A 72089-nucleotide genomic window follows, 5' to 3' on the forward strand; every position below is an offset into this window, starting at 1 on the left:
AATGGTGACAATCAGGAAGTTATGAGAGGAACCAGGTCCAAAGATAACTGCTACCTGTGGGAACCTGAAGTCTCTAACTTTTCCACAACATGCTCCTCAGCCAAGGAAGAACAGGATGTGAAGTTGTGGCATAGACGCCTTGGACATCTCCACTTACGGGGAATGAAGAAGATTATATCCAAGGAAGCAGTCAGAGGAATTCCAAAGCTTCTGATTGATGAAGGAAGAGTCTGTGGAGAATGCCAGGTGGGCAAGCAAACCAAGACGTCACATCCGAAGCTGGAACATCCCATAACCTCCAGAGTTCTGGAACTGTTGCATATGGACCTAATGGGACCTATGCAGGTTGAAAGTCTTGGTGGGAAGAAATATGCATACGTGGTGGTGGATGACCATTCCAGATACACGTGGATAAGCTTCATCAGAGAGAAGTCAGATACATTTGATGTCTTCAAAGACCTGTGCATAAGACTTCAAAGGGAAAAGGACTGTTGTGTGGTCCGGATTAGAAGTGATCATGGTACGGAGTTCAAGAATTCCAAGTTTGATGAGTTTTGCTCGTCTGAAGGAATAAGTCATGAGTTCTCCACTCCTATAACTCCTCAGCAGAATGGAATAGTTGAAAGAAAAAATAGAACTATTCAAGAATCTGCCAGAGCAATGATTCATGCAAAGAAGCTCCCCATGCACTTCTGGGCTGAAGCAATGAATACCGCGTGCTATGTTCACAACAGAGTCACCTTGAGAAAAGGAACCTCCTCCACTCTATATGAAATATGGAAAGGCAGAAAACCCACTGTGAAGTACTTTCATATCTTTGGAAGTAAATGCTACATCATCACAGATCGTGAACAGAGAAGGAAGCTAGATCCCAAAAGTGATGAAGGTATAGTTCTGGGATACTCCACTAACAGCAGAGCCTACAGAGTGTTCAACTACAGGACCAATGTCCTGATGGAATCCATAAATGTTATTGTGGATGATAAAGAGGAAGGAACCGATGTCATGGAGGATGTTGAAACATTCCTTGACAGTTCAACTGACAGTCCAGTCAAGTCTGAAGAAGTACAGGAACCTCCTCCTGAATGTGAAGTAGATGTAACCACCAAAGTGCCATCTATCAGAATTCAGAAAGACCACCCTAAGGATCTTATCATAGGGGATCCCACCAGTGGTGTAACTACCAGGTCAAGAGGAATAAACTCAAATTCCTGCTTTGTATCCAAGGTTGAACCAAAGAATGTGAAAGAAGCCCTGAATGATGAATACTGGATCACTGCCATGCAAGAGGAACTTGAGCAGTTCAAAAGGAATGAAGTATGGGAACTAGTCCCAAGACCTGAAGGGACCAACATCATTGGTACCAAGTGGATCTACAAAAACAAATCTGATGAGAAAGGAGTAATTACTAGAAATAAAGCAAGACTAGTAGCTCAAGGATACACTCAAGTTGAAGGGGTAGATTTTGATGAGACATTTGCTCCTGTGGCTAGGCTTGAGTCCATCAGATTGCTGTTGGGGGTAACATGCATCCTGAAGTTTAAGCTATTCCAAATGGATGTGAAGAGTGCATTCTTGAATGGCTACCTGAATGAAGAAGTCTATGTGGAACAACCTAAAGGGTTCTGTGATCTTAACCAACCTGAGCATGTATACAAGTTGAGGAAAGCCTTGTATGGGTTGAAACAAGCTCCTAGAGCATGGTATGAAAGGTTAACCGAATTTCTGACCTCAAATGGATACAGAAAGGGTGGCATAGATAAAACCTTGTTTGTGAAGGATGAAGAAGGCAAAATCATGATAGCTCAAATCTATGTTGATGATATAGTCTTTGGTGGAATGTCAGAACAAATGGTTCAAAAATTTGTTCACCAGATGCAGTCTGAGTTTGAAATGAGTCTAGTGGGAGAACTGACCTATTTCCTTGGAATGCAAGTAAACCAAATGGAGGACTCTATGTTTCTCTCCCAAAGCAAGTATGCCAAGAACATAGTTAAGAAGTTTGGTATGGATAATGCCAGGCACAAGAGGACTCCTGCTCCCACTCATCTGAAGTTGACCAAAGATGATGGAGGGCCTAGTGTTGATCAATGCTTGTATAGAAGCATGATAGGTAGTCTGTTGTACCTAACTGCAAGTAGACCTGACATTTCTTATGCAGTTGGAGTGTGTGCCAGATATCAAGCAGAGCCTAAGGTGAGCCACTTGAATCAATTCAAACGGATTCTCAAGTACATCAATGGGACCTGTGACTATGGGATGCTGTATTCACATGGGTCTGAGCCTGTCCTATCTGGATACTGTGATGCTGACTGGGCTGGGAGTGCTGATGACAGAAAAAGCACATCAGGTGGATGCTTCTTCTTAGGAGACAACCTCATATCTTGGTTCAGCAAGAAGCAGAATTGTGTTTCTCTGTCCACTGCAGAGGCTGAATACATAGCTGCTGGAAGCAGTTGTTCCCAACTGGTTTGGATGAAACAGATGCTCACTGAGTACAATGTCACTCAAAATGTCATGACATTGTTCTGTGATAATCTCAGTGCCATCAATATCTCCAAGAATCCCATCCAACACAGCAGGACCAAGCATATTGACATTAGGCACCACTTCATCAGAGATCTGGTGGAAGACAAGGTGATCACTTTGGAACATGTAGCCACGGATCTTCAACTGGCTGACATATTTACAAAGGCTCTGGATGCTACTCAGTTTGAAAACTTAAGGAGCAAACTGGGAATATGTCTCTCTGAGACCTTATAGCAACCACTGATGCTTGGGATAAACTGTTTAATATCTCTACCTATTAAACAATTTGTACTAGGCTATGATTGGTCACCAGATCATAGCTATGCTACCTGCAACAAGGGTGGATACAAGAGGGTAAGGAGACACCCTACTGTGAGAAGGCCAATGTACCTGCAGGAGTTCAAGGATGCTGTTCATGCAGGAGTGGTTCTGGATGTCAGAAACAACATCATGACATCTGATATGGTGGTACCTACTGTAAAGCAAAAGTGGGTGATTACTTGATCAAAGCTGTGAAGCAAGATCAAGTGGATGGTAACTTGGTTGAAACTGTGAAGTAAAACCAAGTCTGTAACTCTGTCGTTATTCTCTGGTTATGTTGTTGGCTTTGGCAACATTTTTGACAAAAAGGGGGAGTAACCCCTGAACAAACAGAGTGGGTGTGTCTCTACAACAGACACTCATGGGTCTCTACAACAGACTCTCAGGACAACAGATTCCTCCCCTGTGTGTGCTGCTGTGTGAAGTTTTTTTTTAACTTCTGTATGTGTGTGAGTGTGCTGCCACTCTGAGTGTATTAGCTAGTAATATTTCCTGCTAGGTGTGTGATTCCGCTGCCATGAACTCTGTTATAGGGATCAAAGTGTTTTAGCCAAAAATTTGCCAAAGGGGGAGTTTGAAGGTGTTTAATTGGCTGCATTATATGGTAAAACACTAGATGGTTACTAATGTCTTGACTGATGTCATGACATGTAGATGTGACTACATTGTAGTTACTGCAGGACTAGCTAACACAGGTTTTATTGAATGTCAAACTGGATGCTGTGACATTCATACCTGTCAACAGATACTAAGGACAGCAGGAGTTCTGTTAGAACTTAGTATTTATTTCCAGTCTGGTTATCAAGGAAAGACCAGACCTGGCATAAGGCCTACTGACTGAAAGTCAAACTGGATGTTATGACTTTCATCATTGACAGCAGCTGCTGAAGATTAGACAGAGTGGTGTTCTGCTATACTTCAGCATGTAACTTAGTTTGTTCTTCAAAAAGAATAACAGAACTAACTTAAGGCCAATTGTGTAAATGTTAAGTTGGACACTTTGACATTTATTAATGTAAGCTTTCACTGTAGTATGGTCATTTTGATCATGTACAGGTCAGCAAAATTGTACAGTCTGGTTTCTGGAAAAACAGACTCAGCATATGAACCTTGATGTCAAGCTGAATGTCGTGACATTCATGCCTGACAGCATATGCTATATTGTAGGTTGTTCAGTTTTCTGTTTCAGCTTTTTCTCAGGCTATTCTTCAGGAAGTCAACAGCTTAGAGAAAAACCAGGAAATCAACAACCAATCTACATTCAATGAACCTAACAAATAGCCTATTTGTTAGTAACCTAAATGTTGAATTTATGGAAACTTGTGTGACCTTAAATTCAGGAGAATACAGGTGCAAAAGCCCAGGATACTGCAATATAAAAGGAAGGCGTTCCTTCATTCAGTTTCAGGGATTTTGAAGCGTGAAGATTAAGTGTGTCCATCATACTTCACTGCTGTATTTCTGTGAGTCTTGTATTAGACGTATCTTGTAAGCCAAGTCATTATCAAGTAGATGATAGCTTTGGCATAGGGTGTTCATTGAGTTGTAAGTGTTGTGTCACTCAAAGCTTTTAAGCGTGAGTGTTGTGTATCTTGATTAAAGCTGTGAAGCACAATCAAGAGTTGTTTGAAGTGTGACTTCAACTTGTCTTTAATATTGTTTAAAGATAGTAATCACTGAGGTGATTGAGGGGGAGTGAGTAGGAACTCTGATCTTAGGTTAAGATTGAAATTGCATTGGGTAGGGATTAAGTGATAAGTTGTAAACGGGTGAGTTTAGCTTTGAATTGATACTACTAATAGTGGATTTCCTCCCTGGCTTGGTAGCCCCCAGACGTAGGTCATGTTGGACTGAACTGGGTGAACAATTACTTGTGTTATTTACTGCACTTACTGTTAAGTTCTGCATAATCCCTGTCAGTGCAGAATTGGATGTCAAAACAACCAGTGTGACATCCAAAGTCTGATAACTAGAATTTCAAGATGGATATCAAGTACAGTCAGACGAAAAAGGGAAAAGGAGGGCAAATTTTGGTGTATGACACCATTCTATTTACTTTTTGTAATTTTGTCTTATGTGGATGACATGATTTTGGATTGCTACTGTTATTGGAGAAATGAGGAGCTTTCATATAATAAAAATTTTCCACAATAAAGTGTAATTGTAGGTGTTTAATTGGCTGCATTGTATGGTAAAACACTAGCTGGATTCTAATGTCTTGACTGATGTCATGACATGCTGTGGAGGTGTTTGTGTGACTGCATTGTAGGTTAGAATATCTAGCTGTACTCTGATGTCTTGACTGATGTCATGACATACTTGAGTAGTTTACTGCAGGATTAGCTAATACAGGATGTATTGAATGTCAAACTGGAGGTTATGACATTCATCCCTGTCAGCAGATACTGAGGAATAGAACAACTGGTGTTCTGTTAGAACTCAGTATTTATTTTCAGTCTGGTTATCAAGGAAATACCAGACCTGACATAAGGCCTACTGTCTGAATGTCAAACTGGATGTTATGACATTCATCATTGACAGCATATACTGAACAATAGACAGAGTGGTGTTCTGCTACACTTCAGTATGTTTCTCAGTCTGTTCTTCAAGAGGATAACAGAACTGACTTAAGGCTAAATGTGTAAATGTCAAATTGGATGCTTTGACATTTATTAATGTAAGCTGTTACTGTAGAATGGACAGATTGGTCCTGTACAGTTCAACAAATTTGTATAGTCTATTTTCAGGAAAAACAGACTTAGCATATGGTCCTTGATATCAAGCTGAATGTTGTGACATTCATTCCTGACAGCATATGCTAAATTGTAGGTTGTTTAGTTTTTCTGTTTCGGCTTTTTTCTCAGGCTATTCTTCAGGGATTCAACAGCTGAGAAAAAATCCAGGAAACCAACAACCAAGCTACATTTAATGAACCTAACAAATAGCCTATTTGTTAGTAACCTAGATGTGGAATTTAGGGGAACTCGCGTGACCTTAAATTCAGGAGAATACAAATACAAGTCCCAAGTGTTGCAATATAAAAGGAAGTCATTCCTTCATTCAGAACTGGGGATTTTTGAGGCGTGAAGATTTAGTGTGTCCATCATACTTCACTGCTGTATTTTTGTGAGTCTTGTATTAGACATATCTTGTAAGCCAAGTTATTATCACGTAGATGATTGCATTGGTATAGGGTGTTCATTGAGTTGTAAGTGTTGTGTCACTCTAAGCTTTTAAGCGTGACTGCTGTGTATCTTGATTAAAGCTGTTAAGCACAATCAAGAGTTGTTTGAAGTGTGACTTCAAAATTGTCTTTAATATTGATTAAAGGTAGTAATCACTGAGGTGATTGAGGGGGAGTGAGTAGGAACTCTGATCTTCGTGTAAGATTGAAATTGCATTGGGTAGGTATTAAGTGATAGGGTTAAACAGTTGGTTTAAGGTCTAAATTAATACTACTAATAGTGGATTTCCTCCCTGGCTTGGTAGCCCCCAGACGTAGGTCATGTTGGACCGAACTGGGTAAACAATTACTCGTGTTATTTACTCCACTTACATTTTTCTGCATAATCCTTGTCTGCGCAGAATTGGATGTCATAACAACCCGTGTGACATCGAAAGTCTGTTAACTAGAATTTCAATTGGCATCAGAGCAGGCACCCCGCCTGTTAAGTTCTGGGTGAGATCTAGGGAAGTTACTTTCTAGTACCATGGACAAGGATGTAGGACACTCAAATAGACCACCCATGCTGGATGGTTCTAACTATGATGACTGGAAACCTCGTATGATAGCCTTCTTAAGGTCTCTAGATAGCAAAGTCTGGAGAGCTGTCAACAAAGGATGGGAACATCCAACGAAGACAGATGAGGATGGAGTCAGTGTGCAGATCCCTGAAGAAGAATGGGACAAGGAGCAAGAGGCATTAGCCCTTGGAAATTCTAAGGCCTTGAATGCATTGTCCAATGGAATAAGTAAGAACATCTTCAGACTAGTGCACCACTGTGAGCTGGCCAAGGATGTGTGGGATACCCTCAAGGTAACTCATGAAGGCACCTCCAAAGTGAAGATGTCCAAACTTCAGATGTTGACCACCAAGTTTGAAAATCTGAGGATGAAAGAGGATGAGACTATTCATGACTTTCACATGAATATTCTTGAGATTGCAAACACCTCTGGTGGCTTAGGGGAGAAAATGGCTGAAGAGAAACTTGTAAGAAAGATTCTCAAGTTATTACCTAAGAGGTTTGCCATGAAGGTCATTGCAATAGAAGAGGCTCAAGATATCTTCAAGATGAAGGTGGATGAGCTCATTGGTTCTCTCCAAACCTTTGAAATGGGCTTATGTGAGGATACTGAAAGGAAGAACAAAAGCATAGCCTTTGTATCAAATACTGAAGAGAATTCAGAAGAAGGAAACAGTGGAGGAAATGAAAGCATCTCAGAAGCCATAGCCATGCTTGGAAGACAGTTCACCAAGTTCATAAAGAAGGTTGATCAATAGGGTAGACCTAATGTCAAGAACTCTTCATATGACATCAGTAGAAAGTCAAAATATGAAGAAAAGGTCACTCAAGGCAAGGGAATCCAGTGCCATGGATGTGAAGGTTATGGTCATATTAAAGCTGAATGCCCTACCCTTCTCAAGATGCAAAAGAAAGGGCTATCTGCCACCTGGTCAGAATAAGACACTGAGAGTGAATCTGAAGGAGAATCTGCTAAACATGTCACAGCTCTGACCAGTGTCTGTGCCTCAGAGGATAACTCAAGCGGAGATGAGCTTACCTTGGATGAACTTGCTGCCTCATATAAAGAACTATGTGTTAAAAGTGCAGAAGTATGTATCCAAGGAGAAAAGCAGAAGAAACTCATCAAAGAGCTGGAAGCTGAGAAACAGAAGCAGATGAAAGTCATAGAGGGTCTGAATGGTGAGATTTCTTTGCTGACTTCTAAGCTAGACCAAATGACTAAATCCATCAGAATGTTGAATAAAGGAACTGACACCTTGGAAGAGATTCTAAAGGAAGGACAGAAGTCAGGAACCATGTCTGGTTTAGGCTTTGCTAAGAATTCTTCATCTGAACTCAAAAATTCTAAGGCTGGAGTTCAGAAATTCAAGCAGAAGTCACATCCGATGTCTCAACATCTGAGAACCAGAATGAGTAAACATCAGAAGAAGAAATTTCAGAGATGGAGATGTCATTACTGTGGTAGATTCGGTCACATAAAACCCTTCTGCTACAGGCTGCATGGTTATCCAAACCAGTCTCCTCAGGTCAGACCTAAGCAGAAGGCGTCTAAGCATAATGCCCCCATTAAGAAACAAAAATGGGCTGCGAATCAGACACCTCAAGTCAAACCTAAGCAGCAGGCATCTAAGCTTAATCTCTCCCTTGAGAATCAACAATGTGTTGCTAAATTAGCTCACACATCTCCAAGGGCACCTACCAGACAAGACTGGTACTTTGATAGTGGCTGCTCAAGGCATATGACTGGGATGAGCAACCTATTGGTGAATCTACAACCCCATACCACCAGGTTTGTGACATTTGGTGATGGAGCTAAAGGAGAAGTCAAGGGTGTTGGTAAGCTGGATTGTCCTGAAGCTCTAAAACTGAGTAATGTACTGTTAGTAAAAGGACTGACTGCAAATCTCATCAGCATAAGCCAGCTATGTGACCAAGGATTCAATGTGGAATTCACTAAGGGAGGATGTGTGGTGTTGAATGGTTGCAATCAGGAAGTGATGAGAGGAGCCAGATCCAAAGATAACTGCTATCTATGGAAATCTAAAGACTCACTCTACTTCCCCAAGTTCCCCTTAGCCAAGGGAGAGCAGGAAGGGAAGCTGGGACATGGAAGTCTTGGACAACTTCATGTAAAAGGAATGAAGAAGAGCATTTCCAAGGGAGCAATGAGAGGAATCCCATATTTGTCTTTGGATAAAAGAACAGACTGTGGAAAATGTCTGATTGAAAGCTGTGAGTCATTGGCACCTATTGGTCATCATACAAATGGTGTGGTAGCAAGGGATAAACAGATGTGTGTATTATTGTCGTCTACAGAAGCTAAATACCTAGCTTCTGGTAGCAGGTGGTCATCACTGGTTTGGATGAAACAGATGCTCACTGAGTACAATGTCTCTCAAAATGTCATGACATTGTTCTGTGATAATCTCAGTGCCATCAATATTTCCAAGAATCCCATCCAACACAGCAGGACCAAACATATTGACATTAGACATCACTTCATCAGAGATCTGGTGGAAGACAAAGTGATTACCTTGGAACATGTAGCCACTGAACTCCAACTGGCTGACATATTTACAAAGGCTCTGGATGCTACTCAGTTTGAAAACTTAAGGGGCAAACTGGGAATATGTCTCTCTGAGAACTTATAGCAACCAATGATGTTTGGGATGTATTGTTTAATATCTCTGCCTATTAAACAATTGGAAGTGTACTCCGATTGGTCAACAGATCATAGCTATGCCACTTGCAACAAGTGTGGAATCAAGAGGTTAATGAGATATCCTAACTTGAGGAAGCCTATGCACCTGCAGGAGTTCAAGAACACTGCTCATGCAGGAGTGGTTCTGGATGTCAGACACAAAGTCATGGCATCTGATATGGTGGTACCTACTGTAAAGCTAAAAGTGTGTGACTACTTGATCAAAGCTGTGAAGCAAGATCAAGTGGGTGTTGACTTGGTTGAAACTGTGAAGTAAAACCAAGACTGTAATTCTGTCATTTGTGTGTAATTCTGTTTATTTTATGTAGCTCTGTACTTTAAAGTGTTGCTTTGGCAACATTTTTGACAAAAAGGGGGAGTAACAGGTGATACCCCAGGACAACATATTGTTTTGTTAAAACAGATATTCATGACAGATTCAAGATTCCCTCCCCTACTATGCAGCTGATGTTCCACTTCTATGAGTGTGAGTATGTATGAGTGTGCTGCAATTAGAAGTTTTTATTTAACTTCTGTATGTGTGCTGCAACTAGAAGTTTTTATTCAACTTCTGTATGTGTGCTGATTTGTGGAGTTTTTATTTAACTTCCATGTGTGTGAGTGTGCTGCCACTCTGAGTGTATTAGCTAGGTTAATTTCCTGCTAGATGTGAGATTTCCGCTGCTATGGACTCTGTTTGTAGGTGTTTAATTGGTTGCATTGTATGGTAAAACACTAGCTGGATTCTAATGTCTTGACTGATGTCATGACATGCTGTGGAGGTGTTTGTGTGACTGCATTGTAGGTTAGAATATCTAGTTGTACTCTGATGTCTTGACTGATGTCATGACATACTTGAGTAGTTTACTGCAGGATTAGCTAATACAGGATGTATTGAATGTCAAACTGGATGTTATGACATTCATCCCTGTCAGCAGATACTGAGGAATAGAACAATTGGTGTTCTGTTAGAACTCAGTATTTATTTTCAGTCTGGTTATCAAGGAAATACCAGACCTGGCATAAGGCCTACTGTCTGAATGTCAAACTGGATGTTATGACATTCATCATTGACAACATATACTGAACAATAGACAGAGTGGTGTTCTGCTACACTTCAGTATGTTTCTCAGTCTGTTCTTTAAGAGGATAACAAAACTGACTTAAGGCTAAATGTGTAAATGTCAAATTGGATGCTTTGACATTTATTAATGTAAGTTGTTACTGTAGAATGGACAAATTGGTCCTGTACAGTTCAGCAAATTTGTACAGTATGTTTTCAGGAAAAACAGACTTAGCATATGGTCCTTGATGTCAAGCTGAATGTTGTGACATTCATTCCTGACAGCATATGCTAAATTGTAGGTTGTTTAGTTTTTCTGTTTCGGCATTTTTCTCAGGCTATTCTTCAGGGATTCAACAGCTGAGAGAAAATCCAGGAAACCAACAACCAAGCTACATTTAATGAACCTAACAAATAGCCTATTTGTTAGTAACCTAGATGTGGAATTTAGGGGAACTCGCATGACCTTAAATTCAGGAGAATACAAGTACAAGGCCCAAGTGCTGCAATATAAAAGGAAGTCATTCCTTCATTCAGAACTGGGGATTTTTGAGGCGTGAAGATTTAGTGTGTCCATCATACTTCACTGCTGTATTTTTGTGAGTCTTGTATTAGACATATCTTGTAAGCCAAGCTATTATCACGTAGATGATTGCATTGGTATAGGGTGTTCATTGAGTTGTAAGTGTTGTGTCACTCTAAGCTTTTAAGCGTGACTGCTGTGTATCTTGATTAAAGCTGTTAAGCACAATCAAGAGTTGTTTGAAGTGTGACTTCAAAATTGTCTTTAATATTGATTAAAGGTAGTAATCACTGAGGTGATTGAGGGGGAGTGAGTAGGAACTCTGATCTTCGTGTAAGATTGAAATTGCATTGGGTAGGTATTAAGTGATAGGGTTAATCAGTTGGTTTAAGGTCTGAATTAATACTACTAATAGTGGATTTCCTCCCTGGCTTGGTAGCCCCCAGACGTAGGTCATGTTGGACCGAACTGGGTAAACAATTACTCGTGTTATTTACTGCACTTACATTTTTCTGCATAATCCTTGTCTGCGCAGAATTGGATGTCATAACAACCCGTGTGACATCGAAAGTCTGTTAACTAGAATTTCAATAATAATTGAACAAGAAGAGGCAATAAATCGTAATACTAATGCTAAAGTCAGAATGAGAACCTGGAGACTGCAGTGTGTAGGCAACCATAAAAAAGATTCAAAACACCAAATCTTCTTCCAGTAAAATTAGTTGGATTTGATGCCCAATTCCAACAAAAAGTTATAAGAACCATGGACGGCGTCACAAGACATCAAGGAGCTTTCAAGCTCAGGTTAGATTTTGACAAAAAAAGGCTTCGCATGAAGAAATGAGACTTTGTTGAGAAGGACATTTTGGTTTAGACAAATGTTCATGATGGACCTATGATTGTTTATAAAAATAGGAGGAACAAAGGAAGCATGTGGATTTAACATAGCCACATAACTTAATTATGTTCATTTTGACATAATTGTAGTGGCAGACAATGATAATTAAGCCTACTAGAAAAAATGAATAACATAATTTTGAACTGTTGAGGCCAATGTAACCCAAACGTATTTAAAACTTAAAATAACTTATGTGAAACTATGAACCAGGTGTATTATTCAAGAATGAGATTTTGATTATTGTAATAAAATTGAAGAGTTCTGAAATGTTTTGAAGTTTAATTATTACTGAAGTGTTAAATGAGGAGGTCAGGAAGGATGAGTGTCGTTGTTGTAATAAAAGACAGTGCATTGTACTTTACAACTCATAACAATGTTGATACTGAAGTTGGAAATACAATACGTTAGAATTGGAGGCGGATAGGATTCTACGATGAATTCTTTTAAAACTAATTTAAATTATAAGATTTTGTGTTTCATTTTAAGCATCTTTTTTTATTTCTATTATATTTTCTTCCTCTTCTATCTTAAAGGTGAACCAAAAATAAATGTTTAACAAACCAACATTTATACACCTATAAGAAATTAATAGGTTTAAGAGAGAAAAAGGAAAATATAATTCTTTGGTGTATTTTTTTTATAGTTTTCACAAACTTTTTTATTCTCCTATTTTATTTTAAGGTCGATTTTGATATTTATGACATGGTTTTGAGTTTTTTTGGTTATTGTATCCTCAATATATATGAATTATATAATTGTTATCATAATTCCCCGTTGGGTATATGTAAATAGTATTAAGGTAGATAATTGAAATAAGCGGATGAAGTTTTCTCACATTTGAGAATACAAAAGTTCCAGACACCTAAACATCACCCCAAAAAAATTTCAACTTCAACGCAATATGTGAGCAAAACATAATAAGTAAATATGGATGACATCATAAGTCATCGAGGATTTTCCATAGTCGTCCAAGATTTTTAGAAAAAGACTTCACATATGGGAAGAAAAATTAACTAAGAAGGATTTTGTGCTTGATCGACATAAAAGCCCAAAAAGAACATATGTTGTTGATACTATTGGATGAACAAAAGAAGCTATTAAACATGACATTTACCCACAAATTAATTCTTTTCCTATTGTCAAAATTTAATTGGAGGCTGAAAATGATGATCAGTGTAACAACCTAATTTTAGTAATTAGTTCTTATATTATTTTATTATATTATATTTAATTATTTGGAGTGTTAAGTAATTAAGTGGTTGTGAGGTAGTATAATAATTGATTATATTAATTGAATTAGTATGTTAATTAATTAGTTGATATGAGATATAGTTAAATAATTATATTAATTAAATTGGTATGACTAGTGAGTGGTTAATTATTTAAATTTAAATAGAGGTATTTAAATATTAGGTATTATTGGACCTAGTGATTAAATTAGATGATTTAATCCCAACTAGAATACTATTATAAATAGTAAGAGGTGAGGGAAGTGGGAATTAGAATTCACTTGAGCATTGAAGGCAATAGAGGAAAAGGAGAGGAAACGTAAAGAGGAGCTAGGGTTTCCATCAGATTGACGAGGTAAGGGGGGAATCCTTATTATTATGGGTTAGTATGATTGGGTCAATGGGTAGGAACATGTTTTAGGTTGAGATCCTTAATTGGCATGGTTTTGGAATTATTAGGTCTTGATAAATACTCTTGAATTGTGATGATTAAATTATGCTAAAACTGTGAATGAATATATATTTGGATGAGTCATAATTTTCTGAACGTGTAGCTTTTTACGGAATCGAAATCGGAGGTCCGGAAGTCCTCCAACGATGAAAAATGCGGGGAAATCTGCATTCTGTTTCGTTGTTAGCGCAGGAACAGCTTTCTGTTTTGCGTTAACCGGTTAACCCAGGGCGTTAACCGGTTAACACTGTTACGAGATTGAAAAATTACATTCTGTCTTGCGTTAACCAGTTAACACTGTTAAAAATTGCCAAGAAGCGCATTCTGTTTTGCGTTTACCGATTAACCCAGGGCGCTAACCGGTTAACACTGTTTGAAAAGTGAAAAACTGATATTTAAATGTTGTGTGCGTTTTGGAATGAAATCTATGCGTACATATTTGATGATTGGCCTATAGTGGTGAATAATATATTGTATGAATGTGTATGTATACCATTATTGAATTGTGAATGATTTATGGTTATGGATGTGTATATGTAATCGTAATTGATGTGTTGTGATGAATGTGTATATGTACCAATTGTGAGTCATGGTGATATGTGGGATGTTAAGACGGTATGTAGATGGTCTTAATTGCATATGTGTTGGTATGTGTGCATTCATTCATAGCATGGTTGACTTCATTGTGGAAGTGGTTAAGCGGTGATCCTTCATTGGAAACAGACGTAGTAGACGTTAATCCTTAATTGGGATTAGGCGTAGTATTAAGCGGCGATCCTTCATTGGAAACAGACGTAGCAGACGTTAATCCTTAATTGGGATTAGGCGTAGTATTAAGCGGTGATCCTTTATTGGAAACAAACGTAGGGCTTTGGTCTTGTCCGGATCGGAAGCGTGGCTTGGATTCTAGATATTGAATCGGAAAGCGGTGAAACTTTGAGTTCACATTGAGGTACCGCATGCATGGAGTCACATTGTCTTGCATTGAGTCGTTTATAATTATGTGATAATTGATGTGGGTGTGATGTATGTTTGAAATATGTGGAATGATTGTCTGTTAATATCATTGATATAATAATACAAAGTATGATGAATTCTTGAATTGTTGTTTTAATTCATTGTGCCTTATTATGCTATTTCATAATAATTTGAATTCTCACCCTTTCTGTTTGAATGTTACCTTTACATGGGTATCGTGCAGATACTACAGAGTAGTATTGCTGGAGTAGGTGGACGGTAGCTCGCTCAAGATTAGTTGGAGAGTTTCCGTATTTAGTTTGAAATTAGGTAATGAGTCAATGCTCTGGTCATGTAACACTGGGTAGATTAGTGGTATTGGACTCATATCTTACCTTGATATGCTTTATGTCATTAATTGTTTTATTTTATTTGAAGTGATTATTGAGAGATGATCATGGTATGGGACATGGATCATATTATGAAATACATGAGTATTCTTTACTTTCCGCTGCGAACGCATATTGCTTGAATATTCATGATGAGTGAAATGTGTTATTTTGAATGACCAGGTGTATTGTTGGTTTTTGAAAAGTTTTAAGTTTCGAAAACGTCGATGTGACGCCCTTTTCTTTATATGCGTGCTTATTTACTCTGATTATATGCTAAATAATTTGGGGTAGAAAAATGGGTGTTACAATCAGGCCTACAAAAAAAGTATACCTATTATTGTTAAGGTCAGGGTAATCAGAGTGTAGTTTTTAATATAATATACTTCTTTCGGAAAAATAAATTAATGTTGTTAATCATGTGAGAGACTTTGTGTAATTCTAATAAAATTTAAGAGTGGTGGTATGTTTTAGGATTTTATTACGACTCAACTATTAATCAAGAAGGTCATGGAAGAGGTGTCGCATTTTCAAGAGGCATGCATATGAAGGTGGGAGATTTTTTCTAAAGGACTCAATTTTACTCTTTTTAATTTCTGTAAGTATCAAACATTTTATATTAAGATATTATACATAAATTAAATATAATTAAAATAAAAACCTTAAATCATCTTTTTCATAGCTCATATTGAATTTTTTTTATAAAAACTAAGAACAATATATTCATAATCATTAATAAAAAATGTTGAAATTAAAATGGAAATAATAAATCTACTTAACATTATTTAAATTTTATTGAATACGGAGGATTTTCCAGTTATGTTAATTGGTTTGATATATGGAAACACAAAATATCAATCTAATGGAAAATATCATGGACCGCATAGCGCAATAGATTAGCGCGTTTGACTTCGGATCAAAAGGTCGTGGGTTTGATTCCCACTATGGTCGATAACTTGTTTTAATTTCTCTCTAAACAAGATGAAAATAAATGATTTCAGGGATTCAATTTTAGCATCAAATTATGTTCCTATATCTACACACCCTTAAAAAATCAGAAGGTTTGATAGAGAAAGTGTAGTTTTTTTTAATTTTCTAAAACTTTCTTATCCATTCTATTTACTTATTGTAATTTTGTCTTATGTGGATGACACGAGTTTGGATTGCTACTGTTATTGGAGAAATGGGGAGCTTTAATATAATAAAATTTTGCCACAATAAAGTGTAATAATTGAACAAAAGGAGGCAATAAATCGTAATATTAATGCTAAAGTCAGAATGAGAACCTGGAGATTGCAGTGCGTAGGCAACCATAAGAAAGATTCAAAACACCAAATCTTCTTCCAGTAAAATTAGTTAGATTTGATGCCCAATTCCAACAAAAAGTTATAAGAACCATGAGACGGCGTCACAAGACATCAAGGAGCTTTCAAGGTCAGGTTAGATTTTGACAAAAAAAAGGCTTCGCATGAAGAAATGAGACTCTTTTGAGAAGGATATTTTGGTTTATACAAAAGTTCACGATGGACCTATGATTGTTTATAGAAATAGGAGGAACAAAGGAAGCATGTGGATTTAACATAGCCACATAACTTAGTTATGTTCATTTTGACATAATTGTAGTGGCAGACGTTGATAATTAAGCCTACTAGAAAAAATGAATATCATAATTTTGAATTGTTGAGGCCAATGTAACCCAAACGTATTTAAAATAACTTATGTGAAACTATGAACCAGGTGTATTATTCAATAATGAGATTTTGAGTATTGTTATAAAATTGAAGAGTTCTGAAATGTTTTGAAGTTTAATTATTATTGGAGTGTTAAATGAGGAGGTCGGGAAGGACGAGTGTCGTTGTTGTAATAAAAGACAGTGCATTGTACTTTACAACTCATAACAATGTTGATATTGAAGTTTGAAATACAATACGTTGGAATTGGAGGCGGATAGGATTCTACGATGAATTCTTTTAAAACTAGTTTAAATTATAAGATTTTGTGTTTCATTTTAAGAATCTTGTTTGATTTCTATTATATTTTCTTCCTCTTATATCTTAAAGGTGGACCAAAAATAAATGTTTAACAAACCAACATTTACACATCTATAAGAAATTAAGAGGTTTAAGAGAGAAAAAAGGAAAATATAATTCTTTGGTGTATTTTTTTTTATAGTTTTCACAAACTTTTTTATTCTCCTATTTTATTTTGGGGTCTATTTTGATATTTATGACATTATTTTGAGTTTTTTTGTTATTGTATCCTCAATATAACTAAATAATATAATTGTTGTCATAATTCCCCCTTGGGTATATGTAAATAGTATTAAGGTAGATAATTGAAATAAGCGGATGAAGTTTTCTCACATTTGAGAATACAAAAGTTCCAGACACCTAAACATCACCCAAAAAAAAATTCAACTTCAACGCAATATGTGAGCAAAACATAATAAGTAAATATGAATGACATCATAAGTCATCGAGGATTTTCCATAGTCGGCCAAGATTTTTAGAAAAAGACTGCACATATGGGAAGAAAAATTAACTAAGAAGGATTTTGTGCTTGATCGACATAAAAGCCCAAAAAGAACATATGTTGTTGATACTACTGGATGAACAAAGGAATCTATTAAACATGACATTTACCCACAACTTAATTCTTTCCCTATTGTCAAAATTTAATTGGAGGCTGAAAATGATGATCAGGCCTACCAAAAAAAAGTATACTTATTATTGTTAAGGTCAGGGTAATCAGAGTGTAGTTTTTAATATAATATACTTCATTCGGAAAAATAAATTAATGTTGTTAATCATGTGAGAAACTTTGTGTAATTCTAATAAAATTTGAGAGTGGTGGTATGTTTTAGGATTTTATTACGACTCAACTATTAATCAAGAAGGTCATGGAAGAGGTGTGGCATTTTCAAGAGGCATGCATATGAAGGTGGGAGATTTTTTCTAAAGGACTCAATTTTACTCTTTTTAACTTCTGTAAGTATCAAACATTTTATATTAAGATATTATACATAAATTAAATATAATTAAAATAAAAACCTTAAATCATCTTTTTCATAGCTCATATTGACTTTTTTTTTATAAAAACTAAGAACAATATATTCATAATCATTAATAAAAAATGTTGAAATTAAAATGGAAATAATAAATCTACTTAACATTATTTAAATTTTATTGAATACGGAGGATTTTCCAGTTATGTTAATTGGTTTGATATATGGAAACACAAAATATCAATCTAATGGAAAATATCAGGGACCGTATAGCACAAGGGATTAGTGGTTTGACTTCGGATCAAAAGGTCGTGGGTTCGACTCCTACTATGGTCGATAACTTGTTTTAATTTCTCTCTAAACAATATGAAAATAAATGATTTTAGGGATTCAACTTTAGCATCAAATTATGTTCCTATATCTACACACCCTTAAAAAAATCAGAAGGTTTGATAGAGAAAGTGTAGTTTTTTTTTAATTTTCTAAAACTTTCTTATCCATTCTATTTACTTATTGTAATTTTGTCTTATGTGGATGACACGAGTTTGGATTTCTACTGTTATTGGAGAAATGGGGAGCTTTAATATAACAAAATTTTTCCACAATAAAGTGTAATAATTGAACAAAAGGAGGCAATAAATCGTAATATTAATGCTAAAGTCAGAACGAGAACCTGGAGATTGCAGTGCGTAGGCAACCATAAGAAAGATTATAAACACCAAATCTTCTTCTAGTAAAATTAGTTAGATTTGATGCCCAATTCAAACAAAAAGTTATAAGAACCATGAGACGGCGTCACAAGACATCAAGGAGATTTCAAGGCCAGGTTAGATTTTGACAAAAAAAAAGGCTTCGCATGAAGAAATGAGACTCTGTTGAGAAGGACATTTTGGTTTAGACAAAAGTTCATGATGGACCTATGATTGTTTATAGAAATAGGAGGAACAAAGGAAGCATGTGGATTTAACATAGCCACATAACTTAATTATGTTCATTTTGACATAATTGTAGTGGCAGACGTTGATAATTAAGCCTACTAGAAAAAATGAATATCATAATTTTGAATTGTTGAGGCCAATGTAACCCAAACGTATCTAAAATAACTTATGTGAAACTATGAACCAGGTGTATTATTCAATAATGAGATTTTGAGTATTGTAATAAAATTGAAGAGTTCTGAAATGTTTTGAAGTTTAATTATTACTGAAGTGTTAAATGAGGAGGTCGGGAAGGATGAGTGTCGTTGTTGTAATAAAAGACAGTGCATTGTACTTTACAACCCATAACAATGTTGATATTGAAGTTGGAAATATAATACGTTGGAATTGGAGGCGGATAGGATTCTACGATGAATTCTTTTAAAACTAGTTTAAATTATAAGATTTTGTGTTTCATTTTAAGCATCTTGTTTGATTTCTATTATATTTTCTTCCTCTTCTATCTTAAAGGTGGACCAAAAATAAATGTTTAACAAACCAACATTTACACACCTATAAGAAATTAAGAGGTTTAAGACAGGAAAAAGGGAAATATAATTCTTTGGTGTATTATTTTTATAGTTTTCACAAACTTTTTGTTGTCCTATTTTATTTTGGGGTATATTTTGATATTTATGACATGATTTTGAGTTTTTTTTATTATTGTATCCTCAATATATCTGAATAAAATAATTGTTGTCATTATTCCCCCTTGGGTATATGTAGATAGTATTAAGGTAGATAATTGAAATAAGCGAATGAAGTTTTCTCACATTTGAGAATACAAAAGTTCTAGACACCTAAACATCACCCTAAAAAAAATTTAACTTCAACGCAATATGTGAGGAAAACATAATAAGTAAATATGGATGACATCATAAGTCATCGAGGATTTGCCATAGTCGGCCAAGATTTTTAGAAAAAGACTTCACATATGGGAAGAAAAATTAACTAAGAAGGATTTTGTGCTTGATCGACATAAAAGCCCAAAAAGAACATATGTTGTTGATACTACTGGATGAACAAAGGAAGCTATTAAACATGACATTTACCCACAACTTAATTCTTTTTCTATTATCAAAATTTAATTGGAGGCTAAAAATGATGATTAAGCCTGTATACCTGTTATTGTTAGGGTCAGGGTAATCAGAGTGTAGTTTTTAATATAATATACTTCATTCGAAAAAATAAATTAATGTTGTTAATCATGTGAAAGACTTTGTGTAATTCTAATAAAATTGAAGAGTGGTGGTATGTTTTAGGATTTTATTATGACTCTACTATTAATCAAGAAGGTCATGGAAGGGGTGTGGCATTGTTCAAGAGGCATGCATATGAAGGTGAGAGATTTTTTCTAAAGGACTCAATTTTACTCTTTTTAACATATGTAAGTATCAAACATTTTATATTAAGATATTATACATAAATTAAATATAATTAAAATGAAAACCTTAAATCATCTTTTTCATAGCTCATATTGACTTTTTTTTATAAAAACTAAGAACAGTATATTCAAAATCATTAATAAAAAATGTTGAAATTAAAATTGAAATTATAAACCTACTTATCATTATTTAAATTTTATTGAATACGGAGGGTTTTCCAATTATGTTAGTTGGTTTGTTATATGGAAACACAAAATATCAATCTAATGGAAAATATCAAGGACTGCATAGCGCAGTGGATTAGCGGGTTTGACTTCGGATCAAAAGGTCTTGGGTTTGACTCCCACTGTGGTCAATAACTTGTTTTAATTTCTCTCTAAACAATATGAAAGTAAATGATTTTAGGGATTCAATTATAGCATCAAATTATATTCCTATATCTACACACCCTTAAAAATTCGGAAGGTTTGATAGAGAAAGTGTAGTTTTTTTTTAATTTTCTAAAACATTCTTATCCATTCAATTTACTTTTTGTAATTTTGTCTTATGTGGATGACAGGAGTTTGGATTGCTGCTGTTATTGGAGAAATGGGGAGCTTTAATATAATAAAATTTTGCCATAATAAAGTGTAATAATTGAACAAAAGGAGGCAATAAATCGTAATATTAATGCTAAAGTCAGAATGAGAACCTGGAGATTGCAGTGCGTAGGCAACCATAAGAAAGATTCAAAACACCAAATCTTCTTCAAGTAAAATTAGTTAGATTTGATGCCCAATTCAAACAAAAAGTTATAAGAACCATGAGACGGCGTCACAAGACCTCAAGGAGCTTTCAAGGTCAGGTTAGATTTTGACAAAAAAAAAGGCTTCGCATGAAGAAATGAGACTCTGTTGAGAAGGACATATTGGTTTAGACAAAAGTTCATGATGGACCTATGATTGTTTATAAAAATAGGAGGAACAAAGGAAGCTTGTGGATTTAACATAGCCACATAACTTAATTATGTTCATTTTGAAATAATTGTAGTGGCAGACATTGATAATTAAGCCTACTAGAAAAAATGAATATCATAATTTTGAATTGTTGAGGCCAATGTAACCCAAACGTATTTAAAATAACTTATGTGAAACTATGAACCAGGTGTATTATTCAATAATGAGATTTTGAGTATTGTAATAAAATTGAAGAGTTCTGAAATGTTTTGAAGTTTAATTATTACTGAAGTGTTAAATGAGGAGGTCGGGAAGGATGAGTGTCGTTGTTGTAATAAAAGACAGTGCATTGTACCTTACAACTCATAACAATGTTGATATTGAAGTTGGAAATACAATACGTTGGAATTGGAGGCGGATAGGATTCTACGATGAATTCTTTTACATCTAGTTTAAATTATAAGATTTTGTGTTTCATTTTAAGCATCTTGTTTGATTTCTATTCTATTCTCTTCCTCTTATATCTTAAAGGTGGACCAAAAATAAATGTTTAACAAACCAACATTTACATACCTATAATAAATTATGAGGTTTAAGAGAGAAAATGGGAAAATATAATTCTTTGGTGTATTTTTTTTTATAGTTTTCACAAACTTTTTTACTGTCCTATTTTATTTTGGGGACTATTTTGATATTTATGACATGATTTTGAGTTTTCTTTGTTATTGTATCCTCAATATATCTGAATAATATAGTTGTTGTCATAATTCCCCCTTGGGTATATGTAGATAGTATTAAGGTAGATAATTGAAATAAGCGGATGAAGTTTTCTCACATTTGAGAATACAAAAGTTCCAGACACCTAAACATCACCCCAAAAAAATTTCAACTTCAATGCAATATGTGAGCAAAACATAATAAGTAAATACGGATGACATCATAAGTCATCGAGGATTTTCCATAGTCGACCAAGATTTTTAGAAAAAGACTTCACATATGGGAAGAAATATTAACTAAGAAGGATTTTGTGCTTGATCGACATAAAAGCCCAAAAAGAACATATGTTGTCGATACTACTGGATGAACAAAGGAAGCTCTGAAACATGACATTTACCCACAACTTAATTCTTTTCCTATTGTCAAAATTTAATTGGAGGCTAAAAATGATGATCAGGCCTACCAAAAAAAAATATACTTGTTATTGTTAGGGTCAGGGTAATCAGAGTGTAGTTTTTAATATAATATACTTCATTCGGAAAAATAAATTAATGTTGTTAATCATGTGAGAGACTTTGTGTAATTCTAATAAAATTGAAGACTGGTGGTATGTTTTAGGATTTCATTACGACTCTACTATTAATTAAGAAGGTCATGGAAGAGGTGTGGCATTGTTCAAGAGGCATGCATATGAAGGTGAGAGATTTTTTCTAAAGGACTCAATTTTACTCTTTTTAATATCTGTAAGTATCAAACATTTTATATTAAGATATTATACATAAATTAAATATAATTAAAATAAAAACCTTAAATCATCTTTTTCATAGCTGATATTGACTTTTTTTTATAAAAACTAAGAACAGTATATTCATAATCATTAATAAAAAATGTAGAAATTAAAATGGAAATTATTAATCTACTTAACATTATTTAAATTTTATTGAATACGGAGGATTTTCCAATTATGTTAGTTGGTTTGATATATGGAAACACAAAATATCAAACTAATGGAAAATATCAGGGACCGCATAGCGCAGTGGATTAGCGCGTTTGACTTCGGATCAAAAGGTCGTGGGTTCGACTCCCACTGTGGTCGATAACTTGTTTTAATTTCTGTTTATACAATATGAAAATAAATGATTTTAGGGATTCAATTTTAGCATCAAATTATGTTCCTATATCTACACACCCTTAAAAAATCGGAAGGTTTGATAGAGAAAGTGTAGTTTTTTTTTAATTTTCTAAAACTTTCTTATCCATTCTATTTACTTTTTGTAATTTTGTCTTATGTGGATGACACGAGTTTGGATTGCTACTGTTATTGGAGAAATGGGGAGCTTTAATATAATAAAATTTTGCCACAATAAAGTGTAATAATTGAACAAAAGGATGCAATAAATCGTAATATTAATGCTAAAGTCAGAATGAGAACCTGGAGATTGCAGTGCGTAGGCAACCATAAGAAAGATTCAAAACACCAAATCTTCTTCCAGTAAAATTAGTTAGATTTGATGCCCAATTCTAACAAAAAGTTATAAGAACCATGAGACGGCGTCACAAGACATCAAGGAGCTTTCAAGGTCAGGTTAGATTTTGACAAAAAAAGGCTTCGCATGAAGAAATGAGACTCTAATGAGAAGGACATTTTGGTTTAGACAAAAGTTCATTATGGACCTATGATTGTTTATAAAAATAGAGGAACAAAGGAAGCTTGTGGATTTAACATAGCCACATAACTTAATTATGTTCATTTTGACATAATTGTAGTGGCAGACATTGATAATTAAGCCTACTAGAAAAAATGAATATCATAATTTTGAATTGTTGAGGCCAATGTAACCCAAACGTATTTAAAATAACTTATGTGAAACTATGAACCAGGTGTATTATTCAATAATGAGATTTTGAGTATTGTAATAAAATTGAAGAGTTCTGAAATGTTTTGAAGTTTAATTATTACTGAAGTGTTAAATGAGGAGGTCGGGAAGGATGAGTGTCGTTGTTGTAATAAAAGACAGTGCATTGTACCTTACAACTCATAACAATGTTGATATTGAAGTTGGAAATACAATACGTTGGAATTGGAGGCGGATAGGATTCTACGATGAATTCTTTTACATCTAGTTTAAATTATAAAATTTTGTGTTTCATTTTAAGCATCTTGTTTGATTTCTATTCTATTCTCTTCCTCTTATATCTTAAAGGTGGACCAAAAATAAATGTTTAACAAACCAACATTTACACACCTATAATAAATTATGAGGTTTAAGAGAGAAAATGGGAAAATATAATTCTTTGGTGTATTTTTTTTATAGTTTTCACAAACTTTTTTATTGTCCTATTTTATTTTGGGGTCTATTTTGATATTTATGACATGATTTTGAGTTTTCTTTTTTATTGTATCCTCAATATATCTGAATAATATAGTTGTTGTCATAATTCCCCCTTGGGTATATGTAGATAGTATTAAGGTAGATAATTGAAATAAGCGGATGAAGTTTTCTCACATTTGAGAATACAAAAGTTCCAGACACCTAAACATCACCCCAAAAAAATTTCAACTTCAATGCAATATGTGAGCAAAACATAATAAGTAAATACGGATGACATCATAAGTCATCGAGGATTTTCCATAGTCGACCAAGATTTTTAGAAAAAGACTTCACATATGGGAAGAAATATTAACTAAGAAGGATTTTGTGCTTGATCGACATAAAAGCCCAAAAAGAACATATGTTGTCGATACTACTGGATGAACAAAGGAAGCTCTGAAACATGACATTTACCCACAACTTAATTCTTTTCCTATTGTCAAAATTTAATTGGAGGCTAAAAATGATGATCAGGCCTACCGAAAAAAAATATACTTGTTATTGTTAGGGTCAGGGTAATCAGAGTGTAGTTTTTAATATAATATACTTCATTCGGAAAAATAAATTAATGTTGTTAATCATGTGAGAGACTTTGTGTAATTCTAATAAAATTGAAGACTGGTGGTATGTTTTAGGATTTCATTACGACTCTACTATTAATTAAGAAGGTCATGGAAGAGGTGTGGCATTGTTCAAGAGGCATGCATATGAAGGTGAGAGATTTTTTCTAAAGGACTCAATTTTACTCTTTTTAATATCTGTAAGTATCAAACATTTTATATTAAGATATTATACATAAATTAAATATAATTAAAATAAAAACCTTAAATCATCTTTTTCATAGCTGATATTGACTTTTTTTTATAAAAACTAAGAACAGTATATTCATAATCATTAATAAAAAATGTAGAAATTAAAATGGAAATTATTAATCTACTTAACATTATTTAAATTTTATTGAATACGGAGGATTTTCCAATTATGTTAGTTGGTTTGATATATGGAAACACAAAATATCAAACTAATGGAAAATATCAGGGACCGCATAGCGCAGTGGATTAGCGCGTTTGACTTCGGATCAAAAGGTCGTGGGTTCGACTCCCACTGTGGTCGATAACTTGTTTTAATTTCTGTTTATACAATATGAAAATAAATGATTTTAGGGATTCAATTTTAGCATCAAATTATGTTCCTATATCTACACACCCTTAAAAAATCGGAAGGTTTGATAGAGAAAGTGTAGTTTTTTTTTAATTTTCTAAAACTTTCTTATCCATTCTATTTACTTTTTGTAATTTTGTCTTATGTGGATGACACGAGTTTGGATTGCTACTGTTATTGGAGAAATGGGGAGCTTTAATATAATAAAATTTTGCCACAATAAAGTGTAATAATTGAACAAAAGGATGCAATAAATCGTAATATTAATGCTAAAGTCAGAATGAGAACCTGGAGATTGCAGTGCGTAGGCAACCATAAGAAAGATTCAAAACACCAAATCTTCTTCCAGTAAAATTAGTTAGATTTGATGCCCAATTCTAACAAAAAGTTATAAGAACCATGAGACGGCGTCACAAGACATCAAGGAGCTTTCAAGGTCAGGTTAGATTTTGACAAAAAAAGGCTTCGCATGAAGAAATGAGACTCTAATGAGAAGGACATTTTGGTTTAGACAAAAGTTCATTATGGACCTATGATTGTTTATAAAAATAGAGGAACAAAGGAAGCTTGTGGATTTAACATAGCCACATAACTTAATTATGTTCATTTTGACATAATTGTAGTGGCAGACATTGATAATTAAGCCTACTAGAAAAAATGAATATCATAATTTTGAATTGTTGAGGCCAATGTAACCCAAACGTATTTAAAATAACTTATGTGAAACTATGAACCAGGTGTATTATTCAATAATGAGATTTTGAGTATTGTAATAAAATTGAAGAGTTCTGAAATGTTTTGAAGTTTAATTATTACTGAAGTGTTAAATGAGGAGGTCGGGAAGGATGAGTGTCGTTGTTGTAATAAAAGACAGTGCATTGTACCTTACAACTCATAACAATGTTGATATTGAAGTTGGAAATACAATACGTTGGAATTGGAGGCGGATAGGATTCTACGATGAATTCTTTTACATCTAGTTTAAATTATAAAATTTTGTGTTTCATTTTAAGCATCTTGTTTGATTTCTATTCTATTCTCTTCCTCTTATATCTTAAAGGTGGACCAAAAATAAATGTTTAACAAACCAACATTTACACACCTATAATAAATTATGAGGTTTAAGAGAGAAAATGGGAAAATATAATTCTTTGGTGTATTTTTTTTATAGTTTTCACAAACTTTTTTATTGTCCTATTTTATTTTGGGGTCTATTTTGATATTTATGACATGATTTTGAGTTTTCTTTTTTATTGTATCCTCAATATATCTGAATAATATAGTTGTTGTCATAATTCCCCCTTGGGTATATGTAGATAGTATTAAGGTAGATAATTGAAATAAGCGGATGAAGTTTTCTCACATTTGAGAATACAAAAGTTCCAGACACCTAAACATCACCCCAAAAAAATTTCAACTTCAATGCAATATGTGAGCAAAACATAATAAGTAAATACGGATGACATCATAAGTCATCGAGGATTTTCCATAGTCGACCAAGATTTTTAGAAAAAGACTTCACATATGGGAAGAAATATTAACTAAGAAGGATTTTGTGCTTGATCGACATAAAAGCCCAAAAAGAACATATGTTGTTGATACTACTGGATGAACAAAGGAAGCTCTGAAACATGACATTTACCAACAACTTAATTCTTTTCCTATTGTCAAAATTTAATTGGAGGCTAAAAATGATGATCAGGCCTACCAAAAAAAAAATACTTGTTATTGTTAGGGTCAGGGTAATCAGAGTGTAGTTTTTAATATAATATACTTCATTCGGAAAAATAAATTAATGTTGTTAATCATGTGAGAGACTTTGTGTAATTCTAATAAAATTGAAGACTGGTGGTATGTTTTAGGATTTTATTACGACTCTACTATTAATTAAGAAGGTCATGGAAGAGGTGTGGCATTGTTCAAGAGGCATGCATATGAAGGTGAGAGATTTTTTCTAAAGGACTCAATTTTACTCTTTTTAATATCTGTAAGTATCAAACATTTTATATTAAGATATTATACATAAATTAAATATAATAAAATTTATGTATAATATCTTAATATAAATTTTAATGGGGAGCTTTAATATAATAAAATTTTGCCACAATAAAGTGTAATAATTGAACAAAAGGATGCAATAAATCGTAATATTAATGCTAAAGTCAGAATGAGAACCTGGAGATTGCAGTGCGTAGGCAACCATAAGAAAGATTCAAAACACCAAATCTTCTTCCAGTAAAATTAGTTAGATTTGATGCCCAATTCTAACAAAAAGTTATAAGAACCATGAGACGGCGTCACAAGACATCAAGGAGCTTTCAAGGTCAGGTTAGATTTTGACAAAAAAAGGCTTCGCATGAAGAAATGAGACTCTAATGAGAAGGACATTTTGGTTTAGACAAAAGTTCATGATGGACCTATGATTGTTTATAAAAATAGGAGGAACAAAGGAAGCTTGTGGATTTAACATAGCCACATAACTTAATTATGTTCATTTTGACATAATTGTAGTGGCAGACATTGATAATTAAGCCTACTAGAAAAAATGAATATCATAATTTTGAATTGTTGAGGCCAATGTAACCCAAACGTATTTAAAATAACTTATGTGAAACTATGAACCAGGTGTATTATTCAATAATGAGATTTTGAGTATTGTAATAAAATTGAAGAGTTCTGAAATGTTTTGAAGTTTAATTATTACTGAAGTGTTAAATGAGGAGGTCGGGAAGGATGAGTGTCGTTGTTGTAATAAAAGACAGTGCATTGTACCTTACAACTCATAACAATGTTGATATTGAAGTTGGAAATACAATACGTTGGAATTGGAGGCGGATAGGATTCTACGATGAATTCTTTTACATCTAGTTTAAATTATAAAATTTTGTGTTTCATTTTAAGCATCTTGTTTGATTTCTATTCTATTCTCTTCCTCTTATATCTTAAAGGTGGACCAAAAATAAATGTTTAACAAACCAACATTTACACACCTATAATAAATTATGAGGTTTAAGAGAGAAAATGGGAAAATATAATTCTTTGGTGTATTTTTTTTATAGTTTTCACAAACTTTTTTATTGTCCTATTTTATTTTGGGGTCTATTTTGATATTTATGACATGATTTTGAGTTTTCTTTTTTATTGTATCCTCAAAATATCTGAATAATATAGTTGTTGTCATAATTCCCCCTTGGGTATATGTAGATAGTATTAAGGTAGATAATTGAAATAAGCGGATGAAGTTTTCTCACATTTGAGAATACAAAAGTTCCAGACACCTAAACATCACCCCAAAAAAATTTCAACTTCAATGCAATATGTGAGCAAAACATAATAAGTAAATACGGATGACATCATAAGTCATCGAGGATTTTCCATAGTCGACCAAGATTTTTAGAAAAAGACTTCACATATGGGAAGAACAAGAAGGATTTTGTGCTTGATCGACATAAAAGCCCAAAAAGAACATATGTTGTTGATACTACTGGATGAACAAAGGAAGCTCTGAAACATGACATTTACCAACAACTTAATTCTTTTCCTATTGTCAAAATTTAATTGGAGGCTAAAAATGATGATCAGGCCTACCAAAAAAAAAATACTTGTTATTGTTAGGGTCAGGGTAATCAGAGTGTAGTTTTTAATATAATATACTTCATTCGGAAAAATAAATTAATGTTGTTAATCATGTGAGAGACTTTGTGTAATTCTAATAAAATTGAAGACTGGTGGTATGTTTTAGGATTTTATTACGACTCTACTATTAATTAAGAAGGTCATGGAAGAGGTGTGGCATTGTTCAAGAGGCATGCATATGAAGGTGAGAGATTTTTTCTAAAGGACTCAATTTTACTCTTTTTAATATCTGTAAGTATCAAACATTTTATATTAAGATATTATACATAAATTAAATATAATTAAAATAAAAACCTTAAATCATCTTTTTCATAGCTCATATTGACTTTTTTTTATAAAAACTAAGAACAGTATATTCATAATCATTAATAAAAATTGTAGAAATTAAAATGGAAATTATTAATCTACTTAACATTATTTAAATTTTATTGAATACGGAGGATTTTCCAATTATGTTAGTTGGTTTGATATATGGAAACACAAAATATCAAACTAATGGAAAATATCAGGGACCGCATAGCGCAGTGGATTAACACGTTTGACTTCGGATCAAAAGGTCGTGGGTTCGACTCCCACTGTGGTTGATAACTTGTTTTAATTTCTCTCTAAACAATATGAAAATAAATGATTTTAGGGATTCAATTTTAGCATCAAATTATGTTCCTATATCTACACACCCTTAAAAAATCGGAAGGTCAGAATGAGAACCTGGAGATTGCAGTGCGTAGGCAACCATAAGAAAGATTCAAAACACCAAATCTTCTTCCAGTAAAATTAGTTAGATTTGATGCCCAATTCTAACAAAAAGTTATAAGAACCATGAGACGGCGTCACAAGACATCAAGGAGCTTTCAAGGTCAGGTTAGATTTTGACAAAAAAAGGCTTCGCATGAAGAAATGAGACTCTAATGAGAAGGACATTTTGGTTTAGACAAAAGTTCATGATGGACCTATGATTGTTTATAAAAATAGGAGGAACAAAGGAAGCTTGTGGATTTAACATAGCCACATAACTTAAGTATGTTCATTTTGACATAATTGTAGTGGCAGACATTGATAATTAAGCCTACTAGAAAAAATGAATATCATAATTTTGAATTGTTGAGGCCAATGTAACCCAAACGTATTTAAAATAACTTATGTGAAACTATGAACCAGGTGTATTATTCAATAATGAGATTTTGAGTATTGTAATAAAATTGAAGAGTTCTGAAATGTTTTGAAGTTTAATTATTACTGAAGTGTTAAATGAGGAGGTCGGGAAGGACGAGTGTCGTTGTTGTAATAAAAGACAGTGCATTGTACTTTACAACTCATAACAATGTTGATATTGAAGTTGGAAATACAATACGTTGGAATTGGAGGCGGATAGGATTCTACGATGAATTCTTTTACAACTAGTTTAAATTATAAGATTTTGTGTTTCATTTTAAGCATCTTGTTTGATTTCTATTCTATTTTCTTCCTCTTATATCTTAAAGGTGGACCAAAAATAAATGTTTAACAAACCAACATTTACACACCTATAATAAATTATGAGGTTTAAGAGAGAAAAAAGGAAAATATAATTCTTTGGTGTATTTTTTTTATAGTTTTCACAAACTTTTTTATTGTCCTATTTTATTTTGGGGTCTATTTTGATATTTATGACATGGTTTTGAGTTTTCTTTGTTATTGTATCCTCAATATATCTGAATAATATAGTTGTTGTCATAATTCCCCCTTGGGTATATGTAGATAGTATTAAGGTAGATAATTGAAATAAGCGGATGAAGTTTTCTCACATTTGAGAATACAAAAGTTCCAAACACCTAAACATCACCCCAAAAAAATTTCAACTTCAACGCAATATGTGAGCAAAACATAATAAGTAAATACGGATGACATCATAAGTCATCGAGGATTTTCCATAGTCGGCCAAGATTTTTAGAAAAAGACTTCACATATGGGAAGAAATATAAACTAAGAAGCATTTTGTGCTTGATCGACATAAAAGCCCAAAAAGAACATATGTTGTTGATACTACTGGATGAACAAAGGAAGCTCTGAAACATGACATTTACCCACAACTTAATTCTTTTCCCATTGTCAAAATTTAATTGGAGGCTAAAAATGATGATCAGGCCTACCAAAAAAAAAATACTTGTTATTGTTAGGGTCAGGGTAATCAGAGTGTAGTTTTTAATATAATATACTTCATTCGGAAAAATAAATTAATGTTGTTAATCATGTGAGAGACTTTGTGTAATTCTAATAAAATTGAAGACTGGTGGTATGTTTTAGGATTTTATTACGACTCTACTATTAATTAAGAAGGTCATGGAAGAGGTGTGGCATTGTTCAAGAGGCATGCATATGAAGGTGAGAGATTTTTTCTAAAGGACTCAATTTTACTCTTTTTAATATCTGTAAGTATCAAACATTTTATATTAAGATATTATACATAAATTAAATATAATTAAAATAAAAACCTTAAATCATCTTTGTCATAGCTCATATTGACTTTTTAAAAAAAAAACTAAGAACAGTATATTCATAATCATTAATAAAAAATGTAGAAATTAAAATGGAAATTATAAATCTACTTAACATTATTTAAATTTTATTGAATTTATGTTAGTTGGTTTGATATATGGAAACACAAAATATCAAACTAATGGAAAATATCAGGGACCGCATAGCGCAGTGGATTAGCGCGTTTGACTTCGGATCAAAAGGTCGTGGGTTCGACTCCCACTGTGGTCGATAACTTGTTTTAATTTCTCTCTAAACAATATGAAAATAAATGATTTTAGGGATTCAGACTCCCACTGTGGTCGATAACTTGTTTTAATTTCTCTCTAAACAATATGAAAATAAATGATTTTAGGGATTCAGTTTTAGCATCAAATTATGTTCCTATATCTACACACCCTTAAAAAATCAGAAGGTTTGATAGAGAAAGTGTAGTTTTTTTTTAAAATTTCTAAAAACTTTCTTATCCATTCTATTTACTTTTTGTAATTTTGTCTTATGTGGATGACACGAGTTTGGCTTGCTACTGTTATTGGAGAAATGGGGAGCTTTAATATAATAAAATTTTGCCACAATAAAGTGTAATAATTGAACAAAAGGAGGCAATAAATCGTAATATTAATGCTAAAGTCAGAATGAGAACCTGGAGATTGCAGTGCGTAGGCAACCATAAGAAAGATTCAAAACACCAAATCTTCTTCCAGTAAAATTAGTTAGATTTGATGCCCAATTCTAACAAAAAGTTATAAGAACCATGAGACGGCGTCACAAGACATCAAGGAGCTTTCAAGGTCAGGTTAGATTTTGACAAAAAAAGGCTTCGCATGAAGAAATGAGACTCTAATGAGAAGGACATTTTGGTTTAGACAAAAGTTCATTATGGACCTATGATTGTTTATAAAAATAGGAGGAACAAAGGAAGCTTGTGGATTTAACATAGCCACATAACTTAATTATGTTCATTTTGAAATAATTGTAGTGGCAGACATTGATAATTAAGCCTACTAGAAAAAATGAATATCATAATTTTGAATTGTTGAGGCCAATGTAACCCAAACGTATTTAAAATAACTTATGTGAAACTATGAACCAGGTGTATTATTCAATAATGAGATTTTGAGTATTGTAATAAAATTGAAGAGTTCTGAAATGTTTTGAAGTTTAATTATTACTGAAGTGTTAAATGAGGAGGTCGGGAAGGATGAGTGTCGTTGTTGTAATAAAAGACAGTGCATTGTACTTTACAACTCATAACAATGTTGATATTGAAGTTGGAAATACAATACGTTGGAATTGGAGGCGGATAGGATTCTACGATGAATTCTTTTACAACTAGTTTAAATTATAAAATTTTGTGTTTCATTTTAAGCATCTTGTTTGATTTCTATTCTATTCTCTTCCTCTTATATCTTAAAGGTGGACCAAAAATAAATGTTTAACAAACCAACATTTACACACCTATAATAAATTATGAGGTTTAAGAGAGAAAATGGGAAAATATAATTCTTTGGTGTATTTTTTTTTATAGTTTTCACAAACTTTTTTATTGTCCTATTTTATTTTGGGGTCTATTTTGATATTTATGACATGATTTTGAGTTTTCTTTGTTATTGTATCCTCAATATATCTGAATAATATAGTTGTTGTCATAATTCCCCCTTGGGTATATGTAGATAGTATTAAGGTAGATAATTGAAATAAGCGGATGAAGTTTTCTCACATTTGAGAATACAAAAGTTCCAGACACCTAAACATCACCCCAAAAAAATTTCAACTTCAACGCAATATGTGAGCAAAACATAATAAGTAAATACGGATGACATCATAAGTCATCGAGGATTTTCCATAGTCGGCCAAGATTTTTAGAAAAAGACTTCACATATGGGAAGAAATATTAACTAAGAAGGATTTTGTGCTTGATCGACATAAAAGCCCAAAAAGAACATATGTTGTTGATACTACTGGATGAACAAAGGAAGCTCTGAAACATGACATTTACCCACAACTTAATTCTTTTCCCATTGTCAAAATTTAATTGGAGGCTAAAAATGATGATCAGGCCTACCAAAAAAAAATACTTGTTATTGTTAGGGTCAGGGTAATCAGAGTGTAGTTTTTAATATAATATACTTCATTCGGAAAAATAAATTAATGTTGTTAATCATGTGAGAGACTTTGTGTAATTCTAATAAAATTGAAGACTGGTGGTATGTTTTAGGATTTTATTACGACTCTACTATTAATTAAGAAGGTCATGGAAGAGGTGTGGCATTGTTCAAGAGGCATGCATATGAAGGTGAGAGATTTTTTCTAAAGGACTCAATTTTACTCTTTTTAATATCTGTAAGTATCAAACATTTTATATTAAGATATTATACATAAATTAAATATAATTAAAATAAAAACCTTAAATCATCTTTTTCATAGCTCATATTGACTTTTTTTTAAAAAACTAAGAACAGTATATTCATAATCATTAATAAAAAATGTAGAAATTAAAATGGAAATTATAAATCTACTTAACATTATTTAAATTTTATTGAATACGGAGGATTTTCCAATTATGTTAGTTGGTTTGATATATGGAAACACAAAATATCAAACTAATGGAAAATATCAGGGACCGCATAGCGCAGTGGATTAGCGCGTTTGACTTCGGATCAAAAGGTCGTGGGTTCGACTCCCACTGTGGTCGATAACTTGTTTTAATTTCTCTCTAAACAATATGAAAATAAATGATTTTAGGGATTCAGTTTTAGCATCAAATTATGTTCCTATATCTACACACCCTTAAAAAATCAGAAGGTTTGATAGAGAAAGTGTAGTTTTTTTTTAAAATTTCTAAAACTTTCTTATCCATTCTATTTACTTTTTGTAATTTTGTCTTATGTGGATGACACGAGTTTGGATTGCTACTGTTATTGGAGAAATGGGGAGCTTTAATATAATAAAATTTTGCCACAATAAAGTGTAATAATTGAACAAAAGGAGGCAATAAATCGTAATATTAATGCTAAAGTCAGAATGAGAACCTGGAGATTGCAGTGCGTAGGCAACCATAAGAAAGATTCAAAACACCAAATCTTCTTCCAGTAAAATTAGTTAGATTTGATCCCCAATTCTAACAAAAAGTTATAAGAACCATGAGACGGCGTCACAAGACATCAAGGAGCTTTCAAGGTCAGGTTAGATTTTGACAAAAAAAGGCTTCGCATGAAGAAATGAGACTCTAATGAGAAGGACATTTTGGTTTAGACAAAAGTTCATTATGGACCTATGATTGTTTATAAAAATAGGAGGAACAAAGGAAGCTTGTGGATTTAACATAGCCACATAACTTAATTATGTTCATTTTGAAATAATTGTAGTGGCAGACATTGATAATTAAGCCTACTAGAAAAAATGAATATCATAATTTTGAATTGTTGAGGCCAATGTAACCCAAACGTATTTAAAATAACTTATGTGAAACTATGAACCAGGTGTATTATTCAATAATGAGATTTTGAGTATTGTAATAAAATTGAAGAGTTCTGAAATGTTTTGAAGTTTAATTATTACTGAAGTGTTAAATGAGGAGGTCGGGAAGGATGAGTGTCGTTGTTGTAATAAAAGACAGTGCATTGTACTTTACAACTCATAACAATGTTGATATTGAAGTTGGAAATACAATACGTTGGAATTGGAGGCGGATAGGATTCTACGATGAATTCTTTTACAACTAGTTTAAATTATAAAATTTTGTGTTTCATTTTAAGCATCTTGTTTGATTTCTATTCTATTCTCTTCCTCTTATATCTTAAAGGTGGACCAAAAATAAATGTTTAACAAACCAACATTTACACACCTATAATAAATTATGAGGTTTAAGAGAGAAAATGGGAAAATATAATTCTTTGGTGTATTTTTTTTTATAGTTTTCACAAACTTTTTTATTGTCCTATTTTATTTTGGGGTCTATTTTGATATTTATGACATGATTTTGAGTTTTCTTTGTTATTGTATCCTCAATATATCTGAATAATATAGTTGTTGTCATAATTCCCCCTTGGGTATATGTAGATAGTATTAAGGTAGATAATTGAAATAAGCGGATGAAGTTTTCTCACATTTGAGAATACAAAAGTTCCAGACACCTAAACATCACCCCAAAAAAATTTCAACTTCAACGCAATATGTGAGCAAAACATAATAAGTAAATACGGATGACATCATAAGTCATCGAGGATTTTCCATAGTCGGCCAAGATTTTTAGAAAAAGACTTCACATATGGGAAGAAATATTAACTAAGAAGGATTTTGTGCTTGATCGACATAAAAGCCCAAAAAGAACATATGTTGTTGATACTACTGGATGAACAAAGGAAGCTCTGAAACATGACATTTACCCACAACTTAATTCTTTTCCCATTGTCAAAATTTAATTGGAGGCTAAAAATGATGATCAGGCCTACCAAAAAAAAAATACTTGTTATTGTTAGGGTCAGGGTAATCAGAGTGTAGTTTTTAATATAATATACTTCATTCGGAAAAATAAATTAATGTTGTTAATCATGTGAGAGACTTTGTGTAATTCTAATAAAATTGAAGACTGGTGGTATGTTTTAGGATTTTATTACGACTCTACTATTAATTAAGAAGGTCATGGAAGAGGTGTGGCATTGTTCAAGAGGCATGCATATGAAGGTGAGAGATTTTTTCTAAAGGACTCAATTTTACTCTTTTTAATATCTGTAAGTATCAAACATTTTATATTAAGATATTATACATAAATTAAATATAATTAAAATAAAAACCTTAAATCATCTTTTTCATAGCTCATATTGACTTTTTTTTTAAAAAACTAAGAACAGTATATTCATAATCATTAATAAAAAATGTAGAAATTAAAATGGAAATTATAAATCTACTTAACATTATTTAAATTTTATTGAATACGGAGGATTTTCCAATTATGTTAGTTGGTTTGATATATGGAAACACAAAATATCAAACTAATGGAAAATATCAGGGACCGCATAGCGCAGTGGATTAGCGCGTTTGACTTCGGATCAAAAGGTCGTGGGTTCGACTCCCACTGTGGTCGATAACTTGTTTTAATTTCTCTCTAAACAATATGAAAATAAATGATTTTAGGGATTCAGTTTTAGCATCAAATTATGTTCCTATATCTACACACCCTTAAAAAATCAGAAGGTTTGATAGAGAAAGTGTAGTTTTTTTTTAAAATTTCTAAAACTTTCTTATCCATTCTATTTACTTTTTGTAATTTTGTCTTATGTGGATGACACGAGTTTGGATTGCTACTGTTATTGGAGAAATGGGGAGCTTTAATATAATAAAATTTTGCCACAATAAAGTGTAATAATTGAACAAAAGGAGGCAATAAATCGTAATATTAATGCTAAAGTCAGAATGAGAACCTGGAGATTGCAGTGCGTAGGCAACCATAAGAAAGATTCAAAACACCAAATCTTCTTCCAGTAAAATTAGTTAGATTTGATCCCCAATTCTAACAAAAAGTTATAAGAACCATGAGACGGCGTCACAAGACATCAAGGAGCTTTCAAGGTCAGGTTAGATTTTGACAAAAAAAGGCTTCGCATGAAGAAATGAGACTCTAATGAGAAGGACATTTTGGTTTAGACAAAAGTTCATTATGGACCTATGATTGTTTATAAAAATAGGAGGAACAAAGGAAGCTTGTGGATTTAACATAGCCACATAACTTAATTATGTTCATTTTGAAATAATTGTAGTGGCAGACATTGATAATTAAGCCTACTAGAAAAAATGAATATCATAATTTTGAATTGTTGAGGCCAATGTAACCCAAACGTATTTAAAATAACTTATGTGAAACTATGAACCAGGTGTATTATTCAATAATGAGATTTTGAGTATTGTAATAAAATTGAAGAGTTCTGAAATGTTTTGAAGTTTAATTATTACTGAAGTGTTAAATGAGGAGGTCGGGAAGGATGAGTGTCGTTGTTGTAATAAAAGACAGTGCATTGTACTTTACAACTCATAACAATGTTGATATTGAAGTTGGAAATACAATACGTTGGAATTGGAGGCGGATAGGATTCTACGATGAATTCTTTTACAACTAGTTTAAATTATAAAATTTTGTGTTTCATTTTAAGCATCTTGTTTGATTTCTATTCTATTCTCTTCCTCTTATATCTTAAAGGTGGACCAAAAATAAATGTTTAACAAACCAACATTTACACACCTATAATAAATTATGAGGTTTAAGAGAGAAAATGGGAAAATATAATTCTTTGGTGTATTTTTTTTTATAGTTTTCACAAACTTTTTTATTGTCCTATTTTATTTTGGGGTCTATTTTGATATTTATGACATGATTTTGAGTTTTCTTTGTTATTGTATCCTCAATATATCTGAATAATATAGTTGTTGTCATAATTCCCCCTTGGGTATATGTAGATAGTATTAAGGTAGATAATTGAAATAAGCGGATGAAGTTTTCTCACATTTGAGAATACAAAAGTTCCAGACACCTAAACATCACCCCAAAAAAATTTCAACTTCAACGCAATATGTGAGCAAAACATAATAAGTAAATACGGATGACATCATAAGTCATCGAGGATTTTCCATAGTCGGCCAAGATTTTTAGAAAAAGACTTCACATATGGGAAGAAATATTAACTAAGAAGGATTTTGTGCTTGATCGACATAAAAGCCCAAAAAGAACATATGTTGTTGATACTACTGGATGAACAAAGGAAGCTCTGAAACATGACATTTACCCACAACTTAATTCTTTTCCCATTGTCAAAATTTAATTGGAGGCTAAAAATGATGATCAGGCCTACCAAAAAAAAATACTTGTTATTGTTAGGGTCAGGGTAATCAGAGTGTAGTTTTTAATATAATATACTTCATTCGGAAAAATAAATTAATGTTGTTAATCATGTGAGAGACTTTGTGTAATTCTAATAAAATTGAAGACTGGTGGTATGTTTTAGGATTTTATTACGACTCTACTATTAATTAAGAAGGTCATGGAAGAGGTGTGGCATTGTTCAAGAGGCATGCATATGAAGGTGAGAGATTTTTTCTAAAGGACTCAATTTTACTCTTTTTAATATCTGTAAGTATCAAACATTTTATATTAAGATATTATACATAAATTAAATATAATTAAAATAAAAACCTTAAATCATCTTTTTCATAGCTCATATTGACTTTTTTAAAAAAAAACTAAGAACAGTATATTCATAATCATTAATAAAAAATGTAGAAATTAAAATGGAAATTATAAATCTACTTAACATTATTTAAATTTTATTGAATACGGAGGATTTTCCAATTATGTTAGTTGGTTTGATATATGGAAACACAAAATATCAAACTAATGGAAAATATCAGGGACCGCATAGCGCAGTGGATTAGCGCGTTTGACTTCGGATCAAAAGGTCGTGGGTTCGACTCCCACTGTGGTCGATAACTTGTTTTAATTTCTCTCTAAACAATATGAAAATAAATGATTTTAGGGATTCAGTTTTAGCATCAAATTATGTTCCTATATCTACACACCCTTAAAAAATCAGAAGGTTTGATAGAGAAAGTGTAGTTTTTTTTTAAAATTTCTAAAACTTTCTTATCCATTCTATTTACTTTTTGTAATTTTGTCTTATGTGGATGACACGAGTTTGGATTGCTACTGTTATTGGAGAAATGGGGAGCTTTAATATAATAAAATTTTGCCACAATAAAGTGTAATAATTGAACAAAAGGAGGCAATAAATCGTAATATTAATGCTAAAGTCAGAATGAGAACCTGGAGATTGCAGTGCGTAGGCAACCATAAGAAAGATTCAAAACACCAAATCTTCTTCCAGTAAAATTAGTTAGATTTGATCCCCAATTCTAACAAAAAGTTATAAGAACCATGAGACGGCGTCACAAGACATCAAGGAGCTTTCAAGGTCAGGTTAGATTTTGACAAAAAAAGGCTTCGCATGGAGAAATGAGACTCTAATGAGAAGGACATTTTGGTTTAGACAAAAGTTCATTATGGACCTATGATTGTTTATAAAAATAGGAGGAACAAAGGAAGCTTGTGGATTTAACATAGCCACATAACTTAATTATGTTCATTTTGAAATAATTGTAGTGGCAGACATTGATAATTAAGCCTACTAGAAAAAATGAATATCATAATTTTGAATTGTTGAGGCCAATGTAACCCAAACGTATTTAAAATAACTTATGTGAAACTATGAACCAGGTGTATTATTCAATAATGAGATTTTGAGTATTGTAATAAAATTGAAGAGTTCTGAAATGTTTTGAAGTTTAATTATTACTGAAGTGTTAAATGAGGAGGTCGGGAAGGATGAGTGTCGTTGTTGTAATAAAAGACAGTGCATTGTACTTTACAACTCATAACAATGTTGATATTGAAGTTGGAAATACAATACGTTGGAATTGGAGGCGGATAGGATTCTACGATGAATTCTTCTACAACTAGTTTAAATTATAAAATTTTGTGTTTCATTTTAAGCATCTTGTTTGATTTCTATTCTATTCTCTTCCTCTTATATCTTAAAGGTGGACCAAAAATAAATGTTTAACAAACCAACATTTACACACCTATAATAAATTATGAGGTTTAAGAGAGAAAATGGGAAAATATAATTCTTTGGTGTATTTTTTTTATAGTTTTCACAAACTTTTTTATTGTCCTATTTTATTTTGGGGTCTATTTTGATATTTATGACATGATTTTGAGTTTTCTTTGTTATTGTATCCTCAATATATCTGAATAATATAGTTGTTGTCATAATTCCCCCTTGGGTATATGTAGATAGTATTAAGGTAGATAATTGAAATAAGCGGATGAAGTTTTCTCACTTTTGAGAATACAAAAGTTCCAGACACCTAAACATCACCCCAAAAAAATTTCAACTTCAACGCAATATGTGAGCAAAACATAATAAGTAAATACGGATGACATCATAAGTCATCGAGGATTTTCCATAGTCGGCCAAGATTTTTAGAAAAAGACTTCACATATGGGAAGAAATATTAACTAAGAAGGATTTTGTGCTTGATCGACATAAAAGCCCAAAAAGAACATATGTTGTTGATACTACTGGATGAACAAAGGAAGCTCTGAAACATGACATTTACCCACAACTTAATTCTTTTCCCATTGTCAAAATTTAATTGGAGGCTAAAAATGATGATCAGGCCTACCAAAAAAAAATACTTGTTATTGTTAGGGTCAGGGTAATCATAGTGTAGTTTTTAATATAATATACTTCATTCGGAAAAATAAATTAATGTTGTTAATCATGTGAGAGACTTTGTGTAATTCTAATAAAATTGAAGACTGGTGGTATGTTTTAGGATTTTATTACGACTCTACTATTAATTAAGAAGGTCATGGAAGAGGTGTGACATTGTTCAAGAGGCATGCATATGAAGGTGAGCGATTTTTTCTAAAGGACTCAATTTTACTCTTTTTAATATCTGTAAGTATCAAACATTTTATATTAAGATATTATACATAAATTAAATATAATTAAAATAAAAACCTTAAATCATCTTTTTCATAGCTCATATTGACTTTTTTTTATAAAAACTAAGAACAGTATATTCATAATCATTAATAAAAAATGTAGAAATTAAAATGGAAATTATAAATCTACTTAACATTATTTAAATTTTATTGAATACGGAGGATTTTCCAATTATGTTAGTTGGTTTGATATATGGAAACACAAAATATCAAACTAATGGAAAATATCAGGGACCGCATAGCACAGTGGATTAGCGCGTTTGACTTCGGATCAAAAGGTCGTGGGTTCGACTCCCACTATTGTCGATAACTTGTTTTAATTTCTCTCTAAACAATATGAAAATAAATGATTTTAGGGATTCAATTTTAGCATCAAATTATGTTCCTATATCTACACACCCTTAAAAAATCAGAAGGTTTGATAGAGAAAGTGTAGTTTTTTTTTAATTTTCTAAAACTTTCTTATCCATTCTATTTACTTTTTGTAATTTTGTCTTATGTGGATGACACGAGTTTGGATTGCTACTGTTATTGGAGAAATGGGGAGCTTTAATATAATAAAATTTTGCCACAATAAAGTGTAATAATTGAACAAAAGGAGGCAATAAATCGTAATATTAATGCTAAAGTCAGAATGAGAACCTGGAGATTGCAGTGCGTAGGCAACCATAAGAAAGATTCAAAACACCAAATCTTCTTCCAGTAAAATTAGTTAGATTTGATCCCCAATTCTAACAAAAAGTTATAAGAACCATGAGACGGCGTCACAAGACATCAAGGAGCTTTCAAGGTCAGGTTAGATTTTGACAAAAAAAGGCTTCGCATGGAGAAATGAGACTCTAATGAGAAGGACATTTTGGTTTAGACAAAAGTTCATTATGGACCTATGATTGTTTATAAAAATAGGAGGAACAAAGGAAGCTTGTGGATTTAACATAGCCACATAACTTAATTATGTTCATTTTGAAATAATTGTAGTGGCAGACATTGATAATTAAGCCTACTAGAAAAAATGAATATCATAATTTTGAATTGTTGAGGCCAATGTAACCCAAACGTATTTAAAATAACTTATGTGAAACTATGAACCAGGTGTATTATTCAATAATGAGATTTTGAGTATTGTAATAAAATTGAAGAGTTCTGAAATGTTTTGAAGTTTAATTATTACTGAAGTGTTAAATGAGGAGGTCGGGAAGGATGAGTGTCGTTGTTGTAATAAAAGACAGTGCATTGTACTTTACAACTCATAACAATGTTGATATTGAAGTTGGAAATACAATACGTTGGAATTGGAGGCGGATAGGATTCTACGATGAATTCTTCTACAACTAGTTTAAATTATAAAATTTTGTGTTTCATTTTAAGCATCTTGTTTGATTTCTATTCTATTCTCTTCCTCTTATATCTTAAAGGTGGACCAAAAATAAATGTTTAACAAACCAACATTTACACACCTATAATAAATTATGAGGTTTAAGAGAGAAAATGGGAAAATATAATTCTTTGGTGTATTTTTTTTTATAGTTTTCACAAACTTTTTTATTGTCCTATTTTATTTTGGGGTCTATTTTGATATTTATGACATGATTTTGAGTTTTCTTTGTTATTGTATCCTCAATATATCTGAATAATATAGTTGTTGTCATAATTCCCCCTTGGGTATATGTAGATAGTATTAAGGTAGATAATTGAAATAAGCGGATGAAGTTTTCTCACTTTTGAGAATACAAAAGTTCCAGACACCTAAACATCACCCCAAAAAAATTTCAACTTCAACGCAATATGTGAGCAAAACATAATAAGTAAATACGGATGACATCATAAGTCATCGAGGATTTTCCATAGTCGGCCAAGATTTTTAGAAAAAGACTTCACATATGGGAAGAAATATTAACTAAGAAGGATTTTGTGCTTGATCGACATAAAAGCCCAAAAAGAACATATGTTGTTGATACTACTGGATGAACAAAGGAAGCTCTGAAACATGACATTTACCCACAACTTAATTCTTTTCCCATTGTCAAAATTTAATTGGAGGCTAAAAATGATGATCAGGCCTACCAAAAAAAAAATACTTGTTATTGTTAGGGTCAGGGTAATCATAGTGTAGTTTTTAATATAATATACTTCATTCGGAAAAATAAATTAATGTTGTTAATCATGTGAGAGACTTTGTGTAATTCTAATAAAATTGAAGACTGGTGGTATGTTTTAGGATTTTATTACGACTCTACTATTAATTAAGAAGGTCATGGAAGAGGTGTGACATTGTTCAAGAGGCATGCATATGAAGGTGAGCGATTTTTTCTAAAGGACTCAATTTTACTCTTTTTAATATCTGTAAGTATCAAACATTTTATATTAAGATATTATACATAAATTAAATATAATTAAAATAAAAACCTTAAATCATCTTTTTCATAGCTCATATTGACTTTTTTTTATAAAAACTAAGAACAGTATATTCATAATCATTAATAAAAAATGTAGAAATTAAAATGGAAATTATAAATCTACTTAACATTATTTAAATTTTATTGAATACGGAGGATTTTCCAATTATGTTAGTTGGTTTGATATATGGAAACACAAAATATCAAACTAATGGAAAATATCAGGGACCGCATAGCACAGTGGATTAGCGCGTTTGACTTCGGATCAAAAGGTCGTGGGTTCGACTCCCACTATTGTCGATAACTTGTTTTAATTTCTCTCTAAACAATATGAAAATAAATGATTTTAGGGATTCAATTTTAGCATCAAATTATGTTCCTATATCTACACACCCTTAAAAAATCAGAAGGTTTGATAGAGAAAGTGTAGTTTTTTTTTAATTTTCTAAAACTTTCTTATCCATTCTATTTACTTTTTGTAATTTTGTCTTATGTGGATGACACGAGTTTGGATTGCTACTGTTATTGGAGAAATGGGGAGCTTTAATATAATAAAATTTTGCCATAATAAAGTGTAATAATTGAACAAAAGGAGGCAATAAATCGTAATATTAATGCTAAAGTCAGAATGAGAACCTGGAGATTGCAGTGCGTAGGCAACCATAAGAAAGATTCAAAACACCAAATCTTCTTCCAGTAAAATTAGTTAGATTTGATCCCCAATTCTAACAAAAAGTTATAAGAACCATGAGACGGCGTCACAAGACATCAAGGAGCTTTCAAGGTCAGGTTAGATTTTGACAAAAAAAGGCTTCGCATGGAGAAATGAGACTCTAATGAGAAGGACATTTTGGTTTAGACAAAAGTTCATTATGGACCTATGATTGTTTATAAAAATAGGAGGAACAAAGGAAGCTTGTGGATTTAACATAGCCACATAACTTAATTATGTTCATTTTGAAATAATTGTAGTGGCAGACATTGATAATTAAGCCTACTAGAAAAAATGAATATCATAATTTTGAATTGTTGAGGCCAATGTAACCCAAACGTATTTAAAATAACTTATGTGAAACTATGAACCAGGTGTATTATTCAATAATGAGATTTTGAGTATTGTAATAAAATTGAAGAGTTCTGAAATGTTTTGAAGTTTAATTATTACTGAAGTGTTAAATGAGGAGGTCGGGAAGGATGAGTGTCGTTGTTGTAATAAAAGACAGTGCATTGTACTTTACAACTCATAACAATGTTGATATTGAAGTTGGAAATACAATACGTTGGAATTGGAGGCGGATAGGATTCTACGATGAATTCTTCTACAACTAGTTTAAATTATAAAATTTTGTGTTTCATTTTAAGCATCTTGTTTGATTTCTATTCTATTCTCTTCCTCTTATATCTTAAAGGTGGACCAAAAATAAATGTTTAACAAAACCAACATTTACACACCTATAATAAATTATGAGGTTTAAGAGAGAAAATGGGAAAATATAATTCTTTGGTGTATTTTTTTTTATAGTTTTCACAAACTTTTTTATTGTCCTATTTTATTTTGGGGTCTATTTTGATATTTATGACATGATTTTGAGTTTTCTTTGTTATTGTATCCTCAATATATCTGAATAATATAGTTGTTGTCATAATTCCCCCTTGGGTATATGTAGATAGTATTAAGGTAGATAATTGAAATAAGCGGATGAAGTTTTCTCACTTTTGAGAATACAAAAGTTCCAGACACCTAAACATCACCCCAAAAAAATTTCAACTTCAACGCAATATGTGAGCAAAACATAATAAGTAAATACGGATGACATCATAAGTCATCGAGGATTTTCCATTGTCGGCCAAGATTTTTAGAAAAAGACTTCACATATGGGAAGAAATATTAACTAAGAAGGATTTTGTGCTTGATCGACATAAAAGCCCAAAAAGAACATATGTTGTTGATACTACTGGATGAACAAAGGAAGCTCTGAAACATGACATTTACCCACAACTTAATTCTTTTCCCATTGTCAAAATTTAATTGGAGGCTAAAAATGATGATCAGGCCTACCAAAAAAAAAATACTTGTTATTGTTAGGGTCAGGGTAATCATAGTGTAGTTTTTAATATAATATACTTCATTCGGAAAAATAAATTAATGTTGTTAATCATGTGAGAGACTTTGTGTAATTCTAATAAAATTGAAGACTGGTGGTATGTTTTAGGATTTTATTACGACTCTACTATTAATTAAGAAGGTCATGGAAGAGGTGTGACATTGTTCAAGAGGCATGCATATGAAGGTGAGCGATTTTTTCTAAAGGACTCAATTTTACTCTTTTTAATATCTGTAAGTATCAAACATTTTATATTAAGATATTATACATAAATTAAATATAATTAAAATAAAAACCTTAAATCATCTTTTTCATAGCTCATATTGACTTTTTTTTATAAAAACTAAGAACAGTATATTCATAATCATTAATAAAAAATGTAGAAATTAAAATGGAAATTATAAATCTACTTAACATTATTTAAATTTTATTGAATACGGAGGATTTTCCAATTATGTTAGTTGGTTTGATATATGGAAACACAAAATATCAAACTAATGGAAAATATCAGGGACCGCATAGCACAGTGGATTAGCGCGTTTGACTTCGGATCAAAAGGTCGTGGGTTCGACTCCCACTATTGTCGATAACTTGTTTTAATTTCTCTCTAAACAATATGAAAATAAATGATTTTAGGGATTCAATTTTAGCATCAAATTATGTTCCTATATCTACACACCCTTAAAAAATCAGAAGGTTTGATAGAGAAAGTGTAGTTTTTTTTTTAATTTTCTAAAACTTTCTTATCCATTCTATTTACTTTTTGTAATTTTGTCTTATGTGGATGACACGAGTTTGGATTGCTACTGTTATTGGAGAAATGGGGAGCTTTAATATAATAAAATTTTGCCACAATAAAGTGTAATAATTGAACAAAAGGAGGCAATAAATCGTAATATTAATGCTAAAGTCAGAATGAGAACCTGGAGATTGCAGTGCGTAGGCAACCATAAGAAAGATTCAAAACACCAAATCTTCTTCCAGTAAAATTAGTTAGATTTGATCCCCAATTCTAACAAAAAGTTATAAGAACCATGAGACGGCGTCACAAGACATCAAGGAGCTTTCAAGGTCAGGTTAGATTTTGACAAAAAAAGGCTTCGCATGAAGAAATGAGACTCTAATGAGAAGGACATTTTGGTTTAGACAAAAGTTCATTATGGACCTATGATTGTTTATAAAAATAGGAGGAACAAAGGAAGCTTGTGGATTTAACATAGCCACATAACTTAATTATGTTCATTTTGAAATAATTATAGTGGCAGACATTGATAATTAAGCCTACTAGAAAAAATGAATATCATAATTTTGAATTGTTGAGGCCAATGTAACCCAAACGTATTTAAAATAACTTATGTGAAACTATGAACCAGGTGTATTATTCAATAATGAGATTTTGAGTATTGTAATAAAATTGAAGAGTTCTGAAATGTTTTGAAGTTTAATTATTACTGAAGTGTTAAATGAGGAGGTCGGGAAGGATGAGTGTCGTTGTTGTAATAAAAGACAGTGCATTGTACTTTACAACTCATAACAATGTTGATATTGAAGTTGGAAATACAATACGTTGGAATTGGAGGCGGATAGGATTCTACGATGAATTCTTCTACAACTAGTTTAAATTATAAAATTTTGTGTTTCATTTTAAGCATCTTGTTTGATTTCTATTCTATTCTCTTCCTCTTATATCTTAAAGGTGGACCAAAAATAAATGTTTAACAAACCAACATTTACACACCTATAATAAATTATGAGGTTTAAGAGAGAAAATGGGAAAATATAATTCTTTGGTGTATTTTTTTTTATAGTTTTCACAAACTTTTTTATTGTCCTATTTTATTTTGGGGTCTATTTTGATATTTATGACATGATTTTGAGTTTTCTTTGTTATTGTATCCTCAATATATCTGAATAATATAGTTGTTGCCATAATTCCCCCTTGGGTATATGTAGATAGTATTAAGGTAGATAATTGAAATAAGCGGATGAAGTTTTCTCACTTTTGAGAATACAAAAGTTCCAGACACCTAAACATCACCCCAAAAAAATTTCAACTTCAACGCAATATGTGAGCAAAACATAATAAGTAAATACGGATGACATCATAAGTCATCGAGGATTTTCCATAGTCCGCCAAGATTTTTAGAAAAAGACTTCACATATGGGAAGAAATATTAACTAAGAAGGATTTTGTGCTTGATCGACATAAAAGCCCAAAAAGAACATATGTTGTTGATACTACTGGATGAACAAAGGAAGCTATTAAACATGACATTTACCCACAACTTAATTCTTTTCCTATTGTCAAAATTTAATTGGGGGCTGAAAATGATGATCAGGCCTACCAAAAAAAATTATACCTGTTATTGTTAGGGTCAGGGTAATCAGAGTGTAGTTTTTAATATAATATACTTCATTCGGAAAAATAAATTAATGTTGTTAATCATGTGAGAGACTTTTGGTAATTCTAATAAAGTTGAAGAGTGGTGGTATGTTTTAGGATTTTATTATGACTCTACTAGTAATCAAGAAGGTCATGGAAGAGGTGTGGCATTGATCAAGAGGCATGCATATGAAGGTGAGAGATTTTTTCTAAAGGACTCAATTTTACTCTTTTTAACATCTGTAAGTATCAACGATTTTATATTAAGATATTGTACATAAATTAAATATAATTGACATAAAAACCTAAAATCATCTTTTTCATAACTCATATTGACTTTTTTTTATAAAAACTAAGAACAGTATATTCATAATCATTAATAAAAAATGTTGAAATTAAAATGGAAATTATAAATCTACTTAACATTATTTAAAATTTTTGAATACGGAGGATTTTCCAATTATGTTAGTTGGTTTGATATATGGAAACACAAAATATCAATCTAATGGAAAATAACAGGGACCGCATAGCGGAGTCGATTAGTGCGTTTGTCTTCGGATCAAAAGGTTGTCGGTTCGACTCCCACTGTGGTTGATAACTTGTTTTAATTTCTCTCTAAACAATATGAAAATAAATGATTTTAGGGATTCAATTTTAGCATCAAATTATGTTCCTATATCTACACACCCTTAAAAAATCGCAAGGTTTGATAGAGAAAGTGTAGTTTTTTTAAAATTTTCTAGAACTTTCTTATCCATTCTATTTACTTTTTGTATTTTTGTCTTATGTGGATGACACGAGTTTGGATTGCTACTGTTATTGGAGAAATGGAGAGCTTTAATATAATAAAATTTTGCCACAATAAAGTGTAATAATTGAACAAAAGGAGGCAATAAATCGTAATATTAATGCTAAAGTCAGAATGAGAACCTGGAGATTGCAGTGCGTAGGCAACCATAAGAAAGATTCAAAACACCAAATCTTCTTCCAGTAAAATTAGTTAGATTTGATGCCCAATTCCAACAAAAAGTTATAAGAACCATGAGACGGCGTCACAAGACATCAAGGAGCTTTCAAGGTCAGGTTAGATTTTGACAAAAAAAGGCTTCGCATGAAGAAATGAGACTCTAATGAGAAGGACATTTAGGTTTAGACAAAAGTTCATTATGGACCTATGATTGTTTATAAAAATAGGAGGAACAAAGGAAGCTTGTGGATTTAACATAGCCACATAACTTAATTATGTTCATTTTGAAATAATTGTAGTGGCAGACATTGATAATTAAGCCTACTAGAAAAAATGAATATCATAATTTTGAATTGTTGAGGCCAATGTAACCCAAACGTATTTAAAATAACTTATGTGAAACTATGAACCAGGTGTATTATTCAATAATGAGATTTTGAGTATTGTAATAAAATTGAAGAGTTCTGAAATGTTTTGAAGTTTATGTATTACTGAAGTGTTAAATGAGGAGGTCGGGAAGGATGAGTGTCGTTGTTGTAATAAAAGAGAGTGCATTGTACTTTAAAACTCATAACAATGTTGATATTGAAGTTGGAAATACAATACGTTGGAATTGGAGGCGGATAGGATTCTACGATTAATTCTTTTACAACTAGTTTAAATTATAAGATTTTGTGTTTCATTTTAGGCATCTTGTTTGATTTCTATTCTATTTTCTTCCTCTTATATCTTAAAGGTGGACCAAAAATAAATGTTTAACAAACCAACATTTACACACCTATAATTAATTATGAGGTTTAAGAGAGAAAAAAGGAAAATATAATTCTTTGGTGTATTTTTTTTATAGTTTTCACAAACTTTTTTATTGTCCTATTTTATTTTGGGGTCTATTTTGATATTTATGACATGATTTTGAGTTTTCTTTGTTATTGTATCCTCAATATATCTGAATAATATAGTTGTTGTCATAATTCCCCCTTGGGTATATGTAGATAGTATTAAGGTAGATAATTGAAATAAGCGGATGAAGTTTTCTCACATTTGAGAATACAAAAGTTCCAGACACTTAAACATCACCCAAAAAAATTTTCAACTTCAACGCAATATGTGAGCAAAACATAATAAGTAAATACGGATGACATCATAAGTCATCGAGGATTTTCCATAGTCAGCCAAGATTTTTAGAAAAAGATTTCACATATGGGAAGAAATATTAACTAAGAAGGATTTTGTGCTTGATCGACATAAAAGCCCAAAAAGAACATATGTTGTTGATACTAGTGGATGAACAAAGGAAGCTCTGAAACATGACATTTACCCACAACTTAATTCTTTTCCTATTGTCAAAATTTAATTGGAGGCTAAAAATGATGATCAGGCCTACCAAAAAAAAAATACTTGTTATTGTTAGGGTCAGGGTAATCAGAGTGTAGTTTTTAATATAATATACTTCATTCGGAAAAATAAATTAATGTTGTTAATCATGTGAGAGACTTTGTGTAATTCTAATAAAATTGAAGACTGGTGGTATGTTTTAGGATTTTATTACGACTCTACTATTAATTAAGAAGGTCATGGAAGAGGTGTGGCATTGTTCAAGAGGCATGCATATGAAGGTGAGAGATTTTTTCTAAAGGACTAAATTTTACTCTTTTTAATATTTGTAAGTATCAAACATTTTATATTAAGATATTATACATAAATTAAATATAATTAAAAATAAAAACCTTAAATCATCTTTTTCATAGCTCATATTGACTTTTTTTTATAAAAACTAAGAACAGTATATTCATAATCATTAATAAAAAATGTAGAAATTAAAATGGAAATTATAAATCTACTTAACATTATTTAAATTTTATTGAATACGGAGGATTTTCCAATTATGTTAGTTGGTTTGATATATGGAAACACAAATTATCAAACTAATGGAAAATATCAGGGACCGCATTGCGCAGTGGATTAACGCGTTTGACTTCGGATCAAAAGGTCGTGGGTTCGACTACCACTGTGGTCAATAACTTGTTTTAATTACTTCTAAACAATATGAAAATAAATGATTTTAGGGATTCAATTTTAGCATCAAATTATGTTCCTATATCTACACACCCTTAAAAAATCGGAAGGTTTGATAGAGAAAGTGTAGTTTTTTTTTAATTTTCTAAAACTTTCTTATCCATTCTATTTACTTTTTGTAATTTTGTCTTATGTGGATGACACGAGTTTGGATTGCTACTGTTATTGGAGAAATGGGGAGCTTTAATATAATAAAATTTTGCAACAATAAAGTGTAATAATTGAACAAAATGAGGCAATAAATCGTAATATTAATGCTAAAGTCAGAATGAGAACCTGGAGATTGCAGTGCGTAGGCAACCATAAGAAAGATTCAAAACACCAAATCTTCTTCCAGTAAAATTAGTTAGATTTGATGCCCAATTCCAACAAAAAGTTATAAGAACCATGAGACGGCGTCACAAGACATCAAGGAGCTTTCAACGTCAGGTTAGATTTTGACAAAAAAAAAAGGCTTCGCATGAAGAAATGAGACTCTAATGAGAAGGACATTTTGGTTTAGACAAAAGTTCATGATGGACCTATGATTGTTTATAAAAATAGGAGGAACAAAGGAAGCATGTGGATTTAACATAGCCACATAACTTAATTATGTTCATTTTGACATAATTGTAGTGGTAGGCATTGATAATCAAGCCTACTAGAAAAAAATGAATATCATAATTTTGAATTGTTGAGGCCAATGTAACCCAAACGTATTTAAAATAACTTATGTGAAACTATGAACCAGGTGTATTATTCAATAATGAGATTTTGAGTATTGTAATAAAATTGAAGAGTTCTAAAATGTTTTGAAGTTTAATTATTACTGAAGTGTTAAATGAGGAGGTCGGGAAGGATGAGTGTCGTTGTTGTAATAAAAGACAGTGCATTGTACTTTACAAGTCATAACAATGTTGATATTGAAGTTGGAAATACAATACGTTGGAATTGGAGGCGGATAGGATTCTACGATGAATTCTTTTAAAACTAGTTTAAATTATAAGATTTTATGTTTCATTTTAAGCATCTTGTGTGATTTCTATTCTATTTTCTTCCTCTTATATCTTAAAGGTGGACCAAAAATAAATGTTTAACAAACCAACATTTATACACCTATAAGAAATTAAGAGGTTTAAGAGAGGAAAAAGGAAAATATAATTCTTTGGTGTATTTGTTTTATAGTTTTCACAAACTTTTTTATTGTCCTATTTTATTTTGGGGTCTATTTTGATATTTATGACATGATTTTGAGTTTTCTTTGTTATTGTATCCTCAATATATCTGAATAATATAGTTGTTGTCATAATTCCCCCTTGGGTATATGTAGATAGTATTAAGGTAGATAATTGAAATAAGCGGATGAAGTTTTCTCACATTTGAGAATACAAAAGTTCCAGACACCTAAACATCACCCCAAATTTTTTTTTAACTTCAACGCAATATGTGAGCAAAACACAATAAGTAAATACAGATGACATCATAACTCATCGAGGATTTTCCATAGTCGGCCAAGATTTTTAGAAAAAGACTTCACATATGGGAAGAAATATTAACTAAGAAGGATTTTGTGCTTGATCGACATAAAAGCCCAAAAAGAACATATGTTGTTGATACTACTGGATGAACAAAGGAAGCTATTAAACATGACATTTACCCACAACTTAATTCTTTTCCTATTGTCAAAATTTAATATTGGCTAAAAATGATGATCAGGCCTACCAAAAAAAGATATACCTGTTATTGTTAGGGTCAGGGTAATCAGAGTGTAGTTTTTAATATAATATACTTCATTCGGAAAAATAAATTAATGTTGTTAATCATGTGAGAGACTTTGTGTAATTCTAATAAAATTGAAGAGTGGTGGTATGTTTTAGGATTTTATTACGACTCTACTATTAATCAAGAAGGTCATGGAAGAGGCGTGGCATTGTTCAAGAGGCATGCATATGAAGGTGAGAGATTTTTTCTAAAGGACTAAATTTTACTCATTTTAATATCTGTAAGTATCAAACATTTTATATTAAGATATTATACATAAATTAAATATAATTAAAATAAAAACCTTAAATCATCTTTTTCATTGCTCAGATTGACTTTTTTTTTATAAAAACTAAGAACAGTATATTCATAATCATTAGTAAAAAATGTTGAAATTAAAATGGAAATAATAAATCTACTTAACATTATTTAAATTTTATTGAATACGGAGGATTTTCCAATTATGTTAGTTGGTTTGATATATAGAAACACAAAATATCAATCTAATGGAAAATATGAGGGACCGCATAGCGCAGTGGATTAGCGCGTTTGACTTCGGATCCGAAGGTCGTGGGTCCGACTCCCACTGTGGTCGATAACTAAGAAAGATTCAAAACACCAAATCCTCTTCCAGTAAAATTAGTTAGATTTGTTGCCCAATTCCAACAAAAAGTTATAAGAACCATGAGACGGCGTCACAAGACATTAAGGAGCTTTCAAGGTCGGGTTAGATTTTGACAAAAAAAAAGGCTTCGCATGAAGAAATGAGACTCTGTTGAGAAGGATATTTTGGTTTAGACAAATGTTCATGATGGACCTATGATTGTTTATAAAAATAGGAGGAACAAATGAAGCATGTGGATTTAACATAGCCACATAACTTAATTATGTTCATTTTGACATAATTGTAGTGGCAGACATTGATAATTAAGCCTACTAGAAAAAATGAATATCATAATTTTGAACTGTTGAGGCCAATGTAACCCAAACGTGTTTAAAATTTAAAATAACTTATGTGAAACTATGAACCAGATGTATTATTCAATAATGAGATTTTGAGTATTGTAATAAAATTGAAGAGTTCTGAAATGTTTTGAAGTTTAATTATTACTGGAGTGTTAAATGAGGAGGTCGGGAAGGATGAGTGTCGTTGTTGTAATAAAAGACAGTGCATTGTACTTTACAACTCATAACAATGTTGATATTGAAGTTGGAAATACAATACGTTGGAATTGGAGGCGGATAGGATTCTACGATGAATTCTTTTAAAACTAGTTTAAATTATAAGATTTTGTGTTTCATTTTAAGCATCTTGTTTGATTTCTATTATATTTTCTTCCTCTTATATCTTAAAGGTGGACCAAAAATAACCGTTTAACAAACCAACATTTACACACTGTAGCCGTAAATACATGATCATCAAGCTATGGATAAGCTAGAGATCAAATAACAAGAGTCATCACCACGCTTTTATTGTTTCCAAGGGAAAAGGGAAAAAGTACGAACAAAATCCAAAAGTAAGAAGTTTTCAAATCAAAACTAATAAAATGTTAGAGATTATAGGTAAGGGGGTTGGTTACACAGAGGGAAGGTGTTAGCACCCAAAATGTCCCAGGTACTCCTAGGAAGCCCTTTTTGTATGCATATGTATTTGGTACAAAAATGATGTTTTACAAACAAATAGAATAGGGGGATGAGAAAAAAATTCATTAATTATATTTTTGGTGTTTGACAAGACCTTCGGACTTGTGCCTACGTACCAACATAAAAATGAGGGATCAAAACCTTGTAGTTCGTGATACAAACTTCAAAGTTGATGCATTGTTTTTATCAAAAATTAGGTTTGAAAGGCACAAAGGCCTGAAAATGGTTTGAATGAGTTATTTTTTTTTTCTTTTGAAAATTTAAGTCAATTATAGTTAAGTTTATTTACAAGCTTGATTTAAGAAAAGAAGTTTCGAAATGCAATGGCATAAGGCCAAAGTTTCTATCTTTTTGCAAAGTGGTCAAAGTTTAGAACAAAATAAGTTCAAACAAAGAAAATTTTAAAAGGAGGGAGAGATTTTGAAATTAAAGAAATGGGGAGAAGATGAAGAGAATAATCCTATGCACTCAACCCACTTATCAGAAGCATGGAGAACACTCAACCCACTTATCACAAGCATGGATCCTTGAACCAGATGTATTATTCAATAATGAGATTTTGGGTATTGTAATAAAATTGAAGAGTTCTGAAATGTTTTGAAGTTTAATTATTACTGGAGTGTTAAATGAGGAGGTCGGGAAGGATGAGTGTCGTTGTTGTATAAAAGACAGTGCATTGTACTTTACAACTCATAACAATGTTGATATTGAAGTTGGAAATACAATACATTGGAATTGGAGGCGGATAGGATTCTACGATGAATTCTTTTAAAACTAGTTTAAATTATAAGATTTTGTGTTTCATTTTAAGCATCTTGTTTGATTTCTATTATATTTTCTTCCTCTTATATCTTAAAGGTGGACCAAAAATAATCGTTTAACAAACCAACATTTACACACTGTAGCCGTAAATACATGATCATCAAGCTATAGATAAGCTAGAGATCAAATAACAAGAGTCATCACCGCGCTTTTATTGTTTCCAAGGGAAAAGGGAAAAAGTACGAACAAAATCCAAAAGTAAGAAGTTTTCAAATCAAAACTAATAAAATGTCAGAGATTATAGGTAAGGGGGTTGGTTACACAGAGGGAAGGTGTTAGCACCCAAAATGTCTTAGGTACTCCTAGGAAGCCCTTTTTGTATGCATATGTATTTGGTACAAAAATGATGTTTTACAAACAAATAGAATAGGGGGATGAGAAAAGAATTCATTAATTATATTTTTGGTGTTTGACAAGACCTTCGGACTTGTGCCTACGTACCAACATAAAAATGAGGGATCAAAACCTCGTAGTTCGTGATACAAACTTCAAAGTTGATGCATTGCTTTTATCAAAAATTAGGTTTGAAAGGCATAAAGGCCTGAAAATGGTTTGAATGAGTTATTTTTTTTTCTTTTGAAAATTTAAGTCAATTATAGTTAAGTTTATTTACAAGCTTGATTTAAGAAAAGAAGTTTGGAAATGCAATGGCATAAGGCCAAAGTTTCTATCTTTTTGCAAAGTGGTCAAAGTTTAGAACAAAATAAGTTCAAACAAAGAAAATTTTAAAAGGAGGGAGAGATTTTGAAATTAAAGAAATGGGGAGAAGATGAAGAGAATAATCCTATGCACTCAACCCACTTATCAGAAGCATGGAGAACACTCAACCCACTTATCACAAGCATGGATCCTTGAGCCAAGACATCTTCCAAAGGAAGGAAAAAAGACCAAGTTTCCATACAATACCATGAAAGAGGGGAGACTTACAATCTCACTAACTAGAATGCTATGCCTTTTTATGTCACAAATTTAGCGCTATGTTAGGCAATCGTAATTGGACTTATGTAGAAGTCACAACTATTTGAGGTCGGACAATAGAATTTTTGGTGTTAATGCATGTTCGAGGCATAATATAGTGGACTATGCTCATGAAACATACCACACACAAAAGATAATATGCAAAAGAGGTGGCCTAATCTCATCCATACTTATGTTGATTTTTCAATCAACTAGCCTTAGGACTTTGAGATATCATAGGCCAAATGAGATGAATGCATAAAGAAGGGGAATGAGATGAAGAGGGAGGGGAATGGATCAAAACTCAAATTGGTCAAAGGAGGACTTTTATCAAATTAATATCATCCATTTATTTTGGGAGATGGAATGTACATTCCATCAATCCCCTAAATCCAATTATATTAACTTGACAAAGTCAAATTAACCTTGACCAAGGCCCAACAACAAGAGTCAAACTCAAACAAGTCATCACAATTAGTCAACACAATTAATTGGCATTTATTCAAATTAAAAATACTAAAATAAGGCATTTAAATTGAATATGATTTGTCAAATTCCTAAAACCTCATCAAAATACCAAAGAAATGGCCATGAGATTTATCATAGGTCAAACAAGGTCAAAGGACCTTGGAGAAAAAATTTCAGAATTTTTAAAGACTTAAAAGTATTTTTAAACAATTAAAAATAATCACAAAATAAATTAAATCGTGAAAAATATTAATAATGATCCAAAAAATATTTTTAATTCAAAATATGAAAGAGGAAATTATTTGAAATTTTTTGGTGAAACTCTCATATTTTTTGGATCAATATTAAAATTAATATGAATTAATGAAAATAAAAGGAATAAAAGAAAATTAGAAAATAACAAAAAACGTGGACCACTCGATCTCCCTCATTAATTGAGGTGGCAGATCAAGTGGTCCTCAGCGCGCTTTCCACCATGGACTTAAGTCAATGCGCCACAGGGATGGTAATCAAAACCAACGCGTGAGATTAAAACATTTGAAAAGGATCCTATGGTTGGAGACGTGCCAACACAAGGTCGGAGCTGTAACTCCGGTCTTCTTCTTCAGTGGACCTCACCGGATTGGTCAACCTTCAACCATCACCAAAATAAAAAAGGAGGACATGATCTGAAAGAAAAAATGGCGAAGAGCACGAATCTGACCTCAATTTCAACTAACTCCAAATATATAAAAAGATATGAGGAGTTGAATTTTGAGGTGTGTCAACTGAGTTGCTTTGATTTGACCTCTAAGCAACTCAATCTTCTTGCCTACATTGGTAGGACTTCAGACAACCAAAGATCCAAGAGAATTGAGTAGAATTGAGTGAGAATCGAAGAGATGAAGTTTTCTGAAAATCATCTTCAATGTTATGCAGTTCTTGATGTTGCTTGCTCCAAACACGATTCGATCACACTTGAGAAGCTAGCATGAAGTGATTAAAGAGGTTGCAAGGCTTTGGATCCTGGAGTTCTTGAATCTCCAACAATTGAGATTCAAACTCGAATTTCAAATTGAAATTTCTCAAGTTTTCCTTTAGAATGAAAGGGTTTCAATGGGGGGCAAAGCTGGCGCGCAAAAAGTTGTTCAAATGAGCTCAGAGGCCTTCTATTTATAGCCAAAGGGAATGATATTTGCACACTTGAAATTTTGTCCAATTTTAGCAATGTGAATGGAACGAGTGCATGGGCATGTACAGGCCCATAATGCAATGCAAAAAGGTCCAAAATGATTCCAATTGAGGTCTGAGTGAAGCTTGGATGGCAAGGCATTGTGAACTGAAATTTGTGCAATTGATTATTTCCAATGATGCAGCCCTGTTAAAGCCATGCACAGACCTAGCAAACCTTATCCAAAATGCATGAACTTGGGCTCTTTGGAAAGCTTGGATCAGGGGGAACAAGTTTGATGTTCAACACTTTTTCATTTGGAGCTTGGAACATGGAGAATTTGGAGGTGGAAGTTTGGAAATTTCAACATGTTGAAAATATTTCTAAGTGTCAAGCCATATACCTCAATATTCCACCTTACTTAACTTTTTATGTGAGCTTCAAATGAGAAAAGTGTCTTCATCAAGGTTGTATCCATTTCAAATACCTTCAAAATGGTCACCAATTTCATGTCATTTAGATTTAGAATGATAGAGTTATGCATTTTTGAAGTTTGGAAAAATCACTTGTTCAATGGTATAGGTAAAAAATGACCTATAATGTAACCTCATATCACATGTTCATAAAAGTTGAATTTTCTCTCACTCCAAACATCAAAGTTTAAGTAGGCACCTTTAATTTGATTGTGCAACTTGGGAATCTTTCATATCATAAAAAATGAGCAAGTTATGGCCTTGGGAAGTTGACTTTCAAATTAGGGTTTAGACAAAATGACCTATAATGTTTCAACATAGGAAATGATTTTCCAAGCAAAATTAGCTCTAGGTCTCAACATCAAAGTTGTTTGGAATGTCATTTAGATTAATTTGCTCTTGGAATCATTTTCATATGGTGAAAATTGTAGGAGATAGGGTGTAGGGAGACCCAATTTTGATCAGATGAATTCATCTGGCCAACCACCATCAACCAACTTGCTAACCTTCAATTCTTTGGACTTTCTTGGCTCATGGTAGATCATATATGCATAAGATGATGAATTTTGAAGTGCCCATTGGAAAATTTGATCAATTGGTGAGATAGATTGTTGGAGAAGTTACTCAAGATATCCAGTCAAACTAGGGTTTCCAAGGCAAATCACCCTCAAACTCTTGAAGAAAACTTCATCAATATGACATGTAGGAATCAATGGAACTCATATATGATGCTCATAACCATTCTTAATTCAATTCATGGTTGTTCTCTTTGTCATGAGGGTATCAAACCCTAGATATGAACTTGATAAATCAATAGTGATCATGCCTTATCTACAAAAGAGTTACGCAAATGCAAAGGCATATCTTTGGAATTTTGGTTAGTAAAATGATGATATACAAGTATGATATAATCACATAGTGCTTGGTGATCTCTCCCAAAACAAACCCAATGAAAGAGGGGTAATGAGGATGCCAAGGTATGATCCCAATGCCCATGCTTATGATGAAATTGCATGAGGGATCTTAGGGTCAAAATTGGGGTCTTACAGCTGCCCCTATTTAAGGACATTCTAACTGCGGAGGAGAAGGTTAAAATCTCCATGTCGACTCAGTAGAATGGGCTTAAATAATAACATATAGAAACAAATTTTGGTCCCTAAGAGACCTCATGATGCATATGATATGAATGTAAAAGTAAATTCTTTGTGGGGAAATATGGCCACAAAGGAAAAGAAATCAGAGAGACTGAAAGTCCGCAAGAGTATAATGCATTCCATAGGGAAAACTCACTGGGGAGACAGAGACTCTGGGGGATAAAGGAGTTATGCGTAGGCCGGGCTACGACTTAAAACTACTGGGGGACTCATACAAACATGGAAAAGACTCAGTCGGGGAACAACAACATTTGCAGGGGATACGAGTAAGTCAGGATAAAACTGAAGTACTTGAATCAATGCAGGGAAAAGCGATTTCACTAAGGAAAAGCGCACTCAACACGACTGGGGAAGAAATAAACTTCAACATAGGAGGAGCAGAAATCTATTATCTACTACCTGCTATTGGGTGAGGAGATAATAAAGATCTGATAGAGAGGACACCCGTCATCGGTTAGGATGAACATAACAAGGATGTCTCGCTGAGAAAAGACCAGGAGGGAGTATTCATTACCGGTTACTGGGTAAGAATAGCCTTGCTGGGGAAAACTGCAGAAAATAGGATTTACAACTATCAATTATGGGCAGAAGACCAAAGATGAGAGTATCCGTCATCGGTTAGGATGAACATATCAAGGATAAACTCAATAGGGAAGAAAATCTGTCATCAGTTAGGATGAACATGTCAAGGATAGACTTGCATGGGACTGTCAAGAAGGATACCCGTCATTGGTTAAGATGAACATATCAAGGATAAACCACCTGAACAAAAAGTAGGAATTACATCTATCGACTGCTGGATATAAGACCATCAAAGAGAAAATCTATCACCGGTTAGGATGAACATATCAAGGATAGACTATGTGAGGGGAGAAAATAGGAATTACATCTATCAGTTACTGGATAGAATACCATCGAAGAGAAAATATGTCACCGGTTAAGATAAACATATCAAGGATAGACTCTGCGGGAAAAAGTAGGGTTTACAACTACCAGTTACTGGGTAGAATACCACAAAGAGAAGGAAACTCGTCATCGGTTAGGATGAACATATCAAGGATTAACTCTCTGGGGAACACAATAGGGATTACAACTACCTTTTTACTGGGTAGAACACCAAGGATGAGAATATCAGTCATCGGTTAGAATGAACATATCAAGGATAGACTCAGGCAGGGGAGAGAAAGATATATGTCACCGGTTAGGGTGAACATATCAAGGATATACTTCCTGGGGAATCAGAAACAAATGAATCCACCGGGGACTCCACTGCTGGGAAAACTGGGATACTTTTGCCAGGTATTTGGGCAAGAAGTAACAAACTGCAAACTAAGAAGAATATTACCAGTTACTGGGTAATAAGCTCTTAGGAGACTCAAAGCATCTATCTAGGTATGATCTAGAAAGAAACAATCAATCAAGACTCGACCCAATGAGAACATAACTCAAGGGGAGTAATTACATCCAACTAATAAATTGGGAAGGAAATTGAAGTAATAATCATCCACGAGGAACAACTCAGTGGGGAATATGAGAAAGGTTAAAGTCTTTCTGCCTAAGGGGCTGACACTCTACAATTGAGGGAGGACAAACACCGAACTCGTATGGGGATAAAGTACCTCCATACAGAGAATGAGAATCTCAAATCAATGAATCAATCAAATATGATGGTGCCAATGTGTAAATTATGAAATGATATGAATGTACATGTATATGATGATTATGCTGACAAAGCGATCACGAAGGATACAAAGGTGTCACAAAGAATTTGAATCATTGGTACAATCCTTGTCAATCCACAAAAAGAGGGAGACAACTGCTAGAGAATAGAGAAATCAACAAACCAAAGGCTCGAATCTAGCCGTGGGAGGAGATCCTCTAAGGAGAGGAGAAGTTATCGAGTCTGTAGGGAATTTTAGGTCAACACCATATCAAATGGGAGACAACCATACAGAAGATAAGCACAAAATAGCTGCTCAAAAACCAAGAGGAAACTCTGACTGGGAGCGAGTTGGATGGTGACTGGTGGGGAAACCAATGCGATCTACTGGGGAAAACATCTTACTCTACTGAAGATCAAACCTGCTGAAGAAACGCGATCTCCGTTGGGGAATCACAGAAACACTACCGGGAAATAATACGCCGCAAGGTACTGAATCAACTAACTCAGATGGGGAAAAGAATCGGAACTCTGCTAGGGAACAGACACTTCGCATGGGAACCAGATCAACACAAACAACTAGGGATACCCGAATGGTTAGCTTCTTGGGGAACCTCTGATGTTTCGCACTTAAGGACTTGCTACTCTTTGAAGTGCTGTTGATACTTCCTTTTAATTGCTTTGAAAGATTCTTGCTTTTATATGTTTTAAGAAAAAAAATGATTTTGATTAAAACTTTTAAATTTCCAAAATGATCATAATAAAATTTAAACTATTGGCTGAAGTAAATAAGAGTAGGAACAATTGGACAAAAGCTCAACTTTATTTAATGGGATGGTAGTTTATAAATGACAAGCCTCCATAGATTTTTACAAAGTTGAAAATGGTAATTTACATGGAAAAGGGGTACATTGAATACAAATGATCCTTAATCCTTCTACCAACTCTTGATATCCAATGTGCTCTTGGCCGCTACTGGGATGATGAATCAACGTCAACCCTCGTGCTCAACTAAGGTCTTTCCGATACTGGTCAATCAGCAGACTGCAGTTACTTGCCATACTCCCTAATTTTTGCATAAGTTGCCCCAAGGTGGGGTACTCAACTTATCGGGAAGTTCTTTCTGTTTTTATGTCTCTAATTTTTGCCTGGATCGCCCTTTTAGGTTTTCAATCCACCGAGACGCTCATTTTTGCTTAAGCCTCCCTTTCGGGTTTTCAACTTAGCGAGCTGTTCTTTTCTTTTTAGGCGAAGTATTTCTTGACTGCATCTGCGTTCATAGGACGAGTGAACTCTTCACCATCCATAGTTGTAAGAATCAAAGCACCGCCTGAAAAGCTCTCTTAACAACATATGGGCCTTCATAATTGGGAGTCCATTTTCCCCTAGAATCTGGTTTGAACGATAAGATCTTCTTGAGCACAAGGTCACCTTCCTTAAATACACGAGGTCTGACCTTCTTATCAAAAGCTTTCTTCATCCTCCACTTATATAATTGACCATGACACATGGCAGTTAACCTCTTCTCTTCTATCAAATTCAACTGATCAAATCTGGTCTGACACCATTCAGCCTCAGTCAACTTGGCTTCCATGAGCACACGTAATGAAGGAATCTCAACCTCTACGGGGAGCACTGCTTCCATGCCATAAACAAGTGAGAAAGGGGTTTCCCCTATTGAAGTGCGGATGGATGTACGATACCCGTGCAAAGCAAATGAGAGCATCTCATGCCAATCCTTATATGTCACAACCATCTTCTGAATGATCTTCTTGATGTTCTTATTTGCAGCTTCAACAACCCCATTCATCTTAGGTTTGTAAGGAGAAGAATTATGATGTGAAATCTTGAAGTCTTTACACAGAGCTTCCATCATATTGTTATTCAAGTTCGGTCCATTATCAGTAATGATCTTATTTGGCACACCATAACGGTATATGATCTGATTCTGGATAAACCTTACAACAACTTGCTTGGTTACATTTGCATACGATGCCGCTTCAACCCATTTTGTGAAGTAGTCAATTGCCACTAAAATGAAACGATGTCCATTCAAAGCTTTGGGCTCAATCATCCCAATCATATCAATTCCCCACATGGATAAGGGCCATGGGGAAGAAATAACATTCAATAGTGTTAGAGGAACATGAATTTTATCAGCATAAATTTGACACTTGTGGCACTTCTTCACAAATTTGCAACAGTCAGATTCTATTGTCATCCAATAGTAACTTGCTCGCAACATTTTATTTGCCATTGCATGTCCATTGGAATGAGTACCAAAGGAACCTTCATGCACTTCAGTCATCAACAAGTTTGCTTCGTGTCTATCCACGCATCTGAGCAAAACCATGTCGAAGTTTCTCTTGTTCAATATATCACCATTCAAGTAGAAATTACCGGTTAATCTCCTCAAAGTCTTCTTATCTTTCAAAGATGCCCTAGGAGGTTAAATCTGGCTTTGGAGGAAACATTTGATGTCATAATACCACGGCTTCTCGTCTTTCATTTCTTCAACAGAAAATATATGAGCTGGCCTATCAAGACGCATCACAGTCAAGTTAGGAACCTCATTCCAATACTTCACCACAATCATTGACGCCAATGTTGCAAGAGCATCTGCCATCCGGTTTTCATCTCGAGGATATGATGGAATTCAACCTTTGTAAGGAAAGTTGAAATCCTCCTTGCATAATCTCTATATGGTATTAAACTGAGTTGATTTGTCTCCCATTCACCTTTGATCTGATTCACAACCAAATATGAATCTCCAAAGACATCCAAATACTTGATTCTGAGATTCATGGCCTCTTCAAGCCCCATAATGCAAGCTTCATATTCTGCCATATTGTTTGTACACTTGAAAGTCAATCTAATTGTAAATGGTAGATGCATGCCTTGAGGAGTAATGATCATTTCCCCAATGCCATTTCCATATTAATTAACAGCTCCATCAAATACCATGCCCCAACGGGAACCAGGTTCTGGCCCTTCTTCAAGCAACGATTCGTCACAATCTTTCATTTTCAAGTACAAAATTTCTTCATCAGGAAAGTCATATTGCATTGACTGGTAATCTTCAATTGGTTGGTAACCCAAATGGTCAGCCAAGATACTACCTTTAATTTCTTTTTGAGATCGGTATTCAATATCATACTCTGATAACAACATCTGCCAACGGGAAATCCTCTCAGTTAAAGCAGGCTTCTCAAATATATACTTGATCGGATCCATTTTGGATATCAACCAAGTGGTATGATTCAACATATATTGACGCGGACGCTTAGCAGCCCAAGCCAATGCGCAACAAGTTTTCTCAAGCATAGAATACCGAGTCTCATAATCGGTGAACTTCTTACTGAGGTAGTAAATTTCAAATTCTTTCTTTCCAGTCTCATCTTGCTGACCAAGAACATAACTCATACTATCTTCAAGCACAGTCAAATACATGATCAACGGTCTTCCTTCAACAGGTGGAGACAGAATCGAAGGTTCAAGCAAATATTCTTTGATACTGTCAAAAGATTTCTGGCAGGGTCAACCTCAATACCCTTCTCGCTGACAATAAAGCCCAACAACTTACCAGAACGAACACCAAAAGTACACTTATTGGGATTCAAGCGGAGTTTATATTTCCTCAAACGCTGGAATAGCTTCAACAAATGCTCAACATGTTCCTCTTCATCAATTGATTTAGCAATCATGTCATCGACATATACTTCAATCTCTTTATGCATCATATCATGAAAAAGAGTAGTCATTGCTCTTTGGTAAGTTGCACCAGCATTCTTTAAACCGAAAGGCATCACTCTATAACAGAATGTTCCCCAAGGTGTAATGAATGTGGTCTTCTCCATATCTTTGGGTGCCATCTTGATCTGATTATATCCGGAAAACCCATCCATAAACGAAAAGACTTTGAATTTAGCAGTATTGTCTACCAACATATCAATGTGTGGCAAAGGGAAATCATCTTTTGGACTGGCTTTATTCAAATCTCTATAATCAACACACATGCGGACTTTTCCATCTTTTGCATTTCCTCTTTGATCTTCACAGCTATATGAAGCTAGCGGAAATATATCTGAACGTTTCGCACGCTCGAACATACAACAGAGTCGCCATCAAACTTTATTTATCCCTAAAGGGAAGGGAAAACATCGATAAAACCCGGGGGAAAGAGATATGCTGGGTAAGGAAGTCGGTTATGCAAGGGGAAGGTATTAGCACCCCAAACATCCATGGTACTCCGTGGGAACCATTTTGATTGTTCTCGCTCAAATAGGTGTGATATCTAAGATTACTCGTAAAGAATGGGAAAAGGAAAGGAAATAGATAAAGTGCTCGGTGAGGATTAGGGCCCTCATGCCTACGTATCCTCATAGTGCAATGAGGAATTCAGAGCTCCGTAGTTCAAGGAACTAGAGGCAGGAGGTGGAAAGAAGTGTGATCAAAGTATGATTTGAACCAAAGGATTATGTTGTTTGAACTCCAAAAAGGGGTGAAAATGTGAACCCAAGAGTAAAACTGGTGTGAACCAACAAGTGAGGGCGTATAACACTTGTATCACTGTATTGGAATAACCGAAAAGAAAAGGTTGCCTAAGTGCGCCTGCAAAGTAAGTAAGAAGATGTTCGTCTAAGCTACAGGGTATGACAAGATGAACAAATCGGCTCTTGGTTCACAAAAAGGGGTACAAGATGGAGCACAAATGTATAATGTATTTGGCTCAAAGAATAGGTATATCACATGAAGTGAGTGAAGGTAGAGTATGAAGGTATCATGGAAATGAATGGAGTGAAGTGACCAAAGTCACATAATAGAGTATCTGGTGGTAAGTGACTGGAGAATTATTGTTTAAGATTGAAAGGTGAAAGTGTATTGGAATCCATAAGAGAAGTGAGATTTCTACCATAGAGGGAAACATCGTTAACTAATACGTGGACTAGCGGACCGCCACTGTAGGGTTTTAGCTAAAAAGGAATGAATTAAATGTTTGGGATGAGAGCCAAACAACTCTAGGTATGAAATGTGGACTACATTAGGTGTCCTAAAAGGGTATGTATGTAATTCCAAGGAAAGTGTATTTCGATGTCAAAGAGACAGATATGTCACTGGGTGAACGATTTATGATCGAAGATAGGTAATGAGTATGAAAGATATGAGTGATGCCCTAAGGCGAAGGAGAAATAATTAGGAGTATGCTCGCCAAGGATTCGCATCCTCGTGCCTACGTATTCTCATTGTGCAATGAGAAAGTCAGAGCAATCGTAGTTTGGAACTACGAGAAAGGAAAGAGAGAGATGTATGTCTAAGCAACAGGGTCTGACAAGACAAACACCAAGTCAAGGAATGATTGTAGGATTGGAGTGCAAGGAGTTGTGTGTCACTTGCTGGGGAATTGGCAATTCGAGATCAAATCAGGATAGTATCTTGGATCCAAGAGAAGGATAGACTCTCAATCAAAGAGCAAAGTAGCGTGTTAGCCGAAAAGAATGAATTGAATGTTTGGGATGAGAGCCAAACAAGAATAAAGTGAGCGTTTGGGATGAGAGCCAAACAAGGATGAAGTTAGTGTTTGGGATGAGAGCCAAACAAAGATGAAGTTAGTGTTTGGGATGAGAGCCAAACAAAGATGAAGTGAGTGTTTGGGATGAGAGCCAAACAAATATGAAATTAGTGTTTGGGATGAGAGCTAAACAAAGATGAGGTTAGTGTTTGGGATGAGAGCCAAACAAGGATGAAGTGAGTGTTTGGGATGAGAGCCAAACAAAGATGAGGTTAGTGTTTGGGATGAGAGCCAAACAACTCTCGACTGAAGAGACGGACTGTCCTCAGGACGTCCTAAAAGGATGGACAAGGAGTCCAAGGAGAAGTAAGATTGATCTCGAAAAGATGGTATAGGTTGTATGAATGGAGAGTGATCCATGGGATAGAGAAGGTAGATTGATAAATAAGATAGCTCGCGAAGAAACCGGGTTCTCCTGCCTACGTATCCTTATAGTGCAATAAGGAAATCAGAGCTTTCGTAGTTCAGCCCACTAGGGCTGAAAAGAAAATTGATTGGAGGCAATAAGAAATGGATGATTGAGATTGAAGTGATTTGAATGGAATAGAGAGACTTGATAGTTACTGGATGATGAGAATCACACTAACTTTCAAGTGGAGGGGGAAGAGTCTTTGTAGTTGTTCTTGTAGTGAAGATGATGAAGACTTTATCAATCGTTAGATTCAAATTGCACTAAAGTCTATGAATGGAGGTGAATACGATGAGCGCTGGGTCATACGTCCCATACCCAAAGATACTCAGAATGGGGGTAGGAATACTCCAGTCCCACTCCTTCTCCATTGCTTAAGGCTCGTATTGTACAACTGGATTCATGATTGATAAGTTGTTGATTGTTGTCCTTGCTTTTGCTTGTATTTTGCTTTGTGAAGATAAACTTGTTAATTGTATGGTTAGAATTATGCTAAAGTCTACGAATAGAGGTGAATACGATGAGCGTTGGGTCATACGTCCCATACCCAAAGATACTCAGAATGGGGGTAGGAATACTTCAGTCCCACTCCTTCTCCATTGCTTAAGGCTCGTGTCACACTCTTCTAACTTTGAGTTAACAAGTGTAGAAGACGTCACCTTTGATGTGCTCGAATAATCCGCTGCTTGGTATGACTGAGGATGCCTTGATTGGAGATCTTGAGTTGAGGCCTTGAGCTCCACAACTTGAAAGAAAAGTCTTACTAAGTGACCAAGGGTCTTTTGGTCACTTAATTAGGCTGGGGGATTATACAAGTTAAAAGGATTTAATTAATCAAAATTGCTTTTGATCAATTTAATCGGGGGTTTGGTTTTAGTTTTGTGGGGAACTAAGTTTGGATCTAATTGAAGTTAGTACTTGTTAGAAACTATCCTAAGGGATCATGCATTAGAAATTTGATTAAAAATTCTAAGTTAGAAGTCCTAAGGGTCATGTCAAAGTTGATCAAAATCATGATTAAAATTCTATGTTAAGTCCTACAATTATTGGGAAATGATTGAATTCTAATCCTAAGGGGAGCATGCAATTTTAACACAAAAATACCAAAATAAGCCTAAAAGGGGCAAAATGGTCAATTGGGAAAATATGTCTACTTTTACTCATGACCTAAAGTTGATTAACCTAATGTTTAGAAATTAACCTAATGTTGAGAAATGGTGTAATTCTAAATTTAATCAAAACCTAATCGTTTCTAATCAAAGTCCTAACTAAAACTCTAATAAAGTCCTAATTAAATTTCTAATAAAAGCCTAATTAAAACTAAAATCCTAAAAATCAAGATTTTATTCCTAATTGTCAAAGTTACCTAATTAATCTAATAACATCCTAATTAACCTAATTATAGTGCAAAAAAACAATTAAGAAAATAAAAGAAAAAAACAATTAAAACGGAGATGTGAGTTAAAGCTGGGATTGTAAAACAGAACTGGATTAATGGGCTTCAGAATGAGCCCAAAGCTATCTTTTTTGGTACAGGAAACAATGTGCAAAAACATGGGGTATGCGCAGTAAAAGCGACAATGGGCTTCTTAAGCCCAATACCATTTTTGTTTCACTAGCGAAAACAAACTGGGGTGCGTGTGGTGAAAGAAGAAATGGGCCTCTGAGCCCAAAGTGTCTCAATATCTGTTTCAGATAGGGGGTGTATTAGACACATTGGTGTGTGGAAGGTAAATCACCATGGGCCTCAATATTTTGAGCCCAATTGCACCTCCCTGTTGACTTGTACAAGTCAATAGGTTTGAATGACCAAACCTCGCTCACTCTCCCTCCCCCAATCTCATCGTCGTTGGCCGTGAGCCACCGCGTCGGTGACCGTCGCCGGCGGCGGTGGCGGCTAGAACGTAACTCTTAAACATCAATTTATACGCAAAGATGCGTTGATGACGAAAACGGGATCCATTTGAGGGGTTGGTTCCTAGATCAACCGAATCGAAAGGAATTGGGGAGGAACCCTAAGATTCTAATCTCAAATTAAATGGCAACCAGCAAGAATTGATTTCTACCTCCAAGGGGCTTTGGTTCCCTAGCCTACATACTACCGTTTGGCATATTCAAAATAAGAAAACACCACAGCAGGGCAACGGACTTACCGGAGACGATGACCGGAGACTTCAACAGGTGAGTTTTCTTGATCACTGCAACACGATTTATCCTCTCTTCTTCTTCTTCTTCTAGAACTTCTTGGAACTGATAGCAATGGAAGTGATGAGGTTCAGCTCAAGCAAATTAAAGCTTCAATGGCTTATGAAAATGAGCTTTGAGTAAGGTGTCATACCCCAAAATTTGCCCGTTAAGTTTTCAGGATATTTTTCAAGACATTCTAATCCATTTTCAAGACATTAATGTTAAAGGAACAAGGGTCTAGCGCACAGGTTACCAAATCCAGAAGATGACCTAAACTGGCATGCTCGCTAGGCGAGCAAACCCTTCACTAGGCGAAGCCCACGCGTCATTCCTTGCTCCAGCGAGTTTTGATGAATTAGCTACTGGAATCCTTCGCTAGCTGCTCGCCTAGCGAACCCTTCGCTACCTCACTCGCCTAGCGAGCTCACGAAATACCAGAAAATTTTGGGCTTAATTTTGAGCCCACCAAGACAATTATTATAAATACCAGAACTTCACACAGAGAAGAAGATATAGACGGAGGACAGAGAGGGAAGCAAACCCTAACAGGGGCAACCGGAAAAACCCTGGAGGCTAACGAAGAGAATTCAGAGTAACCCCCGGATACCCCGAAGGAAACTCATCTGCACAAAGGTTACCTCCGCCCAACTCAATCTGGTACAAACCATAAGAGTGATCTGCAAGTCCAACGGCGCAATTGCAATTGCAAACAGGTTTGCCACACCCCCACTATTTTATGCTCCTAATTTGACATCTTCAAATACATGAGGCATTATGATTGAATTCCTAAACATATCATTAGGTTTTGCATATGGGTTTAAGTATGCATGAATGTGTAACACGATATCTTGAATGTTTAACCATGTAATTTCTGTAATGGATGCCATAGGGTTTGGGTTTCCTAAAATCGCATTGTTATCAAAGAAGAACCCAGAACCTGCAGCCGTTCGCTAGCACTTCGTTGAGCGAACATGCAGCGAGGGTTCGCTAAGCCTTCGCTAGGCGAGGCAGTAGCGAACATGACAGTACTTGTTTCTTCGTTTGCATTCTAATATGTTATGTACTTGATTGACATGTTTTCTATTGTATCTATACGCTGTTTGCCTGACACTATTATTGTTATGATTCTTTTGTGTGGTGCAACTCTTGGTTCCACCCTAGCTTGGTATTCTAACCCGTTTGTTGAATTTTTGTGAGGGTTCACATACTCCTGAAGAGACAGTTTGCTAGGTATTCCACTTTATTTGTGGGATACCCTTGTGAAGATTCATTTTAATTACTTGACTGATTACATTGCCTTCGAACATATGATTTGGGCCCTCTCTTTGTTGCCTTACGATGTTACAGCCATGTCCCGCAAATGTAAGGATACCCTTAGCAAAGACCCTTCGGTTAAATCATCATAGTCCCTCGAATGTTGCCTTCGAATACATGACTTTATCCCTCGATGACCCTTCGTGGTAGCCTACGGTTAAAATGATGATCGTCCCTTCGAATGCTAAGGTATCCTTACAAATGTTGCCTTCAATGACCAATCGACGACCCTACGATGTCCCTTTACATCCAAAGGATAAGACTACTTACTTCTCAATAGTAAGGACAGTTTTACCCTCATAAGGATAGGAAATACCTATAAAGACCTTGGTTAGGTATAACTCTTAAATGCTTGCTCACAGCTTAAAATACTTTTCATGCCTCACACTTTTCATAATATCTTTTAGAAAATCACCACTTGGTATACATTCGCACCAGAATCATCGCCGAGTTATATTCTTCTAAACATCTTTCAAAATCAAACGAGATAAAAACTTGGTATACATTCATACAAGAATCATTACAAAGTTAAACTCTCCTTTCAAACTATTTTCTAAACACACCACATTTCTCAAACACTTTCTCAAACAAAGAAAACATAAGTGGGTTAAGCAATTAAGAGCCCATGGATAACCATGGATACAAAGGGTGCTAACACCTTCCCTTTGTATAATGTACCTCCCGAACCCACAAATCTAATCAAGGTCTTTCCTGTTCTTTTCCGCCTTTCCTTATTGGATAAAAGAAAAGTCGGTGGCAACTCTTGCTATCCGCGACATTGCTTTTCGAAGCAAAACACAAAAGTCAGTTCACCGTATAACAGAACTGGAGACTCTGCTGGGGACTTAAAAAGAGAGGTTACCTTAAAAAAAAAAGTCATTTATGTTTTCGAATTGTTCCTTCGTCTGATTTACTTTTAAGGGATTGCTTGGGTATTGTATGCTTGAGTGAAAGATCCTACACCCGGATCTAGTGTACCTTAGGTAAGTAGCAAGAGATCATCGCGACTGTCCGGCGTATACTGGAATGGTTAAAGTGATGGCTACGGTTAATGTGACACTTTAGATGTCCTGATGTTCCTCATGTTTACTTGAGGAAAAATTTGGCGTCTGCGTGGTGTCATCAAAGCATTAACCAGACCTTTAGAACCCTAATTGACTCATCCTAGCCAGTAGAAAGTAGTGGGATAACTGACTTCGGTTCCGACTGGGGTTGGTTGATCCTCGATACTACACTCTTTGAGATTGGACTTTAGGGAAATTTTGGTCAACCGCTTGGTGTTGCACTGAAGTGGACTTAAGGAAAGGTCGATGATTTGAGATCCTTCTAGAACCCGGTTACTATTCTAGGACAGGTGGAACCAACCAAACTTCAATGGGGAGGGTACTTACTTATGGAACTCATGCAAGCCTTAAAAACCTAGGAATGATTGCGGTGTGAATTGTTTGTGTTTGTTACTTACACAACATCATAACATCATAACATCATGACATTGTACTAACCATTTCAAGGACTTAGGGGTTTAACTTTGCTCTGTTAAACAGGAT

The 72089-nt window shown here is 33.7% G+C and overlaps 14 non-coding genes across 14 annotated transcripts; all 14 read left to right on the forward strand.

Moving 5' to 3' along the window:
- Positions 1-15685: 15685 nt before the first annotated feature.
- On the forward strand, positions 15686-15759 carry TRNAR-UCG (transfer RNA arginine (anticodon UCG)). Its single transcript has one exon. It is a non-coding gene; the product is annotated as a tRNA-Arg (tRNA).
- Positions 15760-20455: 4696 nt separating this feature from the next.
- Positions 20456-20529, forward strand: TRNAR-UCG (transfer RNA arginine (anticodon UCG)). The gene has a single exon. It is a non-coding gene; the product is annotated as a tRNA-Arg (tRNA).
- A 2319-nt stretch (positions 20530-22848) lies between these two features.
- Positions 22849-22922, forward strand: TRNAR-UCG (transfer RNA arginine (anticodon UCG)). The gene has a single exon. It is a non-coding gene; the product is annotated as a tRNA-Arg (tRNA).
- A 2315-nt stretch (positions 22923-25237) lies between these two features.
- On the forward strand, positions 25238-25311 carry TRNAR-UCG (transfer RNA arginine (anticodon UCG)). The gene has a single exon. It is a non-coding gene; the product is annotated as a tRNA-Arg (tRNA).
- Positions 25312-29505: 4194 nt separating this feature from the next.
- Positions 29506-29579, forward strand: TRNAR-UCG (transfer RNA arginine (anticodon UCG)). Its single transcript has one exon. It is a non-coding gene; the product is annotated as a tRNA-Arg (tRNA).
- A 2087-nt stretch (positions 29580-31666) lies between these two features.
- Positions 31667-31740, forward strand: TRNAR-UCG (transfer RNA arginine (anticodon UCG)). The gene has a single exon. It is a non-coding gene; the product is annotated as a tRNA-Arg (tRNA).
- Positions 31741-34130: 2390 nt separating this feature from the next.
- Positions 34131-34204, forward strand: TRNAR-UCG (transfer RNA arginine (anticodon UCG)). The gene has a single exon. It is a non-coding gene; the product is annotated as a tRNA-Arg (tRNA).
- Positions 34205-36521: 2317 nt separating this feature from the next.
- Positions 36522-36595, forward strand: TRNAR-UCG (transfer RNA arginine (anticodon UCG)). The gene has a single exon. It is a non-coding gene; the product is annotated as a tRNA-Arg (tRNA).
- A 2316-nt stretch (positions 36596-38911) lies between these two features.
- Positions 38912-38985, forward strand: TRNAR-UCG (transfer RNA arginine (anticodon UCG)). The gene has a single exon. It is a non-coding gene; the product is annotated as a tRNA-Arg (tRNA).
- A 2315-nt stretch (positions 38986-41300) lies between these two features.
- Positions 41301-41374, forward strand: TRNAR-UCG (transfer RNA arginine (anticodon UCG)). Its single transcript has one exon. It is a non-coding gene; the product is annotated as a tRNA-Arg (tRNA).
- Positions 41375-43690: 2316 nt separating this feature from the next.
- On the forward strand, positions 43691-43764 carry TRNAR-UCG (transfer RNA arginine (anticodon UCG)). Its single transcript has one exon. It is a non-coding gene; the product is annotated as a tRNA-Arg (tRNA).
- Positions 43765-46081: 2317 nt separating this feature from the next.
- On the forward strand, positions 46082-46155 carry TRNAR-UCG (transfer RNA arginine (anticodon UCG)). The gene has a single exon. It is a non-coding gene; the product is annotated as a tRNA-Arg (tRNA).
- A 4707-nt stretch (positions 46156-50862) lies between these two features.
- On the forward strand, positions 50863-50936 carry TRNAR-UCG (transfer RNA arginine (anticodon UCG)). The gene has a single exon. It is a non-coding gene; the product is annotated as a tRNA-Arg (tRNA).
- Positions 50937-53256: 2320 nt separating this feature from the next.
- TRNAR-UCG (transfer RNA arginine (anticodon UCG)) lies at positions 53257-53330 on the forward strand. The gene has a single exon. It is a non-coding gene; the product is annotated as a tRNA-Arg (tRNA).
- The last annotated feature ends 18759 nt before the right edge of the window (positions 53331-72089 follow it).

Source organism: Lathyrus oleraceus, chromosome 3 (genome assembly GCF_024323335.1).
Source record: "Lathyrus oleraceus cultivar Zhongwan6 chromosome 3, CAAS_Psat_ZW6_1.0, whole genome shotgun sequence".
Taxonomy (NCBI): Eukaryota; Viridiplantae; Streptophyta; class Magnoliopsida; order Fabales; family Fabaceae; genus Lathyrus; species Lathyrus oleraceus.